Source organism: Xyrauchen texanus, chromosome 31 (genome assembly GCF_025860055.1).
Source record: "Xyrauchen texanus isolate HMW12.3.18 chromosome 31, RBS_HiC_50CHRs, whole genome shotgun sequence".
Taxonomy (NCBI): Eukaryota; Metazoa; Chordata; class Actinopteri; order Cypriniformes; family Catostomidae; genus Xyrauchen; species Xyrauchen texanus.
Genome location: NC_068306.1, coordinates 11159916 through 11227207, shown reverse-complemented (window position 1 = coordinate 11227207; position 67292 = coordinate 11159916). Strand labels below are relative to the sequence as shown.

The following is a 67292-nucleotide window of genomic DNA, read 5'->3' as shown; positions in this document are numbered from 1 at the left end:
CATCAACATGGATATTAAAATCACCAACAAGTAATACATTGGGAGAATAGACATTTAGCAATGTCATTAATGCAGAAAATTCAGTTAAGAACACATCAGATGGTTTAGGTGGCCTATAAAGTGTTAAAATTATCAATGGTTGAATGCCATAGAGTTTAACAGCCAAACATTCAAAAGAAGAAACATGAGGTATACTGATTGTTTTCACTTTGATCGTGTCACGATAGACAACAGCAACCCAACCCCCCGCCCACTAGAGCGAGGTTGGCTGATGTAAGTATAACCAGTAGGGGTTGTTTGATTAAGATGAAAATAGTCATTGGGCAGTTGCCAGGTTTCAGTGAGGCACAGAATGTCCAGTTTACCATCACTAATAAACTCACTTAGCATCAGACCTTTATTTGTAAGAGATCGAACATTAAAAAGACCACATTTAAAACAGTCAATAAAACTAGCATTTGATGTTGCCTTGGTAACTGGAATCAGATGATTTGGATTAACTCCACGGCCGGTGGAGGGAACGGGACGAACTTTAGACCAAATCAAACTAATAGTAGAGGATGACTTACTGGATGTATAAGATCGTCCCGATCCGCGGTGAATGTATCTCGGTCGGAGAAGAACATCACGGTGGGCAAACAGAGCCAGCGGAGTCTTGAAGATCATTGAGTTCAGACGCAATAGCTCCGCTGCCGAGTATTTTAGTGCTGAAGTGGCACTGACAGTAGAGCATAAAAGAATCCACCAGAGACACATATTAATCCCCATATTAACAGCAATATTTTAGAAAACCCCCTTGGTAGGTTGAATTTCGAACACACACAGTGATCCGCCTCGTAGATGACCCGTTAGCAGGCAGAACACCACAGCAGGCACAGACGTCAGAGACAGCTTTCACAAACCACGGTCAAGGAATGGTAATGTTTCAGTAGGAAGAACCAACAGGCTCAGTGCTGAGATGCCAGAGAGTATCGGCGCGTCACAACCGGCAGCACAAGGCGAACCGGGGAAGACACATGAGCTGCGCGGTGTACATGGATCAACCTCGTAGTTAGCCCGGTAATAAACAGGCCCTCCAAGGAAAGCAGGTATTACCACATCAGAGACGAACAACACCAGTGACAGTTTTCTCAGACCAAGGACATAAAATGAAGACGTTACAACCGGAGCCAGGCAGTCAGCAGCACTTGTATGAGATGTCAGCAAATGCAACTGTTTTGCCCTACTTTTTTGACTAGCGCAAATAAACGTCGCTAGTTTATTTTGTCAAATAAACGTCGACAAAATTAATATTACATCCAATAGTGTTAGATATACACGGAGGGAGAAGCGGCGACCAAACCGTGCCAGGAGGGAGAAGCGGCGACCAAACCGTGCCAGCGTGCTCTCCGACCGGACGTTGAAACATCGAAGGTCCATTTCAAACCTCTAAGGGCATCCGGGAATACTCAAAGATCCCAAATGGAGTCGTAAATGTAGTCTTGTTCGTGGACAACAACCTGATGATATCTACTATCTAAATCAATGGAAGAAAATAACTTTGCTCTCAAAGCTTTCATATAACCTAGGCAGAGGAAACGCATCTCACTTGGTCTTTGAGTTCAGCTGCCTGTAATCAACACAAAGCCTGAGACTGCCATCAGTTATCCTAACTAGCATGATAGGTGAAGCATAAGCACCAGTGCTTTCTAGGATCACTCCTTTCATAAGGAGTTTGGTGATATGTTCTCTGACTTCCCTATTCTGAGTGTGTGGGATACGCCTATAAGGCTGGGGCGCCGGTACATCATCCTCCATGTGAATTTCATGTTGCACTTTGTCTTTGTCTTCATCCTCAAGAGCAAAAAGAACAGAGTACTTCATCATCAAATCACTCAGCTCTGCCTGCTGTTCAGGAGTACCACCAATTTGCACATTATTGAGAAACTCTTTGGTGCTGTCCTCCAATATCTGATTGTCTTTTGTATTTACAGTTATCTCTTCAATATCAGCTGAAATTCTTTGAAATCTCACCTCCCACATCTCATTGGACTTCACAATCTCGACATGAGACAGAGTACCAAGACTGGTTCTGGCCTGTAACCAGATATCTTCTGGGGAGAGATTCACAACCTGTACAGGAAACAACAGTTTCTCTGAAGACACAAGAGAGGGAACAACAATCAGACCACCAGGTAAGGGTGTGTTCCCTGGTTCTAACAGGAATTCACATGAACCATCATGTAACAGATTCTTTGCTCCCTTGAACATGACCATTGTAATTGATGAAGCAGGTGTGTGTACCATGTCTTTTCCAACTACTCGGATTACCCTTCGCTTCTCTAGACTGCGTGCACTCTACATCAGCTGAAATGCCTCCCTCCAATCACACTGCATCTCTCCACCTAGGGTAGTATCAACCTCTGAATGAACCAGTTGTCTACATCTAATAATGATGTTTATGCTAATGAGGGCTGGTAAACCGGAAGACTTTTATGAGTATCTGACTACTAGAAAACCACACACTGGTTGGGTAATACCCATGGTTTCAGTTTCCAACTCAAGATTACCTAGGTGAGGTATGTCTAAACCGTTGGCAGCTGTAAACTTCAGCCAACCTGCTGTGTGACTTGGCTTCTTGCATCAAGTAAACAAGAGGCCATTACTCCACTAATCTTTAGATTAGCAACAGGACATTTTCCCACAGCATGCTGGAGTAGTCGGTCACAACATGTATCGATATTAGCTGACCTCACACTGCCAGACTCACAGCAAGCGAGGGTGAAAGTTTTCCCTTCTGCACTGATGATGCAGCATTCTCTGTGACAGCCTGTTTGTTTTTCTTTACACACCTCTTAGCTATGTGTCCTACACCATTACACTGGAAACATATTGGCTGGAAATCATCTGTAAACCTTGGATGCATCTTGGGTATACAATAAGCCACAGGTTCTGATTAATGCACTGCAAAGTTTCTCGACAGCTTGTGTAAGCTCCCTTATAGCTTTTCCTTGTTCTGCTACAACTATTAAAACTTCTTTAAGAGTAGCAGGGTTTTTCCTCAAGCATACCAACAGCAGCGCACTGAGCTTCTGCTGTCTCAGACACAACACTTCTGTTGCTGACTAATTTTGTGACACGAGATTTAGGGTCTTCTAGAGCAGATTTTCCCAAGATTGTCAGGTATGCAGTGGAAAATTATCAAATTAAAAAATAATTGGGGGTCGGACTCCCGCTTGATTGATTACAGCAGTAGTCTATCGTGTGGTTGGCAACCGCAGTCCTACCGTTGCAGATCGCTTGACTGGTTACAGCTATGGCCAATCGTGCACTTGGATACAGCTGCACGTGCACAGTGAATCTGTGTCTGACTGGAATGGAGCTTGAACTCGAGAAACTTCTCATTTGTAAATAAGCTGAATGACCTTGTACATGTACCGACCGTCTGAATGAGAGGGGCATGTTGTTTGTTCTCAGTTCGACTCAATATAAAACAGTGTCAGTTCACTTGTGGGCAAAACAAAAAGTCTCTTAATCAGTCCGTAATGTTGAAACCAAAGGATATGTTGCCGAATGTCTGTATTCTATACCTCTTTTCTTGCTTGTGGAACGTCACTGGATAGGTGTCTCATCAAACAGTACCCCTGTGGAATCAGCAGAACTCAGGTTCTCTCTCTCTCTCTCTCGTCCAGCAGTCACATCACCTTGCCATGTCACCCCTGTCCGACACCTGTTCCCAGGACCACTGCGCCACTGAAGACAGCCTCCATTCTGTGTCCCACAGGCACCTTTGTCCACCTCTACCGTACTACAAAAAGAACAAAAATGTAACCCTTTGGCTCGCAACAGCCAGATAACCTACTCCTGGTACCCAAAATGTAGCTGGTGGGATGAAAATAATCACTGCAGGATGCAAAAGTATATTTTGGGGTTTATTCTGATGGCTGTTTATAGAAAATAAAAATAAATTTGAATATTGAAGAAAATGAAAGAAAAAAATGAAATACGGGAATGAAATATGGTAGAAGCTAATGTCAAAAAAAATACAAACAGGGCATTAGCCTACCCATATACTTCACTCAATTTTAACATACAACTCTTGTGAACACATATTTAATGTAATTTAGCAGCATTTTGTGTAAAATGTTATATTTACACAAAGAATTCTCAACCGATGAACAAAACTGGGAGCTCTCTTGCACAATGCATGTTCTCACATTTCTATTGTCCATTATCATTCTCAAAATGTGGCCCCCTCTGAAATTCCAAATGTATTTGGAATACAACGTATTTCATCCTGGCTTTTATACAAAGTGACTTACAAATGTTGCATCTAACTCACGCCATGGGATTCGAGGGTGTGGTTTGGCATGCATATAATTTGGCCAGTACCTGCTCTGTTCCTGGACCTGGATGACAGTGTGTGCACAAGGAGATAGAAGTTGTTTTCCCGAGGTGCCCTCTGCGTTTTAATGGCAGCGGTGATGAGGCTCTAATATCATGTGTACCTCATCAACCGCTGCCCCAATGAGGCTCATAAATTTGGACCCCTCCTCTCTCCAACCCACTCCCGCTGTGAGCCTGGCTGGAGGACAGACCTAAGAGGCAGGATGACGATGACGAGAGGGAGGGGCGGGTCATTATGCCACAGCAGCTACTGGTAGCCAGTGGAGAATGGGGTGACGTGAGCCCTCTTTGCATGATTGAAGACCAGATGTGCTGCAGCATTCTGGACCATCTGGAGTGGCTTAATTGTGCTAGCTGGGAGGCCGGCCAACAGGGTATTGCAGTAGTCCAATTCTGAATTAACCAGAACTCATCCTGCAAAGTTTGTGCTGCAGACATGATTGATACATCAGATTGTGTTATTTGTTGAAGAGTTGAGTACTATTACTGTTCTGAGCAACCATATATAATATTTGTTCTTGGCGGATAATAAAATTGTATTGAAGAAAGGAGCTGAGCCATATATAGGGATCTGAAAATCAATTCTATTTGGGGGTTGGGCTCTTTAGACTTGGGCTAATAAGCAACCACACAGAACACCCTAGCAACTGCACAGTAACCCCTTGGAAACCACCCAAATTTTCTGCAGACAATTTCAAAATCTAGTGTTAAAATAAAAGCTATATTTTGGAACGGTTTCATGATTGCAAATATCTAACAAGGTAAAAAACAGCTTATTAGCAGCCTTTCTTCCTTGTAGGAAGAATTATCATGAGACGAATAAAAAAAAGAAGATCTCTATTTATAGTGGCTTGTGGACTAATCCACATACCTCTTAGATGTAATCATATCTCTAGGTAAAAGAACATATTTTAGATTAAAGCCTATAATGTTTCAGCATACATTCTAAAGACTATTTTCACGGTACATGTGATATAATGACACATGAGCCAATTCTACTCATCCTGAGATATAGTGCTTTTCTTTAATCAATCTTTTTATGTTTTTAACAGGAATTTAAACATAAACATTTTTATTTGCTGGTGGCCTGATAAATAATCCTGCTTGAGAGCTAACAAAACATGCCTGTTTCCTGCCATATCATTAAAAGGGGCTGTTGTTTTTTTCCCCCCTTTTGATTCCCTGTTTCACTCCCTCCATTCTGTATTTTCCCTCACCCTCCCCTGTAACCTTCTCTTTTTCCACCCTCCATTTGAAGAACTGCCAAGCTCTGTTTGCCTTGATAATTAGGACCCAAAGCGTGCAATCGCAAGTCCATTATAAAAACAGCCAACGCCTGGGTGGTTTATTGATAAGGCATTACGTGTGTGGAGGTGTGGAAATGTACACAGGGCTGGTGCCACATCAGATAGATTCTCCCTTGGTTTCAAAAAGAGGCCTTTATCCAGATTAAATGCCATTATGTTCCAACAATGTAATTTTGCAGCTCTGATGACAAGAAGGCAAAAACATATTAATGCGAAGGGGAAGCCAGCACAGCTGTTTGGTACAGAATATTTGTGATTTCATAGTCAAACACCTCTCTAGTAAGGAAACGTCACTCTATCAACATTTTATTGTGCACCACCAAAGCATTTCTTAGCCCTGTTATAGAATATTCCTAAAGCCTTGGTTATCTTTGTATGTCTGTGATGGCTGTGGATCTTTATGTGATTTGGTTGTATTTGTAAAGCTTCTGTGTGTAATTCTTTCAATTTTAGAATACACTCTACTAGCACAGGTTAACTTGCAGAGTCATTTGTAGGATGTTTCCTTTAAAAAGTGTCATTTGTGATCTGTTTAACCTGCAGAGTCATTTTAAAAAGTGCAATCTGAACACGTTGTGCCTTTCACGTCACATCGATTCAAAGAAGTAAGTTCTTGCACTCGTGCAGTGCGTCACAACTGTAGTTTTAGTTAAATCTTTTTTTCCATTTCCATAGTTTTGACATTCAGAAAGTTTACATCAATTTTAGCAGAAAAAACATTCAACCTCTTAATGCCGATATCTTCATTGTTGTGGTTGTGGTTTCATTGAATATCCATAAGAAGACAAACATTTTTAATTAATTATATTATATTTATGACTAAAGTAAATATCCATAGATGCAAATTCACTAACAAAAAAACCAACTAAATGGTTATGCTATAAAGCTTTAAAGACCTTAAATATTTGTGAGCTTTACAAAGTATTTATTTAAATTATGATTTCTTTCAGGATTTTAAATTTTATATTAATTGTAATAATAATAATAATAATAATAATAATATATATATATAATATAGCATTTTTGCAATGTTGGGTGGCTAAAACATCTCTTGCAACTACTTGTAATAAAAATTTCATGAGATGTTTTAGCCACCCAACATTGCAAAAATGGCTCAATCATTGGCGTGACTTGGTGTTGAAACCTTTCATGCCATGGCTTTTAATGTGTTACATGTTAAGGAATATTCCAAGTCCAATAACAGTTAAGCTCAACAGCATTTGGGACATAATGTTGATTACTACAAAAAATTATTTAGACATTTTTATGGTGGACTACTAAATACTAAGAGTTAGATATACAAATGTGATATAAATGTACACAGAAAAGGTTAATAAGAGATTTTATTTCACTAAAATCATGTTAACATGCACATTGTTTTTGTCTTGTAGCTACACTTTTGAAGTGTGCTGCTGGTGACTTAGAAATGCTATAAAATGGTTTGGCTCATTTGTCGAATGAGAATAATTTTTTGTTCAAATCTCTGAACATTTTGTTTCTTGTTCATACCAGATTTGAATTTCGTATTTATTTACAGTTTTTCTCGATCAATTTCACACATTTCTCCAAACTCAAGTCACTGCTCTCTAAACAATGAACAAAGCCATCTGAACACTTTGTAATTGCCCTAAACAGATTGCATATTTCTCTTGATTTTCATAATTTTCTCGAAAACACTACACAAAAGTTTCTCAGATCCAAGATTCATGCTTTCAAAACAGTTAACACAGACAACTAAAGTCATATTGTCAAATGCACAAGTCAGGTTGTAAAATCCCTTCATATTGATATCTGCTGTGTTAGTAATCCACACTGCAAATAAAATGCAATTTACAAAAATTTTGACGCAACTAGCGTGATTTAGCAATCTAAAAAGGGTAAAATATCAAAGCTTAGAGCAAACAAACAATGAGGAAGATGAAGAAGAGGAAGAACAAGACAAAGAGGTGAAAACTGAGAAGAGGTAGAGTGGTTAAAGTAAGAGGAAATAGGTGGACGAATTGATGAGAAATGGGGAATGTTTTCTCAACTCTTTTAGGGGTGAGCATTGAAAGAGTTGAGGAAAGACCAAATGGAGGCGGTGTAATGATGGTGAGCAGAGGGAAAGAGGACAGCGGGGTGGAAGAGTAGAGTAAAGAAGGCCCAGAAGAGGCTCAAATTAACTGAGAGTCCCTCTAATTGATCCTGTTATGAATCACGGTCTCTCTGAGACACACAAAGTGTTCAGTCAAATGTGAGTGGATCTACAGTGACTTCAATCTCAACAAGAAAGAAGAGGGAGGAATTGGCATTTGTCTGCATGCCACAATCAATGTCCACAGTTATCATTTGTGATTACAGTGCCGTCTTAGCTTCTACTAAGCAAAACTGCTATTTTTTAATAACAGTATTTATATTCCACAGTAATTATCCTTACCCTCTTTCTAGAGGTAGACCAGGACCAGCTAAAATTTAATACATTTTATGAAACAGGTGGAAAAAGGTCTTTATTTGGGATTTTTTATGATAAATGTGTTATTTCAATTATAGAGTTGTCATTTTGTGGCAATTTTCTGTTCACTATATGACTTTACATGTAAGAAATGTGTAAAAATGGACATGCAAATGTGAATTTTCTGTTTACACATTGATACAAAAATGTATTTACTGTATACATACAAATGTGCATATCCCTTTTCTGTGTACTACAGTATTGTACAGTAATGACTTTTCCCAGTAAACTTTTACCTACTGTTGAAATCAGTATTTAAAAAGCTCAGTGTGATACAAATTAGCATTCAGCTAGAAAAAACTGACATATATGTATGTGATGTATAGTACAGTAAGCAGTTAGCGTCAACAAAAAAGTATGTAACAAACATTCCCGGGATTGACTGCCATGGTGAAAAACATCTAAACATTTTGACCAGTGCAACTCACACGATGACAAAAAAAATAACGTTACATTTTGGTGGCATTGGCCAATTTACTGAAGCATGAATTAAATGTTTTGAGTGAGTTACTTCATTTAGCAGACATGCAGTAGAGTTGTGATGTCCCATAAAACAGTTATGACAATTGCACTTACAGTTTAGAGAATGTTAAGACTGTTAAATAAATACATTAAAAAAATAGAGCCATAGTGATTGAAATAAAACTGTAATATGCTTGCTGTCTCCCAGTTCCAATTGGGCCCTTCAGTAGGTTGTGATATTTAAAAATGACATGGCTGACCCTGCACATTTGCAATGTGTCATCATGAATCAAGCACAGAGGTGTGGATTAAAGCTCTCCCTAATGTTGTGTGCATTGGAATTTATATTTCCAATTAAGTCTGCAAATTATATGATCATCCAGAGCTATGTGCACGGGCCATTTTGGAAATGGGTGGCGATGGCCTGTTTTTTTATCTCCCCCTAATGGTAATGTTGGAAACACGATCCACGTTGTGGCGGGAATATTAATCTGCTCTCATATTCAGCCGTGCAATCAAATCATGTTTTGTGATTCTAAGGGAATTGTCCTGCCAAATTCATAATTCAGCAGTAGTGTGTGGTTCATTATGTTGATCAGAAAGTGCAGCAAAGAGTGACCAAGTTGCATTTCATTTAGCAGGAAAGAGAATAGAAATAATAGAAGGACTTGGCATTCAAAGATCACAAACTCTTTGTTGATGCTGTGGCACCAGCTGTCTCATCTTTTATCTGAGCAGAGCTGGTGGCTATATAGACTTCAGTCCACATGGAGAACCATAACTTCCATTAATCCTGAGAATACAGACAGTTTAAATGAATATGCACCTCAGTCAAACAAATTAATAATGACAAAAATACTACAACTTAGACTAAAACTAATACTGAGACTATGACCAAGACTAAGATTAAGGCCAGTTTCAATTTACTGTATATGGCAAGCATTCACAAGGGAAATATATATTTTTTGGCAGCATAAAAGTAATCCATAAGACTACAGTCATTAAATCCATGTCTTCAGAAACTATATAGGTGTGTGTGTGAAACAGATCAATATTGAAGTCATTTTTACCATAAATCTCCTCTTTCACTTTCACTTCAACTTTCTTCTTTTGTTTTTTGGCAATTCACAGAATTCGTGCATATCACTACCTATTGGTCGGGGCTGATCAAAGGTGGAGATTTGTAGTAAAAAGGACTGATCAGAAAGGATTGATATGTTTCTCACCAACACCTATTATATCGCTTCTGAAGATATGGATTTAACCACCGAAGTCGTATGGATTACTTTTATGCTGCCTTTATGTGCTTTTTGGAGCTTCAAAGTTCTTGCCACCATTCACTTGCATTGTGATGAGATATTCTTCCAAAAATGTTCATTTGTGTTATGCTGAAGAAAGAACGTCATACACATCTGGGATGGATGAGGGTGAGTAAATGATGAAAGAATTATAGCTTTAAGACAAATATTCAGTCTAATAATATACAATAATGATGTGTGCTTGCTCAGTCATACTTGTGCAAAGTTTATCTTTCTTTTTCAATCAAGAATGCAAATATGAGCATGCCAAGATGTACACAGACCAATAAAATAAGTAGTTGGGGGTATAGGGAGGGCTAGTGTTTTGCCAATTTCCTGTTTAATGAGACAGGGTCCATATCAGCCCTTATCTGCACGGATTCAGCATGCCAAGCACCTGGTTCAGCCGTTAATTGCTTAAGGAATTGATAACAGAGCCGAGAACGGTCCGCAGGTCTGCCTGATAAACCCACATATCCATCTGTCAAACCCGACACTGGCCAAGCACACACACCTGACTGGAACATCACTCTCCTCATATCCTCAATGGTCTAAATTATTGATTTTAAACATGACAGCTATTGGAGATGGTGCCTGAATGGAGGCTGTAGGAAAGAGGGAATATTTTGCTATTGCTGACCTATGACTACAAAATGTTTTTTCTCTTATTATGTTGAAGTTCAATACTACACTAGATTTGTACATTTTCTGTGGAAAAGGTGGCTGTCGGGGCATTGCTAGGCAGTTTTTGCATGGTGGGACCTGCCCCATGTCATAGAGCCCATTCAATGTCTCTATAATATTCTGATCCTTAAATTTGTGGTTAATAATTGTAAGGGATTTTTGGCCTTTTTTGTAGTTCATTTTTACAGTATGTATGGATCAAATTGTACAATATGAATGGATGGTTGAATGAATGAAAGGATAGATTGATGGCTTCATAGAGGAAAGTAAAGGTGGATTGTTGGATGAATGAAAAGATGGATGGATGGATAAATGGATGAACGGACAGAGAAACAGACAGACAGACAGACAGATAGATATATAGATAGATAGATAGATATAGATAGATAGATAGATAGATAGATAGATAGATAGATAGATAGATAGATAGAAAGACACACTAAAACAAAAAAGAGGGAAAGAAAGAAGAGGATTCATGGGTAGAGTGAGGGATGAGAGAATGGAATAAGAACAGGGTTTGCGAAAATTGGGAATGAGAGAGAAAAACTGTGTGGAAGGGGGAAGGAGGGATGAAGAGAGGGACTGATGGAGGAAGAGGGCCAGAGGAGAGAGAGAGAGAGAAAAAGAGGCAAAGTGAGAATTGAAACTTCTTCAATCTGACGGCTCATCTCCCTGGGGTGCTTTTTGATCTAAACATATTTAAATGTAAATATACAGCAAGACCAGCTGCTTTTATTGACTGGTGTCAGCCCGGCACAGCTGATGACCACTGGCGCTGTCTGACACTCTGCAGAGATCCATCAGAGAGGAAACACATTCATCTATACGATGTGCCTGTACGCCACTCTTCTACAATTATAGATAATTTATACACCACTGGTTTTCACTCGTCTGTTTAAAAGGTAAAGGCTTTTGTTCTCTTCTCCTTCTAGAAATCTCTGGGGTCCACATTCCAAGATGCTTGTGTTTTTAGAGTCTGATCCGTTTAAAAAGGCCCAGAGTTCTTGTTATGTTCAGGCATGGTTTTAATTTGTGAGTGATAAGGGATCACCTGCGCAATGAGCTTTAAAGTATTCTATGAAAAGGTATTTCAAAACGTTCCAAACAATATTTAAAAGACAATCAATTTATGGTACATCTCATTAAATGTACATATAAGAATTGCAGATTTTTAATCTTTTAAGCAGTGTGAATATTTAATTTATATAAAGTTTAAATAATAGAAGATTAAAGCATGCAAAATGTAAGGACTAAAACTTTAACTTCTGAATCTAAAACTATGCCAACTTTTCAAAGTTCAACGGCAAGAACACAGTCAAACGTGCCAGGAGGAGTCTTAGTAAATACCGCTGCAGGAAATACATTTTAAGTTCAAATATATAGAGTTATGTTAGTTATACAATTAATATTTGATATGCAGTTCTATTAAAGTTAGATGTCCTTTACTATGTTTTCATTTGAACTCCAACTCTATTTAAGGCTGTTATGCCTTTCAAATGGAGACGGATCTCTTCAAAGTCTCTCTATCGCTTATTAGCAGCAGTTACTTACAACAAAGTGTAAACCAGAGAGAAACAGGGATTCAAAATTATTATACAAGTCTTTCAGCTGGAATGATCTAGGGCACCTTCACAATTTTGTGTTTTCCCCCTATGCAGTAGAGCTATGCAGTACTTGCTAAGGCAAGCATTGCTATTAATATTGCTCATATAGGGTTAGGGATTTTAACAAACCCCTAAATCTAAGTGTTAAGTCATCATCCCACAATGTTTGTGCATTGTTCTGATGTAAATGATACATGGTTCTGCTTGTTGAGTAGAGGTGGGCTATTACTTTCCTAAGCAATCAGACTTGCAATGAAATGGACTAAAATTGCATTTGAAGGAGGGCTTCAAGTCATATGATGGGATTATCCTAGAGACTTTAATATTTAAAGTCATTTTTTTTCTCCCCTTTTTCTCCACAACTTGGAATGCCCAATTCTCACTTCTTAGTATGTCCTTGTGGTGGTGCGGTTACTCACCTCAATCCGGGTGGCGGTGGACAAGTCTCAGTTGCCTCCGCTTCTGAGACCGTCAATCCGCGCATCTTATCACGTGGCTCGCTGTGCATGACACAGCGGAGACTCACAGCACGTGGTGGCTTCATGCTACTCTCCACGATCCATGCACAACTTACCACGTGTTCCACTGAGAGTGAGAACCACTAATTGGGACCATGAGGAAGTTACCCCATGTGACTCTACCCTCCCTAGCAACCAGGCCAATCTGGTTGTTTAGCAGACCTGGCTGGAGTCATTCAGCACACCCTGGATTCGAACTCATGACTCCAGGGGAGGTATAGCACCAATACTTGCTTATCTACCCAGGCCCCCTTAAAGTCTACATTAAATTTTTTCACCCTAATTGTTTAATGTCACCCCTATTGAATATATAACTTTCAGAGGATATTATTTAAATCTGCAATATTATATCATATATAATCTAACTGTTATAAATGTAAGCATATTTTCTAATTAGTAGTTAGATACTTATTGTTAGTAACTTGTAATGTAGCAAACTACTTTTTTAAAAACCGTTGCTTGATTGTGGTTTAACTTCTTTAAGTTTTGTGTTGTTTGTAGCTTGGGATGCTACAGTTTCTAAGTAGCTTCCCCAATACTACATAGCAAACACCCTGGTAGTAACCATAGATCATTGTGCTAAAAATTACTCAAAACACACTGGCAACAACTTAGCAACGTGCTAGCAACAACCCACAACACCCAAGCATTGTGGCAGCGAATTTTGTGTAGTCAAACACTACTATAAGGAAATTGTGGTTTTCGCAATTGCAATTGAACAAACAATATACTCCTTGCAAGTGCCTGTGAGAGGGGCCGCAGATACAGTTCTTCTAAGTGACAGCGTTTCTAACCAGCATCCATCTTCAGTTCACCTTCTCAAATGAATGCCTGTAACCATAAGTATGTAAAAGAGGTAGAAAGAGGGACCAGGAAAAAAGGGAGGGAGGAAAAGATTGCCAACCATTGCGAGATAAACCCCCAGGTTTACGTACAATTCACTATGCTTAGCAACATAAGTCAAAATTTAGTTTCTGAGGAGTATAGATTGCATTACAACATCTGGCTAATCCTCCACCTACAGGCATATAAGCATATTTTCCGCTAATTAGATTTATTTGCTGCCTTTGTTTGATTCGTCTTTACCCCTGGCATTTTGCGCTCGGGCAAATGTCATTAAAAATTCCAATTCCTGAGGAATGGATGCAAGTGATTTTTTTACGAAAAGGCGAGGAGAAGACAGATGATGGAAACATCAAGGATGGCAATCATTGATCCTCGTATCTTTGAGGGTTAGCATGAACCGCCAGCCATCGGGCTTCCTTGACAGAGCTGTAATGAGCCAGATGCAGAGAGGACATTTGGTGTTCTTGTTGTTGTGGTCTGAAGCATGTGAAATGCTACTGAAGTCATTTTTTCTCAAATGGATAGTCATTTGAAGGTTCTCTGTTCCCTCAAGGTGTTTCCATGAGTTGATGCACTTGAGATGATTTTTGTGTGTCATAGTTGCTGTTCTCAAATTACATTGCAAACAGATGTCAAATAAGAGGAAACCTGACTGAAGACATCCAAAAATGGAACAGTAAACCATTTAACATATTATGTAATAGTTTGATTGGCTTCTTAAAGGGGCAGTTAACCCAAAGAGGAAAATTTGAGCAACATCTAAGACACAGGTTCTGTGGGAACCAGGAAGTAATCACGATCACATGCAAAATGGTGAGCATGATTTGAATGTTGCATTTTTGCGCTAAAATTAAACTTTTACTCCACTGGAGGTCAGGTTTTGGGGTTGACGTTTGGGTCTGGGTAAGGGGGAACAGTTAAAAAAAAATGCATTCCTGTTGACTGTATTATATATTTTACAACTAAAATACAACTTGCATTTGGCACCACTATGTGGATATTTCACTTGGAAACTGGAGCACACACATGCCCGTACATTTGACAACACTTCCGGTTTTGGCCACTGGGAGCGATGGTTTGGACTTCGGTAAGCACAGACCAATTACAGCAGCAAAACTTGAAACTTACAGTTGTTGAATTCACAGTGTAAACAATCTGAATAACTCCACATGCTGGGACAAGTTAGAATGACATGATTGGATTGAATTTAGAGACTTAACTATATGTCTTTCATCATTTTGAGCAAATCAGGACCGCATATGCTTCAGAAATTCATTATTTGCAAATTTATTCTGAGTTCAAATATTTGAATACTTGATTGAGTCAAACTAGTTGGGATCCTGTCAAAGATAAGATTTATCCCAGTTAAAACCAAGACATATGCAGATGAGAGGTCGGGAGGATGGTGAAGGAAAGGAGCGATGCTGAGATGTGATAAAACAGCATCAGGTTGAAGTGTAATAGGAGGCCAATGAAGCCTTGGTATCTTCAATTTTATGGTTAAGAGGAATGTGAAAATGTTTCTAACTGGCCGACATATCGGAGCAAACAGCTGTCTCCCCATCTCTGATTCCAAACATCCGTGAAAAAAGAGAGATAAAACACTGACTAGTCAAGACTGCCATTGCACCCAAAGGTAGATAACACTGGGGAAAAATAATAGCTTTCACAGCAGTAAATTTCACACATTAGCTCTGCGATTTAGGATTATCATCAGGAGAAAGTGTTAAAAATTGGCACCTCTTGTCAAAAGAGGTCCTAAGTTTTTCTTTATCTTTTTGCCTTTGTTGTTCCTCTGTTTAATCTGTCTGACAATATGGTAGATTTTAGAACTTTTAAGTTCCATTACGACACCCTACAATCATTTCTTCTCTGTTGAAAAGACCAAAATTAAGTTATTAAAATGATTTTTTTAGGGTACATTAGGGTATTTTATTAGTTTAGTGAAGAGAGAGAGAGAAAGGAAATGACTTGTTGAAGAGGGAGATCAGGATCAGGAAATGACCTCTAGCCAGAACTTGAACTTGTGTGGCCTGTGATACTATTGCACTGTATGTCAGAGTCCACCAGCTAGACCGGCAGTACCAATTCGGTATAAACCAGCATGAGAATTTATGCTATTCTAATCTAGTCTTTTTAGTAGGGTATGGAGTTGTCAGAGACAAATGTGACCCATCCTGATCAAAGCACAGACTCTGGAAACATGGCCTGGCCTTAGCAGTTCACGTTATCAGATTGGCATCTAAAAGAGGAAGTCGCTTGCAGGGGGGCATCAATTTGAGCATGGTCCTGTCCGCAGGATTTGTTGCTCAGTCATGGAGGGTTGAAGTATGGAATGAGAGTCCCGTCGAAGAGAATGCAAAGATAATTGTATACATGAGAGTGAACAGCGTGTGTCTGGTCACGGAGTGAGAAGCGAGCAACGTTTTAAGTGTCCCTCTGCTTCTGCATTTTACTGTCTCTGTCTGCTTCCATGTCTCCCCTGGCATCCACTGTCTAATTAAACGTGTCCTCCGGCAAGAAGCTGTCCACTTAACACCTTCAATTAGGAAGCACAGCTCCATCTGTACACACTGATGTGAGGTTGGATATGGATTTTTGGGATATGACATTTTCAGAGTAAGTTTTTTTTAGTTTGTGTATGTGTTCGTGGTGGTGGGATGAGCTTTATGTTTATTTAATCATTTGTTTATTTTTGGTCGATTATTGATGTGCTGTGCTGATGTTCTGCAGTGAAATTGAGATACAATATCAAGCCAGTTTTACGTTTGCTCATATATATATATATATATATATATATATACTGTATATACATGAAGGAATGAGGAACAACAAGAACAGGAAAACAAGAGAACAAACCAGCAGACACCACAACAATTGAATCTGTCTTTGGCCTTGTACAGACTGCCACTAAAAATCAAATTTTTGGCATATCCAAATTGTATCCAGATGAGTTTTTGATGGTCTGGACAGCAAAAAAAAAACCCACATGAAATCAGATGTGAGGAGGTGGTTTCAAATGCGATTGAAATCTGATTTTTTCAGATGTGTCTCAGTCCGGACGCTCTAGCTGCTAAATTCGGATTTCAAATGGTCTTTTGCCACTCTTAACGTGACACACAACGATGACGTCAAAAATCGGTGACTGCAGCACGGAACATCACAATATTTTCCAGTCTCCTCCGTCGCTGAGTTTATCTGGTCTGACAGAGGAGTTCTACACTGCGATTGGACAGGGCACTTATTTGGGGTGCGAGATTTTTCCTGCATCTGTTTTGAAAGCACCATCATGTGGGTACGCCTACGTCACTACCAAAAACATTTCACATACAAAACGCAACAACGGTGGCAATCAGCAGACTCATTTTCAGGCTCATGCCGCAATGAGTTCTGTACTATGTAGACACCCACAATGCATTGCAGCATGAATCTGAAAATGAGTTTGTTGATTGTCACTGTTGTTGCATTTTGTATACTGAGTCTTGATGTCTGTGTGTGTCATTGACAGCTCAAGAATGTTATCCCGGAGAGGAAGTATATGCTAATTTTGTTTAAACATAATTGCATTTACCCATCTTAATTATTTACTAATTAAATTTCCATAGTAAATGCAAACATCAAATTAAGCTATGACTTCTATTCTTCACACTTTGAATGATGTCTCAATGAGGTACTTGAACTCATCAAAACGTAATCTCTCCATAGTACATCACAGTTGTTCTTTTAAACAGTACAGCACTGGTTGGAAGAAAGTCATTTTACTATTAAACAAAGTTCAAGTGGCTAACCGAAGTGAACACTAATCACCATAATGGTGACTTCAAATGAAACAAAATGACATCTGCAACACTAAATAGAGACAACCCTCTATTCATTCTCAGTAAAGAACTTTTGCACACATATAAAAAACGAAATAACCCAAATTTCATAAACATCTTCACACAACATATTAAGAGATCATTGTCCAATCGTTGTCCAAAAAAAAAAGGTATCATCACTAATGATCAATCATCACTCAGGGAGTGTATTTACTTTATCTCAATAACTGTTTGGCCAATTCAACATCCAGCACAACACAGAGAAGATTCAACACTGCTCAGAGTTAATTTGTAACTTCTGTAGTATGGACTCGTGGAGACACCAAGAAATGTTCATTTAACACCAGGGATTTAGCTGTGTTTTTTTGCAGAACACAAACAAAGATTTTTTTTAAAAGAATATCTCAGCTTTGTTGGTCCATTCACTGCAAGGGTATGGCGGCCAGAACTCTGAAGTTCCAAAAAGCACAAATGCAGCATAAAAGTAATCAGTTTGTCACCAGTGGTTTAAAAAATATTTTCAGAAGTGATTTTATACTGTAGGTGTGGGTGAGAAACAGAAACATATATATTCAAGTCCTTTTTTAGTATAAATCTCCATCTTTGACCAGCCGCAACCAGTAGATTGCGATATGCATGAATAATGTGAATCTAAAAATCCAAAATAAGAAGAATGTGGCAGTACAAATGCAGATTTATAGTAAAAAGGGACTTAAATATGAATCTGTTTCTCACCCACACCTATCATATGGATTAATTTGATGCTGCCTTTAAGTGCTTTTTGGACCTTTAGAGTTCTGATCACCATTTCATTGTATTGGATGGACCAACAGAGCTAAGATATTCTTTTAAAAATCTTTGTTTCTGTTCAGTAGAAGAAAGAAACCCATACACATGATGGCATGTGTGTAAAGTTGTAAAGGTGAGTACATGATTAGAGAATTTTCATTTTCATGTAATGAAAATGTTCATTTTATCTCTTTAAAATTGTGATTTTCAGATGTAAATTCATATAATATCAAAAAGACAAAGGAATGTCATGGAAATTACATTTGGAATTATATTTTGTTTCTGGGTATGCTTAGCTGTATAATATTATTTATTTTTGTTGCCTAAAAATTGCTCTTTTTGAGTGTAATCTATACATTTATTATAAAACAATTGGATAAGTCCAGCAAAATCATTGAGTAGACCAATTAATTTCCATTACTTAAGGTTTGGGAATGCTAAATAATATTTAATCTGGAGATTGAATCTTATCAGAAGTGTCCCTGAAATGTCATTCATTTAACATATTTGAAATAAAATGCATCAAATAATTTAAACAGCTAAAACTGTCTATGACGCACCAATTTCTCTACATATAGGTACAAATGTACATAGCAGAGGTACTTTATTTCAGCTGGCTAAGAGTGGGCTAAAAATGGTTCTGCTCCCCTGGTTTGAGTTTTGTGGGTTATTGAGAAAGAAAGAGAGGGAGAGATATGGGTATATAAATAGTGAGAGAGGCGATGTGGAAGTGTGTGTATGTGTCTACTTGTGCATGTGAGTGAGAGGTAGAACAAAGCATGTATGTATATATGTTTATCTCTGCAGGAGACAGAGTCTTGGTTATGAGGTGCCCCTAGGGACATTTTTCAGAATTACCATGCACATACATGTACTTTTCCTCTCACATACACATATGAAACCAAATTCATTCACATACTATAGTGAAATGCTCACACACATACAAGTGAAATGCTTTTACAAACACAACTGAAACGCTCTCATACATACAACTGAAAATATTACGCTCACACACACAACTGAAATGCTCACACACACACAACTGAAATGCTCTCACACACACAACTGAAATGCTCTCACACAAACAACTGAAATGCTCACACACACACACAACTGAAATGCTCTCACACACACAACTGAAATGCTCACACACACGCAACTGAAATGCTCTCACACAAACAACTGAAACGCGCTCTCACACACACAAGTGAAATGCTCTCATACATACAACTAAAATGATTACACTCTCACACACACAACTGAAAAGCATTTCAGTATGTTGTATGCAAGCATGTCAGTATGTTGTATGCAAGCATTTCAGTATGTTGTATGCAAGCATTTCAGTATGTTGTATGCAAGCATGTCAGTATGTTGTATGCAAGCATGTCAGTATGTTGTATGCAAGCATTTCAGTATGTTGTATGCAAGCATTTCAGTATGTTGTATGAAAGCATTTCAGTTGAAACGGAAGCACATTTCAGTTGAAACAGAAGGTGGTTGAAGTACCCACTCCACTCCAGTTGGTGGCGGTAGTGCACCTCAAGACGAATAACTAGAAGCTGTTGAAAGAAAGCATAGTAGAAAACCGCGCCTTCCACAACATAAGCGACTGTTGACCGTTAGTTCGCCCGCCAATTGCGCTACACCAATGTCTTCCCAACAACAGCAAAGAACATTAGTCGATGCAGCGGGCTTGCTGAACACCATATTGGCTTCAGCGGAGACCAACAGAACACTGTCAAATGCCACAACAATCGGGCAGCAGCCGACCGTTGCAAGTCCAAGTGTGGACACGTCGACGGACGATCACCTAGCGTCGCTCTTCCCTTCCCGCCAGCGTAGCAGCGTTGCATTGTCAATTTTTAAAACTAGGAAGACCACTAATCACAGCACCTAACTTAAGTTAGCTGTAGATAACATGATGTATCCTCCAAACACCCATTTTCGTCATTAGGAAATAAAAATGACAAGCTGAAGCAAGCTGGTTTCTAGCTAACTTACCTTGTTGTCCTTTTGCCTGACGTCCATGGGCTGAAACATTGCTGTGCTTGATAACGTGGTGGAGCACGTTCTCTCCTGACTGGACCTGCAGTTGACAATGCAACGCTGCTACGCTGGCGGGAAGGGAAGAGCGACGCTAGGTGATCGTCCGTCGACGTGTCCACACTTGGACTTGCAACGATCGGTTGCTGCCCGATTGTTGTGGCATTTGACAGTGTTCTGTTGGTCTCCGCTGAAGCCAATATGGTGTTCAGCAAGCCCGCTGCATCGACTAATGTTCTTTGCTGTTGTTGGGAAGACATTGGTGTAGCGCAATTGGCGGCTGAACTAACGGTCAACAGTCGCTATGTTGTGGAAGGCGCGTTTTCTACTATTAGGCGATGGGCCGGACCTCGAAATTATGAATTTAATACTTACCTCACAGCTGTGTAAGTCTTTTTTGCTGAGGTCATGTAATAAAATTGTATAAGTACTACAGACATTGTTTCCAACTTTGTTGTTTGCACATTTGACGCTAAAATGTCCTTACAAACTCTTACTTTTTTAAACCGGCAAATAAGCAGGAGTACTAATCATAACGTTAGAAAACCTCCCGTTTCCTTGACAACCAATGTAAATAATGAACACAGATGACCAGGAAGCTGCGTTCTTGAAATTACAATTTTGCTGTAAATCATTAAAAATGTAAATTTAGTTCTGTAGTTCAGTAATACTGAGGTAAAAATGAGGTGTTTTATCCATTTAGCCTCAAATGTAAAAAGCCCTGTAACCCCCTTTCCCAGACAAGTTGGGCAAATATTGTTCAATGTACAAATGTATGGGTGAACCTGCAAACCACAGAGAGTACAGTAGCTGAAAAAGCCGTATTGGCATTTAACTTAAATTCCGAAGACGTCCAAGATGTGCCGGCTAATGTTGGATTTCACAGAGAATGCTACATGCTCTTCACCAACAAAGAACACATAAGAAGAGCACGTAAGAAGATAGAAAATGCAGCTAACAACAGCGAAGGTTTGTATCAAATGTATAATTTTTATATAAAACGTTTCATTATATACGTTTAACCCCTTACTAGTCAGCCCCAATTTTGGCAAGTGATGCATTCATGACATCCCCAAAATAAAAAGGTTGCTGCTCAGAAGTCATTCTGAATATACACATAACCAACATATATTTAGAAAGCCAACCCTTGAGAGTTTACATTTCAAGACTCAGAATTAACCAGACTGTTATTAATATTGAGATATATAAGCTCAAAAAAGCTTATTAAAAATATTAAGAATATATTTATAAAATGTATAAAAATATTATGTGAATTTAGGATTGCAACTTATAACCACAACTAAAACATGGGGATTTTTTTAAAGACAATCATCCCACACATCCTATTCAATATTCTATAATAAAATCAACTGATCGAATATTCGAAAATCGTGACTCATCCCTAATTAATATAGTATTTCAGTGCAAGTGGATGACATGACAAGTAGCAAAAGGCAGTGCAATATGTGTGTAAGTGGGGTCAAATGTTCATAGCAAATTTAAAAATAAAAAAATAAACCAATGTAGCAGCATCATAGTGTAAACTACCAGTGTATTTGTGCAAGAGTCAATCAGCTGCCCTTAGGTTATTGGAGGGTGGGGGTGGAAGGAAGAGGCTCTCTACGATTCCCCTATAGAAAGTTAAGGGGATGGATTTGTGGGAGATGAGCCTTCCTCAACTGTGGGAGGAAGTGCAGAGGTTTTGGACTTTCTTGGCCAGGTTCTGTTGGTGGTGTCGATAGATCAAGATGGGTCATCTGTGATGTGGATACTAAGCAACTCCGTGATCTTGACCTGCTCCATTCATGGTGCTGTTGATGTGATGATTGTCAACGATCACCTCTGTAGTCATTTGGGTGTGGAGAGATATGATGTTGTCCTGTCCGTGTCTGTGTGTTAGATAAACAACTGAATTATATTCAGATAAATAAACACAGAAAGCACACATTACTAGATAATTTTAAATCACATAAGCTACCATGCACAGAATTGTGTCATTGTATGAACTGTGACGATCAACCATAAATGGCTTATATAACTCCATGACTACCACTATAAAGTTGATTTGAAATAATTTCTTTGTTTTGCTTTGCACTCTTTTTAGCTGATAATTAGTCTAGCTTACTTGTAGCCTAGGTAGCTTGCTATAAACCAATCCAACCTTGACATACCTGTCAAATTATTTCCTACTGTCTTCCCATTTAAATATTTACCCGTAATTATCCCATATTTGAATACTCTTTGCTTAGTTCATTGTGTATGTACCGAATGATTTGGATTAGCCTAAGCAACATACCGTTAGACCTAGCTTTACTGCTCCACTACCAACATTCTTTCGTGGCTACTGTTCTCATCAACGACAATGCATATATTCACGACGAAGTATAGCTTGCAGTCTTAAATACAACTTATATGAAAAGCATTAAGATATAGGGGTGTATAATCATTGTAAAACAAATCTTACCTTGACGTTGTCTTGCCGAGACACACCGGTCTCTCCAGGTTGGGTTGTACACTCATTTGGCTTCAGACTGACGCGAGTCACGCGACGCAGGTTCAACGAATAACGTGATTGGCCAAATCAATTCAACAAGGTAACACAAGCGTTGATTGGATCTCACTCCGGCCAACGTTTGTGATCAGCTAGCGAAATTAAATCTATTTTTATACTTTAATGTGCAACAATTGGCGTTGGAAACAATCGGTAATCTTTTTGTGAATTATTCATACAGACAAATAAAAAAAATTTGCCAGACAGCTGCTGGGTAACTATCAAATCAAAAACTAAACGAGATAGACGGACTCGGCCCACCGCCTATATGCTTTCTTTCAACAGCTTCTAGTTATTCGTCTTGAGGTGCACTACTGCCACCAACTGGAGTGGAGTGGGTACTTTAACCACCTTCCGTTTCAACTGAAATGCTTGCATACAACATACTGAAATGCTTTCATACAACATACTGAAATGCTTTTCAGTTGTGTGTGTGAGAGTAATCATTTTAGTTGTATGTATGAGAACATTTCACTTGTGTGTGAGAGAGCGCGTTTCAGTTGTGTGTGTGAGTGCGTTTCAGTTGCGTGTGTGTGAGCATTTCAGTTGTGTGTGAGAGCATTTCAGTTGTGTGTGTGTGTGAGCATTTCAGTTGTGTGTGTGTGAGAGCATTTCAGTTGTGTGTGTGAGAGCATTTCAGTTGTGTGTGAGAGCATTTCAGTTGTGTGTGTGTGTGTGTGAGCATTTCAGTTGTGTGTGTGTGTGAGCATTTTAGTTGTGTGTGTGAGAGCATTTCAGTTGTGTGTGTGAGAGCATTTCAGTTGTGTGTGTGAGAGCATTTCAGTTGTGTGTGAGAGCATTTCAGTTGTGTGTGTGTGTGTGAGAGCATTTCAGTTGTGTGTGTGTGTGAGCATTTCAGTTGTGTGTGTGAGAGCATTTCAGTTGTGTGTGTGAGAGCATTTCAGTTGTGTGTGTGTGAGCATTTCAGTTGTGTGTGTGAGCGTAATATTTTCAGTTGTATGTATGAGAGCGTTTCAGTTGTGTTTGTAAAAGCATTTCACTTGTATGTGTGTGAGCATTTCACTATAGTATGTGAATGAATTTGGTTTCATATGTGTATGTGAGAGGAAAAGTACATGTATGTGCATGGTAATTCTGAATAATGTCCCTAGGGGCACCTCATACTTGGTAATGCACTGCAGATTGCTCTAAAAGTCTTGTGAATAATTGACAGTTCATTATTTATTATCAGAGGACCAGCGCTGTGCTGCTATACACGGGCCTGCTTCGTTAAGTCAAAGTAAATGAGCAAATTCATGCTCCAATTACTCTCTGGTGAATTCCCTCTCTAGGGCTGCTTCTGCTGAAGGAAACAATCGCTGCAGCTGCTGCTGAATCTTTCAAGATGCTTATTTACCATTATCGTCATTTAGGGAATCTATTTTACCTCTCGTAAGTGAATTCACTGGAAAATAGTTTCATGGTTTCTTTTTTCACCTCTCTCCAGGTTATGTTGGCAAATTGGGAGTTTGCGAGTTGGGAGAAATCGCTGCATACAACATGGCGGCTATAGGAAACAAGTCTCTGTCGTTCATTTAACAAGCTATCACCTTATTTGGAAAAGCATAACCTGGTGTTTATTCTACTTAGCAGATGAAAGAAAGTCATACACATCTGGGATGCATGAGGGTGAGTAAATGATGAGAGAATTTTCATTTTTTGGTGAACTAACCCCTATGTTTTTTGTGATTAATCTAATGTGCCTAAGACTTTAGCATTGTACTGTATGTTTCTAAAACAGCTTGGCAATCAGTTTTGAAGATTTTGGTCATTCATCAGGCAAGTATGACTAGAAATAGAGACTTTTCCAAGATGGCCTCTGAGTGGACTGACTTGCTGACTGGACTTTAGAGTAAAACTGTAGGCTACCTGATAGCTTGCTTATTAGCATTAGCTCAGGCAACTTTTGTCTTGTCTGCAGGCTCTCTGTCTGCCTGTCCCTGATCGAGAGATGGAAAGTTCTGGCAGGCATCGACACTGCGTTTTATCCTGTCAACGGTGGGCCTGAGGGTGCTGTGTCAAACCCGGCACCCTCTGCACACACTTTTGTCTTTCTAATTATCACCTGTGTGTGTCTGGCTCCCAGAGACCCAGACGTCCGTCCTCCTGTTCCTAGAGCTGCTGTCAGCCTGTAAGTGTGTGTATATATGTGCCTGTGTATGTGTGTTGAAGATGGTCTTCACACTTGAATCTATATAATTCCTGTTAAGTTTTATAGCATGAAGTCACAAGGCTAAAATGAAAGTTACCTATAAGTGTCCTTAGGTGCGGGGGTGGTAGGTGGGCCGCATTGAAGCTACTCTTTGTTTTTCGTTGTTTGCTTTATGGTGTTGTTTACTGTGTCTGAGCAGGAGTGATAAACTGAAATACTGAGTAAAGGAGGTGAGGAAAATAAAAGGAGAAGCTCACACCACACTTTTGCCATTTCCTACTTTGTAGAAAGGCTGGTGAGTTTGCATAAATTGAAACACCAAGGCATTTTTCTATTTTTTTCATGAGTTTCTCTCCTGTATTATTGCCCATTGTAACAGCCTTGTGTCATAGAATCACGTTACCAAACATAAAAAATGGCTTTTACGTGACTCGTTGAAAATTACTGTTGAAACTGATACTAGAGGCACTACAAGGACAATGTATTTCATTTACTTTCACACAAATCACAAGTGAAACGGCAAATTATTTGTTCATAAACACTTTTTGCACTTTTACTCACACAATGCTACCTTATGATTTGGGGTTTGGGTTGAGTGCCATCCATTAGAAGTATTTAGCTGGGGGTGGGGGTGTTATTCGAGGGGTCGACAAGGCCGAATGCACCACCTTTAGTGAGCCGCTGGTGCCACAATTTACATGGCGCCCCTATGCATTGCATACCATGCATATATGGTTTTTGCACCTCTGGGTTTAGTTTTAAGGTTTAGGGTAGGTAGGTAGGTTTTGCTGATTAAAAATCACTAGAGCCTTAACTTAAAAAACATCATTTGTTTGGCAGAACATGTAAGTTGCTTTTAGCACCTCTCAGTGGAAATTTCACATCAGAACTGCTGTTATATAAAAATACAATTGAGCAAAAATGTTGCTATGGTCAAATAATTTACACGAGAATGAGGTTGCATTTTAATTCACTGTTTTGCACACTATCAACCAACCTTCACGAATATGCATACAAAAATCAGTACTTCAAAATAGTAGGATGTATACTCAGTATTCATTAGTAGCTGAACAATACTTGGATGATGTACTGTATCTTAAGACTGGAGGAGCCTTGGTGAGGAAGCTCTTTTGGAGTGTATGCACTATAGGTACCAAGAAAGTTAAATTGTACTTGTTCTTGTTTAACAAGGGATTTGCTTGTGTAATTGTGGTTAGTAGATATCATAGGTCAAAGGAATTAATTTACTGTACTGTACACTACACACCTGCATACATCATTACCAGTATATAATTCCTCATCGAATTCAGTACATACTATGCCAGTATAGGAATTCTGATTTAGTCCCTAAAGAAAATACAAATCTGTCATAAATTACTCACCTCTCATGTTGTTCCTGTATTATTTATGTGTAGAGCAAGTAATGGTTTAGATGAGTAAACTAAGTAAATGTTAGGGGCCAATGTTTAAACAAAATTATTTTGTATGAACTGTAAAATTAGTGACAAAATCTCTGAAGTCCATCCTGTATTAACTTTGGAAGTGCACATAGATGCAGAACCCTTTGTTATTTGGCTGATGAAGGTTGTAGTTGGCAGTTAATTAATTGTCTATGTACTCCATTTTAAAAGATTGTAGTCAGTCCTTTGACCAAGAAGTTACAGGCAACATTCAGTGAGGGACATTGCAGTCTGGCTGGAAGCTTATGGCAGATAATAAACCAAGGTTCAGACAGTGGCACATGAAGTATCCCATGTCTTCGGAGGTAATTCATCCTTTGTGAAGTCCATCGTAGTAGACTGAAGAGAAGTCTGGCTGGCACAGGCTGCAGTTAGTCATCATCACTGTATATACAAAAAAAGGTCCAATGAAAGTGAATGACCACTGAGACTAACATTCTGCCATATCCTGTTTTCAAGATGTATTTTTGTCTTGTTTTAAATGTGTTTAATTTACTTGTAGAAAAATGGCATACAATATTAAGTCTTGTTTTAAGAGAAATCTGAAAATTCTGTCAACTTTAGACTTAAAACAAGAAGAAAAATGCCAATTTTGCCAATGGGGTAAGAAACTAAACTTGTTTTCCCCATTGGAAAACAGTTTTTCTTGTTTAAAGCATAAATCTCACTAAATTCAGTTAGATTTCTCTCAAAACAAAACTTAAAAACTTATGCCAGTTTGCCTGTCAAGTAAATAAATCACATTTTAAGAATGTTTAAATATGTTTACTGGAAAACAAGACAAAAATAATGTTTTTGCTGTGCAGGTAAGGAACAACATGAGGGTGAGTAAATTATGACATTTTTAAGTTTTAAGTAAACTATCTCTTTAACCTAACTACGGCCTACACATACAAAGATTTCCACTCCTCCACTCTGAAATTGCCCTCTAATCCTCTTGCAAATTGAGTTATTGAGTTCACACTTCCTCTCCTCCTCCTCCTCCTCCTCCACGCTCTAGCATTGCAGTCTTGCGCCATCCTGCTGGGAATCATCGCAGCTGCTCAAATCCAGTTCTCGTCTCTGCTCCCATGGACAGCGAGAGATTATGAGCGGCAGTGTATCGGCTGAGCGCCGCTGCTTTCGCCGCACCCATGCCACAGCACAAAATGAATAATTTAAAGTGCCAGCTCGGGCATGCGATGCCGCCTTTTCTGGACTATTAGCTACACAAGCAGCATTAGGCTCCTCGAGGAAACATTGAGCTATCTCTCTTTCCTTCTCTCTCGTTCGATTCAAGTAACAGCCCACGCAGACAATGCTGAGCAAAAACTTTCAAGGAGGAAAAGTTTCAGTGAGCCATCAGACTGGAAAACTGATGGAGAGGAAAGATGATCTGTTATGAATTATATTTTGTTGGCCTCTGTGCTATTTTTCATGAATAGGGTAGCACAGCGATGACAGAAAATGACAGTGAAAAGAGGAAGGATTGGGATGGGCACACTTCAGGTTCAAACACGCTTTTACCATATGAGGGATGCAGCAGACTACATTTAAAACTCTGAGATTTTGGCAATGAAAAACTCTTAATAATCTGAATATTAGAGAGGAAATGTCCACCTCCATTTCTATGGTGGTTATAGCCCTGCATTAAAGGGGTAGTTCACCCAAAAATGAAAATTCTCTCATCATTTACTCAACCTCATGCCATCCCAAATGTGTATGACTCTCTTCCTTCTTTTGAAAGAAAATTAAGATTTTTTAGATGAGTTTTCAGCCCTGTTGTTCCTCACAATGCTAATGAATGGTGAACAGAATTCAGAATGTCAAAGAATTACCAAATTTTCATAAAGGTAATCAATATGACTCCAGTGGTTAAATCCATATCTTCAGAAGTGATATGATAGGTGTGAGAAATAGATAAATATCAATAAAGTCCTTTTTTACTATCAATCTCCACCTTTGACCAGCCCTGACCAGTAGGTGGCTGAATGTGAAAGTGTAAGTCACTTCCACACCAGGATGTGGAAGTGGCCATGAAAATGTAGATTTACAGTTAAAAAAGGACTTAAATATTGATCTGTTCCTCACCCGCACCTATCATATCATTTCAGAAGTTATGGATTTAACCACTGGAGTTTTATAGATTACTTTCAGTGTTGGGCAGATTAATTGTGAATTTCAGTCAGACACTGATTACAAATTACATGACAAAAAATAAATAAAAATGCAATCAGTAATATAATCTCGTAGATTACATTTTTTGGGTAATCTAATCTGATTACTTTTGGATTACTTTCAACCTAATTCTATTTTATTTTATGTCCCATGCATTTGAGTAGGATAATCATTTTAACATATTAAATTACAAAGAGGAAGAAATTGCATTAAATTGCAACTGCAGAAAAGTGCATTAAACATTACATGAATTAAACAAACTTTAAATCTAACAGCAATGACCTTACTGAGACAGGAAGTTAATTTTAAGTGCATAAAACAATAGCAACATTACGAAGATGAATGACCTTAAAATCAACAGCAACGATGTTGCTTAGTCAAAGCTTTCATCTAAATACTTGTAACCCTTACTACTTACTGATAGTCCATCCCCTACTCCAAAGCTAGTGGTGCAAGTTGTTATTTTTTGAACAGCAAGAATATTCTAAAAGAGCAGAATGTTTTAACAGTATAGTTCCACCGAGTCACACAAGGAAAAATGTTGTCAAGTTTAATGTCAAGTTTCATGCAGCGCACTCCACTGCATCAGCAGCAACTGTAGAGCAATGGGCTTTATTTCATATTTCTGCACATTTTGCATCATGTACCCTGCAGGCAGGACCCTTAGAGATGGCATCCACTAGATCCTTTTAATTAAGATCAATGTGTGAGCTGCACACCACTGGTGTAATTTCATTCTTAAAAATGAAATTATCTCTATATCCAGTGGTTAAATGCTGAGGCAGACCGCTCCATCTTCACCTGGCTGGCTAGTAGCGAGTATCAGTACTGTGTGCTATAAACACAACCTTCCCCTTCTCTTCCTGAAAACACCTGAAGACATACTGAAGGTATATCAGCAGTGTGCTGATTCAGAATGAAAAATGTAGAAGATTGAAAAAAAGAAAATGATTAGGATGATCAATAAATACATTAATAAATTAACAATTTACTGTTGTTGCCTTGTTAACATGTAATCATGTAATCTACAAAAAGTAACAATAGTCTAATTACAAGTATTTTCAAATGTAATTTATTCCAATTAATATTACTTGATGTTGTAATCTGATTGCATAAAACAGATTCAATGTAATCTGTTACTTCCCAGCACTGTTAACTTTCATACCGCCATTTCGGCCTTCAAAGATCTGGGCCCGTATTCATAAAGAATCTTAATGCAAAAAGTAGCTCCTAGTGACAAAATTCTAAGAAAATTCTTAGAAATGTGGGCGTTTACTACTAAAATTAAAGAAAAAATCCTAGTAAAGAAAAAAGTAATTCAGAGAGTATCTTAACCCTTAAAAGAGGTCTTAAGGTCAAAATTGTTAGGAGCACGGACAAGGACTTTTAAGAGGCTTAAGAGTTTCTTTAGCAGAGGAGAAAATGGCAGAAAGACGAAGAGAGAGAAGAAATGTGTTGCAGACAGTGGATGACAGTGAGTTGTTAAGACGCTATAGATTAGATCGTGCAGGGATCATGTTTGTGACTGATCTTATTAGAGATGCGCTAACATTACCGACACAGCGCAGGAATGCCATAATGCCAGAAATGAAAGTAATCACTACATTACGATATTTGGCAACTGGGAAAATGCAACAATGCAGCAGTGATGATTTGGGTCTGTCACAACCTTCTGTAAGCAGAGTGATCACACAAACAATTACAGCACTTTCAGAACCTCTTATTGTGTCCACGTTTCCACTGGACATTCCCACCTTGCAGGCTCAAAAAACTGCATTTGTCAATATAGCAGGCTTCCCTGGTGTTGTCGGAGTAATAGATGGAACCCACATCCGAATTATCGCACCGTCGAAAGAAGAGGACGTTTATATTAATAGAAAGAGGTACCACAGCATAAACGTTCAAGTTGTTTTCAGTGCAGATTATACGATTTTAGACATTGTTGCAAAATGGCCCGGCGCAACACATGATGCCAGGATACTGGCGGAGAGTGGCCTGAGACATCTGTTTGAAGGACATCGTATTCCAGCATATTGCCACTTGTTAGGGGACAGTGGTTATCCTTGTAAACCATGGCTCCTCACACTTTACCTCCGTCCTGAGCAGGGGTCACAGCTAAATTACAACAGGTAACAGTGATAACATACAATTAATGTGTGTGGACTTAAACAACAACACATGTGTTGCAGTAGCTTAGTATTTGTTGGCTACACTACTTCCCATAAATAACCTACCATTATATTTTGAAAATATCAACTGAATTCTGTTCATTTTCATTAACTCACAGAGCTCACAAGAAAACACGAGCCGTAGTTGAGCGGGGTATTGGTCAACTAAAGAGGCGCTTTCACATTTTACATGGAGAGGTGCGACTGGCACCAGGAAAGGTCTGCAAAGTGATAACAGCCTGTGCAGTGCTTCATAACATCTGTAAAGCTAGACAAATTGCAGACCCTCCCACGGACAACTGGGCTGATGAAGAGGATGATGAAGAATACCCTCCACAAGGGAGAGATCTGTCCCAAAGTGGGAATCCTTACAGAGCCCAGTTTACTAATTTGCATTTCATGTAAGTAACAGTGAATGTAATATAAAAATCGTGAATAAACAGCACCTTAGCCAACGTTTTCATTAGAAAGATATTATGAAGACACACAAAAAATATTATTTGTTATACGTTTTATTTTTGAGTAGCTCAATTTTTAGTTTGTAGTACTCCTCCTGTAGATGGAGTACTATTTTCTGCTGCTTTAGGACATACATCTCCATCTCCACTTTTTTCTCTATTAGGGATGGTGTTGGAGCAGCTGCAACAGAAGGCAGGGAATGAGGCGCTTCGGGCTGAGGGTCGTACATCTGCGATGCCGACGGTCCCCATTCCTCTGCTGAAGGCTCAGTGCTACTGAGAGCAGAAAACATACTATAATCTCTGTTATTTTAAATAAATTTAGGCTAATTTTTTTTTTTTTTTTTTTCAGTTCAAAGAATGCCAGATATAAATATGTGAAATGGCCTTGCCTATGTTAAATAAAAATGTGTCTTTATATTGTGTTACTTGGCTGTTGGTTTATTAAAATTACAATTTTTGTAGTTCTACCAGCTGAATCATTGAGCTGTCTATGCCCTCCTTCAAACCGGTAATACTGGTTTCAGAGTGATCAAAGATGTTGAACACGGTTTGGGCTACTTGGGACAGCTGTTTAGCAGGTGCCCCCCCCTAGAAAACAATACAATGGACCACATGTACAGTATACATATAATTGTTTGAGATAAGTTTGCCAGGGGTTTAAAAAAAAAGTGTTATATCACTCACCTGTGCGTGATGACTCCCGCTTGTGTGCTGCAATTTCCTCTCTGGCTTTTGATTGCAACACGTCAACGTTTCTCGCAGTCTTAACTGGTGCGCACAAGCAGGGGCAATGAACCGTTAATAGTTTGTGCTATACGCTCCCACGTCTGCTTCTTGTCCCGTGCTGTGACACCCGGCCCATTCTAAGCCACTCAAATAACTTAGGAAATTAACAGCATGGTAAATAATTTAAAAAAAAGGATTTATCTACACATATATAGTGTGTGTGTGAGAGAATGGTCAAATAGGAAAAAATACGCATTTAATTTCAAAGTGAAGGCTTAGAATAGACCCTATACTTAAAATAACTCTTTTTTTCCCCTTCTTGGACAACCAACCAATCAGAGTCTTCAAAAGATTGTGTCACACATAGCAACGGGGTCAGCCCCGCCTCCTCACTAAGATGAAATTTTTTGTCTTTTCCTTACTCAGAGTTGCTCTCAGATCAGTCCTGAATCACTCTTAAGCTAAGACTCCTACGTAAAAGTTTTTAAGCTAAATTAAGAGTTTTCTAAAAGGATTCTTAGATTCTTTAGGAATACGGGCCCAGGTCACCATTCAAAATGTTGCCATACAATGCAAAGTCATTTATCCATTATTAAGTGTGGCTAAAGTGTTTTTGGGGCAACTGTAAAATAGACTGCATGGGATGTTGCTGCACTGGTGTCCCCATCAGGCTTCTTTACTCGGCCGATCAGTAAGACAACTGTGGTCAACAAGCATCACATGGCCATTAAAGACCATGCTCATCAACCAACTTGACCATCTAAAATTTGATGGCAAACAACATGCTGTGCTGCTCAATCTGCTCGACCACCACACCAGCATATACGGGTCAGCATGGAAAATTTCTACCAACATTAAAGAAAGAGAGGGAAGCATAGACAAATAGAGAGAGAGAGAGAGAGAGAGAGAGAGAGAGAGAGAGAGAGAGAGAAAGTGAAGGTGAGAAGGAATGAGAGAGGCAACCGGAGAGCAAGAGTGGGAGTGAAGATGAGCTGATGGTGAGGCAGATTTGTGCTAGCTTTAATGAAAGACTGTGTTCATGCTGAGGAGTGTAAGTCTGTCCATGTGCTGACATTCAACATCCCCCTCAGTGACACCACCCTGTCAGAGTGAACAGACTAGAGAAGAAGAGAACAGCAGCACGCACCATGTTCTTCAAGAAACAGACAGAGATAGGGAAGACAAAAGTGGAGAACAAGGAGTAAAGGGAAAGCAAAATCATGCTCCTTTGGCTGTCTTACACTGAAAGGAATAGTTCACCCAAAAATGAAAATTCTGTCATAATTTAGCCTACTCACCCTCATTTGGTTCCAAACTTCTTTGGAACACATAGGGAGAAATTTAAAACATTTGCACTAGTTGCTCTTTTCCATGCAGTTACAATTAGGGATGATCCGATCGATCGGCCACAGATCGGTATCAGACGATATTCACGTCCTATGACTTGATTGGTGATCAGTAATTTGGCCAATCGCATAAACTGAACACTCATGTCGCAAAAGATGCACGGCTACTTTAAGACTTCAGCAGTAGTGTTGGGAAGATCGGATCATTTTACTGACTTGAATCTTTGAGTCTCATTCAGCAAAATGAACGAATCTTTATTCAAGTAATTTCGATCATTTGAGCAGAATTAGATTAAAATGTAAAATTTTCAATAGCCAAATCCCCCCCAACACATCCACTTATGCAAATATTTATTATAGTACCAATAAGGAAAAATGTATAATGCAGCCAAGGACAAACTATGAGTTCACCTCTGGTATCTTCTTGTCCTAGTCGTTCGTTCTTTTGTCGTGATAGCCTTAGGCTACGTCTACATTAATCCGGATACATTTGAAAACAGCTTTTTCGTTTCAAATGCTCTCCGTCCACACTAGCGTTTTCAAGCGTTTTCCAAAAGTTGCTCGTCCACACTGAAACATATGAAAACGCTTAAATCATGTTACTGTGCATGCGGATAATCCCCATTGCATGTATGGTCTGAAACGCAATTGTCCTCGTGTTCCGTCGCCAGACATCTATTCAGAGTAAACTTCCCTTCGCCTTTGAAGGAACACATTGTGATGGTTGTACAAAGTAACATTTATTTTTTAACAATGCTATCAAAGTGAGTATCAAGTACAACAGCACCGCTATAACACGGGCCACCATCTCGGTTGTTTTGGTTGGATAGATCACATGACTGCGTCACATGACAACAAATACATCATCATTTTCAGATATATCCGTTTTCACATTCCACACTACAATGCGAAAACGGCGCTTTCAAATGTATCTACTTTGTAGTGCATTTTCAAAAAGCTATTTTTTCGCAAATAAAAACGCCATCTTAGTGTGGACGGAAGGCCAAAACGGAGAGAAAAAGATGAGTTTTCAAATGAAAACACAAGATGTTACAAGATGTGGTGTAAATTAAAACATCTTTACTAAATATCTCCTGATTAAATGGCATTAACAATAGTAGCATCTGTCAAGTCAAGCAACAACTGAATAATTAACTAATAATACAATCATCCAATTAAATGAAAAGGCAGGGTAGGAATTTATAAATATAATAATAATTTATAAAATATTTACATTCAATAATATAAAGATGTATTTAATATAATGCAAAATAAAATAGAAATAAATTAAGGTAAAATTATAATTACATGAAATAATGACAATTTATTAATTACCAAAAATGTCACACTAAGTTTAATTGCACCTATGCGTTATCAGTTTGTCCTCAGTTTACACTAAGCTTACATTTTTTAAAGCTATCTTTCATAATATAGAGAATATTAAGATAGCCTAAACTTGTTTTAAAGTCTTATTAAAAAAAGCTTTGAAAATTCAATTAATAGTGCAGTGTGCAGAAAGCTGACATATAGCCAGTTTTGACAGGAATCCTGATAAAAGGTGAAATAATCGGGATCGGTATCGGCCAATCAGGTGACAAGAAGATCAGTGATCGGTATCGGCTGTAAGAATCCTGATTGGAGCATTCCTTATAATAAAGGCTTTTAGCTTCAAAAAGGACACAGAAGTGCTAAAAAAGTATCACAACAGTGATATTCCAAGTATTCTGAAGTCATACAATATTGTTTGTTTGTCATTATTCACTGACAATCTTCCTGTCAATTGAGCTGTTAACCACTACGACCGGATCATTGAGTAAATGAATTGAACACAAGGACTAAATCATTAAAATTTATAAACAAAACATTGTGGTTTCTGTGTACTGGATAAGCCGATTCATTGAAAAGGTCAGATTTTCAGTGAATAAGGACGCAAATTTGGGTCTGTTTCTCACACATATCTATTGTATGGCTTTAGAAGATGTTGAATATGGAGCATGAGTCGTATGAAGTGCCTTTACGATACATTTGGTGCATTTTTAGTCATTTTGGAGCTTGACAACCCATTCGTTTTCATTATATGGAAGAGAGTGGAGAGGATATTTTTTAAAAAATGCTAAATTTTTGTGTCAGAAAAGTCACATGCAACTTCTGTTACCAGGTGTGACTTTTTATTCAAAAATGTATTAGAATATGTTGAAATAAAAATGAACCAAGATTAATAGGTGCTATACTATACTGAAATTGTTGTTCATTGTTAATTCTTGTAGTTAAATAAAGTTTGCAAATACAAACTTGTTGTAAAGTGTTACCATAACTCCTTTAACTTCAAGACTGGTTACAAAGTCTGTTGGTCATAGAAGAGGTCATGGAGTCTTTTCATGAACCCTGGACACCAACCCATTCATTTGCTCTGTCACGTTTGATGTTTTTGACAGATTTCACTGACACGATTGTGATTTTGATTTTTTTTTTGCCTCTGCGGGTTTGGCTCTGACTGAAAGCTGTCAGAACGCTGGCAGACACTCAGAATAGACCCGTTGTTTGTCAGAGGTGTCACACAACGAGAGCCTCACATCCTTGTCCTCCATGCTCCTCATTTCCTCTTCAAGCAAAGCTTGTTTAGAGTGGGTGTTGGCTGTGTATGTGTGCTTGTGCTGTAGGGAGCCCGAGGGATGTGAGTCGGCGCGGCTCTCAGAGTAATTGAAAATGTGACCTGGAAAATGTTTGCCCAGCAGAGCATGAAAGTTACCTCCGGAGCGCGAGCTGCAGCTCACCTGCGGTGCAGACTGTGAGGGTCTGGGAAGGCTGGGATATCGGGCTGAGAGCCACTTTATCCCCGCAGAGCCATGCACACCGACATCTCATGCATTATTCACAGGCTCTAAATAAGCACAGATCAGACCACTAAAACCCAACCTGCTGGCCCTTTCCTGAGGAGTACCTCTCTCACAACTGACCTCTGCAAGGGCATCACCGATCTGAGTGAATGTCTGTGTTTGTGTGAAAGAGAGAAACAGGAGTGATTCAACACAAGAGTCTAATATAGTACATTATAGCTGTAAGCATTATGCTTGTGTCTCTGATTTCAATTATGTTCCTTCTTGTACATTCAAAATTTGTCCAACAAATTCCCATTACTTTTCAAATCGATTTTTAAAAACCATTTTGTACAGATTGCACTCACAAAGATCAATTTCTAGCCAATTAAGTATTTTAGAGCTGAGCAAAACTACACAAATTACATTTACTCTAGATAAAGTATATTCATTACCTTTCTATGAATTTAAAATTTGATTCATTTCCATGATTATTTGAGACCTGGAAATCACAATTGAAAAAAAATAAAAAAAGTAATTATTTTACAACAACTAATTACTTTGTGATCAGATTAGACCCAAAACTACAGTTGACCCAATCGTTGTCAAGTTATATCTATTTAGTACAGGGTAGATGTGTATGGGTTACTGGTTTCTTGCACAGTTTTGTATTTATTTATTTGCTTATATACAGTTCAGTGCAAAAGTCTTAGGTGCATTATATTTTTCACAATTTTTTTTTCTTATATACAGTATATTCTGCATTTTATGCATTAGTTGGAAATATAATTTTTAGATTTCAAAATTCCCTTTGCAAATAGAATCGAATAGAAGAAGAACAACGAGTCCTGCAACAGTTGGTATGGCCCCCATAGAGCCCCAATCTCAACATAATTGAGTCTGGGATTACATCAAGAGACAGAAGCAATTGAGACTAAATAGATAGAAGAACTGTGGCAAGTTCTCCAAGAAGCTTGGAGCATTCTGTCTGCAAACAACCAATAAAAACTGTTTGCATGTTTACCTAGGAGAAATGGTGCTATTTTCTATTTTTGCGGAATTAATTGATAAAAATGAAAACTATTTATAGCATTACTTTTAAAGATATCTTCACTATGCAACACAATTCACAAGTGCCTAAAACAATCACACAGTACTGAATTTATTTGGCTTTTAGTTCCTAAAACTAAAGTCATGGGTTTGATTTCCAGGGAACTGATATATCCTAGTGATAAAAAATGGTGTACCTTAAATGAACTGTACTGTAAGTCACTTTGAATTAAAGCATTTGCCAAATGCATTCATTAAAACAACGTATGTTTACAAATGTATGCTTTGAGCGTGCACCTCTTATGAAAAGTCCCATTTTAAAAGTTTAACTTCATTTTACCAGTCTCTACCCTTAGAGAAGACGAAAGTTCTGTGATGAGGCTTTTGTTGAGCTGGAAAGCCAGAGTACTCAATAGCTTTGGCATGAGATCAGCAAAATATCTAATCACCTTGTTTTGGCACGACAAGAGCGTCAGCCTGGCACGTCCAGTCACATTCAAACCCCACACCTGGTCCACGTGCACCTATTGATTTAACTAAATAAGCAGACATGGGATTGATCCGTGTGCACACTCCCCAACTAGCATGCAAATCAGACAGAATCAGACACAGAGAGAGGAGAGAGAGAATTCTGGCAACCACCTCCTGATCATACAGAATTGAGTGTAAATCTGTAAAAGCTGAGAGTGATGGAATTAAATCATGCTCCGAAGCATCAGCAAATCTGACTGCAATTAATGGTGTGGATGAATGCAATCAAAGAATCACCTCTATCTCATATGACCAAGGTCCTCTGGGTCATTTTCATTACCCACTATCATTATTTCAAGAAATCTAATTAGCAAAAGGGGCTTTTGCCCATTTTATTGAAAAAGACAAAGCAATGTCAAATTGGAGAAATTTGAGCAGTCTTTTGCATATGGTAGTTGAAGGGGACGGTGCCATTTCAGTGAACTACCTGTGTTTGAATTGAATGATTAATTATTCATATATAATTTTGTAGTGTAGTGAGTAGTGTGTTCACAGTGCAAAATGGCAGGAGATAGTGTGCTTATACTCTGAATGATGACTTTGTCGAACCAAAAAAGAAAAAGAAAAGTAGATGCACTTTATGCAATCAACATTTCCAGTTTTACCCACAAAGAGGAAGAGTTCCCTGCTAAACAACAAGAAAACAAGAACAAATTGAAAACCGCCTAAAGCCAATATGCATTCATATTAGCTGGTTTAAGATGGTCTAGCTCGTTTCCCAGCCTAGCCAAGCCGGTATTTAGTTCCCCAAGCTCCTCTAAAACCAGTAAACAGACCAGCCTGACCAAACTGGGAGACCAGCTTAGGCCCATGTATTGGTTTAGCTAACATATTAAAGCTAGCACTAACTCCAAACAAAAGAACGTGCCTGTGAAATGCCATTTCCTTCAACTGAAAAATATTTGAATGCTTCTGTACAGTTAAAATATTTTTGTGTTACGGTTGAGGCGATTCTTCCCTCCAGACATTTCTGTCTTTTCAGTTTCGCTGTTTGTTTGAGCTGTTTGTCTGAAGCTGAATGCTTCTGCCTTCCGTCTATGCTGGATGCAGACTGGCAAGCATCTTTATTCCCAATCTCACGGCCCGGCAGTCATGTTGAGGGCTTAGTGATGAATTGGATGGCTTCGTCTTCTCCACTCTTGATCACTGAAGTGGAGGCTCTCTACAGGATGGAAACTGTCTCCCTTACAGATATCATGAATATGAAGGGGGTTCCTAGGGGAGTACAGACTGGTCCATGAGGAAAAGCCTTTTTAACAATGCTGTCTTTCCACATGTGGGGCACGCTGGAGGGAGAAGACAAAGAGTGCTTGGCAGAACACAGTGTCTTTACCCCAGTTCTCCAGCAGGGTCTTGAGCAGTTTTATTACAGATTTTTTCAATTCTGCCCCTCTGAAAAGACCAGGTTATACCAACATCAATTAACATGCTTTTTACATGCTGATTAGTGCTGGTCTGGTGTTGGTCTAACATGTGGACCAATATGTCAATGCTGAATGTCAAAGCAAAACAGCTGGTCAATGTTGACCAGTGTGGTCTTTGTGGTGAAAAGTTAGACAAGAAATCTGGTGAGTACAACACCAACATCCAATTCTGGACCAAAATCCAAAACACAATATAGTAACCAGCAATGTTTGACTTGGTAGCTGGGTGTTTTTTTCAGCGTCTCATACGGGAGATACACTTTTTAAGATTCTGTGTGTATTTAAAAGAACTTAAACTTTTAAAAACACAAGTCTTCATTCTGTTCTATTCATTGAATTGCATCTAGCATTGTTTATACTCAAGAATATGTTCAGTTTGAATGGCCCCTTACACACTTCACATTGAAAGCCCACCATTTACAGAGACTGTAAAGCTACTATAAATGTCTAAACTCATGACAAACCACCTAGCTACCAAGTCAAACATGGCATTAAACACGTAAACCATACACCTTTATATTATTGCAAAGAACATTCTTGGCTGTTAAAATAGAGCATTCGATTTTCAACTAATGTGCATAAAATAAATAAATACACAGTTTTAGTCGGTCCATATTCTCAAATGTAAAATGGGGGGGGGGGGCATCAACAGACAGTTCACATGGGGACACACTTGCACTGATTCCACAGTATACTACCCCAGACACACGCTATAATGAACTGCGAAATACCACATTGTTTTTTATTGCTTTGACATTTTATTCAGTATAGTTGTATGTAGGGTAACCATATTCCCAGATAGCAGAGGTATTCAGCTGAACTCAGTGGTGAAGCGGCTCAAATTATGAGAGGAATGGCCAGGCCGCGATGGAGCATGGCTGGCGCTGAATCATGTGATAAGTGGAAGAGCGAGATAAGTGGCAGCCAGTGACTCCGGTTCGAGAGAGAGAGACGCAAGTGGCCGCATTGCATATGTGTCTGTTTGTCTTATGCTTTATGTTGTTTTACATTAAAATATACGTTTACTGTTCAGCCAGTTCCTGCCTCCTTGCCCGTCCTTTAACTGTTATAACCGAATACCGTCACATACCTAAATATGACGCAGTGGTCAACGATGTTGGCTAATGAGTGGAAAATAATTTAGGTTTCTTGCAATGCGTTTGTAAAAGTTGTAGTTCTTTTAATTAACACACTGTCTTGAAAACACCTTCATTTAATTTCCAAAAACACCAGTATTTAATTTCTGCACCTCTAGTGTCCTTAATCTGACTTGCGAAAATAATGTCCAAAAACAATGTTGAAGCGTTTAACAAACACTCCCCCCATTGGCCAAACAGATGGCTCCAATAAATGTCATTGGTTAAGCCAATGTTGCTATGTCAGGCTAGTCAAGATAGCAGAAGCAAAGTACATGAAGCACCTTAGATTCAGCAAATTCAGACTGAACAACGAACATTGTAATCTCAAACCATTTAACCTGTTTGTAAAACAGATTTGTAAGAATGCAATTTAACATAAGAAAAAAAGAAATGCACACACAATCACCATCAAAGTTATATACATTCATATCCTATGTGCAGCATCCATATTGTCTGCATATTTTAAGAAAGCAAACAATCACAGCTTTCCAGAAAGCATGTCTCACTGGTCTCACATGGATAAAATATGGAGTGGTGGTGGTGTAGTGGTCTAATGCACATAACTGGTAAACTGGTAATCAGAAAGTCGCTGGTTCGATCCCCACAGCCACCACCATTGTGTCCTTGAGTAAGACACTTAACTCCAGGTTGCTCTGGGGGGTGCACTGTAAGTCGCTTTGGATAAAAGCGTCTGCCAAATGCATAAATGTAAATGTATAAAAGCATCTGCCAAATGAATAAATGTAAATAAATTATAATATAAATGTGCAATGAAATATCATATATGCCTCAGGAGCTTCAGAAACTTTGCTAGCAACTTCAGGTGTACTTCCGATCGTGATTCCGCACCAATGGTTCTCGATTATGACTCGACCCCCAAAGCCTTCCCACAGAGCCTGTCCTCATTCTCCCCACAGGAGCCCCTTTGCATAGGTCAAGATATTTTGCAACGAATTCACTTGCATAGCTAACACCAGTCACCATATTCATGTAACATCAGTGTACGCCAATAGAGCCCTCTTCAGTTTAGCTGCCCAGTCCAAGAGCAGATTCATTTTCAAGCTCCATGTTAATCACACTTCTTCGCACACCATTGACCTCCTGAGAAGAAGTGTTGATGAGAGTGTAATAATGTTTAGCAGAGGGTAAACCCATCATGGAACCTGACTATAATCTGGAGAAGAATTTGGAGTGGTTGTAATTTCATACAGTGGGGCGTGTGAAAATTTTGAATAGGAAGAGAGACAATTTGCATTCCAATTGTCAGACGAACCTTAAGACAATATTTCGACTGCCTCCTGATTTGTGAAATTCTCACATGCAGTTCACATTTCACACCAAAATAAAATAAAATAATTCTTAAAAGAAAATGAAGCATATTTTAGTACTAACAATTTTCCAATATTCCCCCTATTAAAGTAATGTTATGAAAATAATGTCACAAAACACAAAGAAAAAAATCTCAATGCTCCAGCAATTTGTCCATCTCTTCTTTCTAACCTCTTCAGCCAATTTGAGGCCCAAAACACCATATAGCCATTAAATGTCACTTTCTGTACAATGTATGTTGAATTTCTGTAATGTCCTCATGGGCGTGCCCCTGTGGAATACGTTTGAGGTTTTTCAGACCAGAACGGAGTTGCAATCGCAAGGCAAAGCTAGCGAAACTCTGCAGAGTGGCCTCTCACACCGCTCTTTAATTAGTGCATTAGCATCTCATTTTCATTAAGGTGATGCATGCCTTGGCGAATGACTGCTGAGAGGTGGGCGTGGGGCTAGTAGTGCCTATGCATTTTTAGTGGTGTTTAGCCCCTTGACTCGCCACCTGGGCCATCAATCACAAGACCGGGGGCTGGCTTTCTCTGATCTTCATCATAGCTGCATAGAGTGCTAAAATCTACATCATTATTACTATATGCATATAATGTTAAAATCCCTGCCTTGCCTCGCTAGGTCTGGCCTGAGTGTAAACTGGATTTAAGAATGGAAAAATAGTTTCAAATGCAGTTTTTGCATCAGCTTTAAATTGGAAAAAAGTGTGTAATGGTCTTTCAAAAAACGAATCTATTAAACTGTCAGATTACACAGTTTTTCACTCACCAGGTAGCACAGAATGATTAACTTTAGTTTGATCTGACTATTTAAACGTAATACATTTAAGTTAAAAGTGAGCTTCTGAAGGCCTTCCAAAATGATAAACATCCCCCTTTTCACAAAATGATGTGAATTTAATTAAAAGATAATGTTGTCTGTATTTTTGCGAGATACTGTACCTCCTACCTTATTCCCCTTTGGAATCACATTGTGCTGTCTGGGAAAGAGGCATAACAGGTTGTCTGGAGCTAAATATTTGGCAAACATAGGGCCCTGGGTTGAGTGATGTTGCCTGGGGTGGACTGGGACAAGAAAGTGGCCCTGGACTTCATGGCCCAGAGCGGCCCACCAAACCCGGCCCACAACACACCATACCATAACACACTGGCTCATTGATTTCATTTTAAGGCTCAATTTCAAATTTTTGTTTTTATTTATTTTTTGTTTACATTGACTGCTATGTCATGACAACGGGCCCCACCAGTGCAAAACTGTAAATGTGATGAGTGGATTTTTTTGAAAAAACTTTTATCCCCAATGTTCAGATAAGTAAAAATGTACATGAAAATACAAGGAAAAGTGAGTATTTTAGGTGCTGTGACAAGTCAGCATTTCTTCAAAGTTTTTAAAGACCTTAATCACCTTAAAAAAAAATTCTAGAAGTGCAAATAAACTACTGTCTTAATATGATGTTGTGGAAACAACAAGTATAATAATAATATACTGTATGTATATATATAGCTGCACAAGATCATAAAATGTTCTTAGATAGTTGTTAGATGATTAAAGTATCACACAGCAGGACACTGATGACAATGCTTAACATTTTATTTCAATTACCTACAAAACTGTGTATATTTTATTTAAAAAAATTATAATAATAATAAAAAAAATCAATGAAAACTAAATTGGCCAGATTATAGATTCAAATAGCCACAAAGTAACATTTTTCATGACTTATTTCATGTATTTTTAATCAGCATTATTGTGAGCATTATTCAGTGACTATGCACTGCTTATAGCTTTGCTGTTTGCTGATTTAATTTTCACTGCTATTATTGTATTTGTTGTAACTTGCAGTTATTTGTCATTTTGTGATTATTCAGAGCTCATCTTATACTTAATATGTTGTTTTTGTTTGTCTCCATTATTGTGATTTCCATTTCAAATAATGAGGTCCAGGAGTTACACACCTAACTTGCACATTCAGAAACTGTGCAACTGTGGAAGTTATTTCAAAATAAAAACCATGATGACATTCAAGATAAAAGTCATTGTATAAGATTTTTCTTACAGAGCTTTTAAACATTTGCCCTGTAATGTTGTCCATGCTGGCATGTTGGAGCCCTGTAGGACAAGACAGTACTAGCGCAGCAGCAGGCCTGCTCAAATTACCCAGCGGCCCACCTGTAAAATGCCCAGTGCTCCTGATGGCCAGTCTATCCCTGGCTGTTACATAGCCTTATGTATTGCATTTGGCTGTGTCAGATCTAATTTGTGCTTTATGATATCAAGACCCAATATTACATTTGAATTTTAAGATGAATAATATGAACTATATGAAACTGAACTAGAATTTTCAAATTTGAAATTAGTATTCTGAGTTCACTACAAGTTAAGCTCAATCAACAGCACATTTTTATTACAAAATTAAAAGAAAGAAAGAAAGAAATGATCTGGGTGATAGTAAGGCATTTACAATGGGTGTGGGGCCAATTTGTAAATGTTAAAATACTCACTGTTTCAAAAAAATAGCCATGTAAACAATATGCATGATAAAATGATTTAGTTTGATAAAATTATTAGTTTGATTAAAAGCTTAACCATTTCTGTCTAACGTTATATCCATATTTTAAACTTTGTTGCCATGGCAACATAATGCCAAAACGACTGAAAAAACTTGATTTAAACAACTTTAGCTCAAATTATACAGTTTTTTAATTAGAAAATAATACAGAATTCAAATAATATAGAGTTTAACCGTATAATTAATGCAAGTGGTAAAATCGAATTATATGTTTCATATTTACTGCCTTTAAATCCTACAAAAATTTACCCCATTCACTACCATTGTAAGTGTCTCACTGTAACCTTTATGCTTTTTTCTTTTAAAGAAAAGGAGGGACAAGTCGAAATACATTTTTGTGGTAATCAATATGCCTGAAATGATGTTGATTGAACTTAACTTGCATTTAACCCTGAATATACCATTAAATGCGTTATGTAGTGAAACATACTACAGGGCTGGTATATATGACTAAAAATGACATTTAAATATTTTTCAAACTTTTGATGATATTTCATTTATATTTCAAAATGTATACAGGCCTATTTGCTCCTATATGGTTTAAACAGGTGTTTGTTTAATACAAGTGACATTAAATACAAGTGAAATTGAATGTCATTGCGGTATTTACAATGTTCCATTTTATACTGCCAGCAAAATCTGAATGATGAATCCGCACTCAAAAATGGGATAAACCGCACATCAATTTATTAATACAGAGGCCCCAACAGAGTAAAACAATGTGCAAAAAAGTGCAAAAAGTGCCAAGCGTAGCAGCACAACTTTTTTGTTTTCGGGTTTACCCCTTCATCAGTGGGTTAGGGTTAGGTTAGGGTTAGGGTTACCCTAACCCACTGATGAAGGGGTAAACCCGAAAACGTTTTGCTGCTGCACTTGGCAAGTTTTGCACTTTTTTTTTGCACATTTCTTTTACTCATGCACCTGGATAATTGGATTCATATCTGTGTATACTTGGACTGGTGTTTGGCGCAATGTTGTTTGCCACACAGCAAAATCTTTAGGAATTTCATGAATAATGGAACACCCAACCCCAGACTTACAGTCTGAACAAGAGAATCTAGAATTCTTTTAATAAATTTTGTTTCAACTTTAAAAAAAAAAAACGATTGTTGTATTTAATGGAATTCCATGATGGTACACTGGTTATCTGCTTTACAGCAGATGTACCAACTCCCGGACACTTGATGAACACTTGAAACGGAAGCTGGCCTCAGAAGTGCATTCTGCTACCACCACTGACAGGCGACTTCAAAGACACCTCTACACTACATGACGGGCCATGCACGCCGAGCCCTTTGAGTCCAATTCCAGTTTAGAGGAAACTTTTACTGTCTATTTCGATTTTTTTATCATCTGAGATTTCCCTTTAATGTACATCTGTGCTGCCGTTGCCTGGACAGGCCAATGTGTTTATACCAAGGTTGATATTTATGCTATTTTGGCAGCTGTGGATATCAAGCCCTACTCCTGTGTAGCCCTGAAGGAAAAAGGGTTTTATTTGCTCAGATATTATATATTAATCTAATCAACTTGCCTCCAGCGCAGGCAGTGCGGAGTTCAGATTGGTTGGACAGGCAGACTGAATTTTCCTTAAAATAAAATAAAATAAATCAGATGGCTACCAACTAAATACAAGCTTGAAGTAGGGTCCCGGTTGCTCAACTGGTAGATCATGGCGCTAGCAACACCATGATCATGGGTTTGATTCCCAGGGAACACACAGACTGACAAATGGTATACACTGTAATATACAGTACGGTAAGTTGCTTTGAGTAAAGCGTCAGCCAAATGCATAAATGTAAATGTAAGTACTTTAGCTCCTTCATGTTCTTACAAGTCTCAGTCAGAAGGGGGCAGTAAGCACAACTGCAGCAATACATGCAACAAACCACACTTACTGACAGCACATGATGCATTCTTGTCTTCAAACACAAATGGAGTTCAACAACAAATGCAGTAGTCTTGACTTGCCAGAGCATCCTAAAAACACTATGACATGATGCATCTGAGGCATGCAGACAAGTTCTTAGAAAAGCCTTTACAGTAAGTCTCCCTGGGACAGATGGACGGATTCAATTCCAAAATCAATGGCTGTGGACTGTAGGCCAATAACAGGTAAATTTTCAGTTATATGGCAAACAACTGTACTTTACAGTACTGTATATTGCCTTCTAAAGCCACTTTTTGTATTTTCTAATCAATTCTTTACTCCTCTGCCAAAATAATGTAATGCATTTTAATAAACTGAATTATTATAATTATTATATATATTTATAATTATTAAAAAAGATTATTTAATCATTATATGTTGAATTTTTTATTATATATGTGATTAATTGCAATAAATGTATTAATTAATCGACATATTATATAATTTATTCAATAAAAAAAGTAATCGATTGAAAGCCATAGTTAAAACTTCAACTGTTAAAAGTGCATCTCAAGACACATGCATTCTGTTCAATTCTTGGCACTGCATCTTAGTTTTTTCCCCCAGAGGGACACATTCAGTGTGAATGGCCCCTCAGGCATTTACTGTAGGTCATGACTCAAACACAGGCTAAAAAACTATTTGCAATTAGGCAGTTAACATTAATTTTGCCAGACACATAGCGCTTAGATTTGTGAATAAGGCACAATCTATTATGGACCTAATTTACATAGAAAGGAGGCATGTTTGCACTAAAAAGAATGACACAAATCAAGTGTTACATTTAAGTGTAATTGTTTTATGCTAAAAAAATTCCCATCTTTTAAGTAAGTTGATTTCACAGAAATGTCAGCGCAGCGTAGTTCTAGCGGGAAGACTAGCAGCTGTACATCATCGCACAATTAGCTGGGTAATTCCCAGCCAATCACATGTAAGCCATTGCTTTATAAGTCTGCTCACAATTTATCACATTGCTGTTTCAGTGTGCTAACACGGCAACCTCCACCACCCCACCACCACCAGTTGAGTCCTGTCCTTCACAGGGGTAGGCTCCTCGCCCCTGCCTCCTATCTCCGTCAGGATATGACGGTTCCGAGTACAACTTCTTCGGACCGCCAGACGGGGCCTACGCCAAAGAGAGACATTACTTTTCTGTTTTATATTCATCAAATAAATGTCATCTTAAATTTCTCTTAAGTCTGCAAGTCTTCCAGATAGAAAGTGAAAACACTATCAAAACAATCCTCTGTTTGTCTGAGCATCCTGACAAGCCCGACACAACATTGGCTCACACATTGATGTGATGCTGGGATGGGACCTTCTGTTTCTCGACCAATAAAAGACATGTTTAGGAAACCTCTTTGAAAATAATAATTTGTGCAATTTTGTTAGGTAACACTCGTTGCACATAAATGACACACTTCAGCTTTATATACTCTCAGTGCACTGCTGCATCAGAAATGGCACCTGGTTAAACTAGGTTGCGGATGGTTAGTGTATAAGCGCGAGTGTTTGTGGTGAAAAACCAGTTGATTCATGAGAATCAAACTTTTTTGGCTGAGTCATGCAACTTTGTCATCAGGAAGAAAGTCTGAGAATTCTCTGTTTGCTGGGTAGAGAGGGATGCATGGCTACACGTGAATGTATCTGTGTGTACAGAGGACGTGTGTATTTGTAGTGTCATCTAGCCATCAAATATGACTTATTAAAATGAAATTACTCAGCTCTCTGACCCATGGCAAACAGCACAAGCTGCAATTTGTCTAACAGTTGAGCTGTGAACAAAATCTGATTGGCAATAATTTAGCTTTACAGTTGTTATAGCCTGTGAGGCCCCATCCCCCACCGCAACCATAGAAGTGTGTGTGTGTGTGCTTGAGCTCACATGGAGAAGGAACATGGCAGATAGGAGCTGGGGGGTCACTGAGCCAAGCTGTGTGATGATAGCAAGTCTCCTGGGGCTGATGCGGAATGTAAATGCTGACGGCTCTTCTCTGATGAAGCCTGGGAGAGAAAGAGGAAGGTGGTGATGAAGGATGTTTGTTTGTGTGTGTGTTTGGGGGGTGGGGGGTGTTGGGGATGTAGTGTTCACTGAGGCACAACAATTCTGCAGGGCAGTGTTTTCACTGTGTTGACAGCCACCTGCCATCCTATCTCTGTTTTTCTCTCTCTCTCTCTCTCACACACATACACACACATGTTGGTGTGGCTATCCTTATGAGGACTCTCCATAGACATTGGCTGTGTCTCGTTTGAAAGGCTGCGTCCTCCAGAGGTCGCATTTTTCTGCCGCATACCTCATCGAGTCTGTCTCGCTTCAGAAAAGTGAGTAGGACAAATTGAATGCAGCCTTCGAATGTGACCTTCTTTCACGGGAATTCGGAGGATGCATGAGGTGTATCCTTTGTGGGCCCTCATAAGCCACAATACTTTGTTTTCAACGGAAATATCTAAAAAAAATTACGCCAATTTGCCTGTAAATATGATGTTCAAATGCAAGGAATGTTCATTCCCAAGTTGAAGTTCCTCAGTAGATGGGTGCAGAGTATACAGTAATATGTATAATTGTATTAATATATAATTAAAATAAAGTATTAGACTTAAAGTACACCTGTAAAATCTATTTTCTTGTCTCTTTACATCATTATAACTCTTCTAAAATGTACCTCAAACATTCCCTTCCAGAGGAACTTTGTTCTCTTCTCACTCAAAGCGCTCACGCTTGTTAAACCATGTTACATAACGTTTCCATTTGTCCTACGAAGACCGTCTCGTTTAAACGAGGCTTGTTTGAAGGAGGACACTCTGTATACTGCAGCCTTCAAATACCACGTCCTACCTAGCAAGCAGCCTTTGAAACGAGAGACAGCCAATGATTTTTATACTGTACAAACTATAGATCCTATACCCTAACCCTACCCCTAAGCCTAACCCTCACAAAAACTTTCAGCATTTTTACATTAAAAAAATATTTAATAAATAAAACCATAGTTTAGTATGTTTTTAAGCGATTTACACAGGCCTGCTGTGGTTTGGAGGAAGTTGATGGTTGGTAAAATTTTTCTAATTAAATTAGTTGATGTAAATCAAAAGAGATGAAAGAGTAATGAAGAGAATCACTACAGCTAAATTACATTTTATGTTTATGTTATATTTGTGGATGCAGTACAGTATATATGAAGTGTGTTAATTAGCATCCCTTACCAAAATATGTTACTATATGCAATGTTACTAAATGATCACCACCATAATATTCTATGGTATTTAATAGTACTCCATGGTATGAATTTAAAAGAAGAGAATCAACAAAGTATGTGTTATTAGAAACACAGTCTTTAAATACATTATTTTATTATTTTAGTATTTATTGAAATAGTCATTAATATAATAATGAAAATGAAATAATAATTGATGATAAAAATGTGTTATTAATAATTTATTAATAAAATAATACAAATAGTTAATAAAAGAATTAAAATGTATATATATATTATTTTATATAAGCCTTTAGACGCGTTGTTCCATGTATGATGCCTGTTATGAATGAGGCAGCGAGGAGACGAGGAGATGCGGATCTAACTGCAGGCTTCTTTATTAAACAAACAATATATACAAAACAAACACAAAGGAAAAACCCTCGATGGGGAAACAAACATAAACTAAGAACTCAACAAACACAAACTAAGAACTCGGGCAAGGAACACACACCAGGCTTGAACATTCAACGAAAGACAAGGAGTGAACAAAAAGCAGGGCTTAAATACACAGGGAACAAACAGAAATCAAAAGCAAACTAACGTGGGACAGGTGAAAACAATGAACAATGAACACGAAGCTGACAAGGAGAGTATGGAGTGAAACAAGGGACAAAAGTGAAACCTAAGGAGTAAACAAGGGACAAAATGGTAAACAAAGGGGCAAAGGTAAAACAAGACAAGGTAACCCAGGGCAGACAACAAGGGAATCGTGACAATGCCACTGGTTCTAAGCCACTTTAAATACGTAGAATGAAGGAATGATATTTGAGATATGTAGCGGAGGGGAAATAGTGAATAATGATTAACATTTTGGTCTGTTTCTCACACAAAGCTATAATATGGTGTTTTTTTGTTCTTTTGTTCTTTCCACAGAGTTCGGAACGAAATGAGGGTGAGTATATGATGACTGAATTTTCATTTTTGGGTGAATTATTCCCTTCCTCTGGATTCAAAAATGTGACGTTACTTTTTCCAGAGAGCACAAGATGTTGTTTCAAAATTGTATCAGATGGTAATATCATGGTATTTACATTCTACTTCAACAATACCTCATTGTACTGTCAAAAATGTTATTACCATAGTACCATGTCCAAAACAATCATAGTACTTTTTTGTTAGGGAATTGTTACGTTTTTGGCCCACTTCCTTTCACAATACCGATTTGTTGTGCTGACTATCTTTCCAGCATTTATGTTCCTGGTGATGATTTGAGGAACAATTTTACATATACAGTACTGTATATTTTCTCATAGTTTGAAAATTTTAATGAAAGAGGCAGAGAGAGTGTGGTAGTATATATGGAGAAGAGAAAGGAGTGATGAAAGAAAGGGAGAGAAGGCAACGAAGGGTTTGCAGTAGCTCTAGACAGGTTGATGTAGCTTCTGCAATGAACATCTCATAAAAAGTGCTATCCTTGGGCCTTTAGAAGATATTCTATCTCCTACTGCTAACGGCAAGGCCTGAAATCACCCTCTCCATCAACGTCAGGCCCCTCTTGGGACATACACTAGTGCTACTTGAAAACAAAAAGAAAAAAAAACTCATTGTGGCTCTGTGCTTGAATGCATGTTTTTACACAGGATGTATCAACGGTGGGTTTGTTTTCACATAATTTATTTCAGTTCTTCATACCATGTACTGTTATTTATTTATATCACAAAATGTGATCTATTATTTAAAAATTCAACAGAAGCTACATTTTGTATTTAAGTAGATACATTTTTATATTTTATTTTGAACCGGTTGATTTACATGAACTGTCCGAACGATCCGATTCACTAAAATGAATCAGACTTAATTACCAATGCCAAATATGAGAGTGTGACGAGGCAGGCAAGGAATGAGGATCTACACGCAGCTTCATTAAACTGAAAAATAAACAAGCTAACACAGATTAAAAGGAAAAACAAAACACAGGGAACCTAGCACAGAGCATAGACAAAACATGCAAAAACTGATGAAGGAAACAGGGAAAACAAGGGCTTAAATACACAAGGGATAACAAGGAACACCTGGGGAAACAATCAGGGGAACGAGACACAATCGGGGAGAATCAATCAAGGAATAAAACTACAAGGACTACAAAACTAACACAGGAAACAGGAAACTAAACAAGAATTCCAACATAAAAGCACAAAAGCAAAAGACAACAGGGAATATGACAGAGAGATTTAAGGGAGCATGTCTGATCATCAGCTTTTACATAGCGGGAACAATACATTGTGACAAAAACTAGCTGTAAAGGAATCAATGGAAAGGAGGAGGCGAGAACCGGCTTGTCAATAGAAATAATAGTTTAATATAAAACTTAAACAAAAGACAAACACACACACGACGGACATGTCCGTAAACGATCTCTCTCCCGCACGATCCTCTGCAGTCGACCTTTATCCTTCTTGGGAGGCTTGATTAGCCTAATACGGGACCGGGTGTGTAGGATCACTACCCAGTCCCGCCCTCCGCCCTGCCACACTAGCAATATAGAGTTTTGTCAATACACCGCTACTTGTTGGAAATAGTAGCTATATATATATTTTTTAAGCTACTGTGTTTTGAAATCAGCTAAGCTACTGCGACGCCACTGAAAATGTAGTTATTAGTGTCGCTATTTTAAATTTGCAGTTGCTATTTTAAAGTCTCAGTTAAGCTAGCATCTTTCATGACTCTTAGCTCAAGCCAGAATTCTCTGATGTTAGAATACTTTACACAAAGTACATACTGCTTTCTGAAAGCAGCTGATCTACTGTCACGCTATAGTGTCACTGTTTTAAATTAGTGACTTTTAAACATGCTAAGTCTCAACTAAGCTAGCAACTTTCACGCCCTGGTAGCTTTAGCTTCAATTATCTGATGTTAGCATCTTTTTTGCACACACAAGGTATTGGCAAAGGCATTTTATTACCTTGGTGAAAGCTGCTGGGAGTTCTGCAGGCTGTGGCATCGTGTGCGTGGTGATGTCCATGGGAATAACAGCAGTGACGCACCCCTGGAGGAGCTCACAATGATAAAAGTCATGTCACTCATTGCATCTGATGAAAACTATGGGGTTATTTGTAGTTGTATAAAGTCAAGTACTGGAAGAAACATTCATTTGGAGCTTAGAGGTTTTTTTTCACAAACATGAACATAATCCAATATACTAACAGATAAAAGCTAATTAAAGCCCAAATTTTTCTATCGATTGCGATCTTGTGCTGTTGTCAGTGACATGATTGAAATGAATAAATTGATTACTCTGCAGATTTACTAGAAATGCTGCAAAGGTGTCTGTTCAGATCAAATGTGTTAGCAGTGCAATTAATAGAACAGAATGCAAGTGTATCAAGAACCGTTTAAAAAGTTGAAGTTCTTTTCAACTTGACACAACATCTGTAAAATGTGGTGCTTTAAACAGCTAGAAGTAGGAGCTGGGCCCGGGTTGAGGCTGAGCTACCTGTTGTTTAGCTGCAGGAGGCGGGGCGGGGCGCGCTGGTTTGGCGGCGCCACGGCAAGATGTGCCATCTGCTTCTTCACCGCCAAAAACGGCTGAGCGAAGTCGTCGACGGTGTCGTCGAAGAGGCCAAGCTTGGAGATGGGGGCGTTGAGAAAGCGTGCCTTGTTGCTTTCCGGTGACACTCCTGGACCTCGAGGGTGGCCATCCAAAACGTTCTTCTTGAGTATCTTTACACGGAAAAAACTATTCTAAAAACAGCACAAATGGATTCAAAAACATGGCCCCTAATAAATGTCCAGAGCAAGTGTCTTCAGTGCTTCCAGTAGAAAATAGTAGGAAAAGAATGTGCACGTCCTAGTTTATTTGGACAAGTTGATTGTGTATACAGGAATATCCCTATAACTGTGGATCATGTAGACCTTTTCGAAATAAAGACTTAACCAGTATATAGACCTGGATCAGAAAATTATAATATTTAATATAAAAATTATATTATTTTGCACCATTAGGGTTTGTGCTTTTTCTTGGCGATGGCACTGACCTGAAACTATATGGGCTTGCACAGATGCCATCCATCACAATCTTTGGAGGCATTTTACCTTTTCTATTATTTAATCTGTCTTTTTTTTAATCTTCTCCCTCTCTTCATATTTTTTTTTATGATGTTTTCTGTCATTGGTGCTTGTTTGAGTGGCTGTGTTGTTGAAATATCGATTTTTTTATTTTCTGTCCATCTCCCTTTTCATTGCCCCCCTTCATATCCAGAGGTTACCAGAGCCGGCCAGATCCAGCTACATTCCTGCTTGGTGTCAGACTCCACTGCTACGTGTCGCTGAGTGATGAAGACAAACTATAGCCGGTGCTAGCCAGACATCACTTTAGTCTATTATGATGGACTTCAGAGGATGAACTTATTCCAACTCCAACTGTAAGACATCGGGTACTTTATATGCAACTGCCTGAACCATGGACTTGGGATGGACCTAACCTCACCGAAATGACCTGCCAGTTGAACTGCAATACACCTAATTGATCAATGATTAATATTGGCATTATATTCATGTTGTTTAGCCATAGGGTATCTGGCTCCAACAGTGGGACTGGTTTCTCCCATGGTTATTTTTCTCCATTAACCAACATCTTATGGAGTTGTGTTCCTTGCCAAAGTCGCCTTCAGCTTGCTCACAGGGGTTCTAAATACAATTATTATTACATTTGTATACCCAATTTACAATCATACTCAATCAAACTACACAATCATCACTCTAGTAAACACTGGTGTGATGTACAGTGTGATGTAGCGCTGTGGCTTTTATCAAAGCTACGCCTCTCCCTAATCAAAAATATAGCTTCGCTACTGAAAAGCTACTTGATTTTAAAAACTAGCAAAGCTACCCCTCACTACTCAGAATTGTAGTTAATCTAATATCTTTGGTGCATGAGGCGCTCAGTGAAACCTCAAAAATTGTAGCCGCTTAGGCTATCAGTAGTGCCACAGTATATAAACATTTTAATATAAATATTTATAGAGCCTTTATGGTTCTTTTGTCTGAAGCATCAGAGAAATGAATATGTGTCAAATGTCTAAAGTGTCAGATAAAAGACTATCAACCAACTGTTGAATAACATAAACACATTAACATTTAAGCTATGTTTGCCTGAATAACACTTGTCTTTTCATCCTAGAGTAAATCCTTGGGCATAATTCAAATGCATGCGTGCACACACTCTATACAAAATATATTAAACGGATAGTTCACCTAAAAATGAAAATTCTCTGATCATTTACTCACCCTCATGCTATTCCAAACAATGGAAGTAGGCATAATGTCACCATTCAGTCACCGTTCATCCATTGCATCTTTTTCCATACAGTGAAAAGGAATGGTGGTGACTTAGGCTAACATCTCTTATATATAAACATCTTTTATATTCCACAATATAAAGTCATACAGATCGAGTTTAAAACAACATGAAGGTGAGTTAATTATGACAGAATTTTTCATTTAGAGGTGAACTATCCCTTTAATTATCTACTGTACAGTATGTTTTCTCCCTACATTCTTCACAGTGTGTTTGCATGAAAACAGACACATTTGTAGCCCAGTTCAGAATTTATGACCTCAGAAGTTGACCTTTTAGCATGAAACAAGCCTTTTGCCAAAGCTACCTGTTTCAGTTCTGCTTTCTGTGTCTCTTTGACTATAGTAGAGAGCCGGCTCGCTTGTATGCAGGATACCTGTGTAAGGTAATTAAATCCATTAGAGTGTGATTAAGCCCTGTCAGGTACAGCACAGATGATAAGAGTGGCAGTGTTAATAGACTAAAGCTCGGGGGAGGAGCCCCAGATAGTGGCCCGATCTGTCTTTATATCCACCTGGTGTCTTTTCCAATTACTCTCTGAATTCTGTTTGCTTGTGTCCTCATGTTTATCCACAGAGAACAGCGCATGACTTTGACAGAAATAAAAACCAGCGCACGGACACTCATTTGCAAGCAAACATTTATTTCCCCTTACATTAACAATGAGAGTGGTAAAAACACACTCAAACACATCTCATATTCTAATATAATAGTAACAATTTATTTTGGCTTATGTTTGTTTTCATTCTCATTTCTTTCTCCAGCAAACAGAATAAGAATAAAAGTGCCATTTGTAAGATTCAGAAACCCTTGTTATTAATGACATCTGTGGCCGTTAAGTGAACTGCAGCCAGCTACCTGTTGCTCGTGCACACGCTTCATAGGGACGTGAGCGAGCGAGCATCGGCCAAAACAATGACGTAACGTACAAAGAGGGTGAACGTGATTCACCGGCATAATGCTGACAGATGTGGTTGCATTTTAAAAATTACAAAGTTATGATTGTTTTAGTACAAACTTTGAGACTAAACTAAAACTACTTATCAGCTAACATAGCATACTGATACACACATACAGCTACATACTGCCCTGCAAAAGCAAAAGACCTTAACTCACTAGAGTGTGAAACTGAGAAAAATGACTTTAAAGTTTCTGTTTTGTCCAGACAAAAGTATTATAGGTAGGACTCCCAAAATTTCACAACTAGTTGCTATACAGAAGAAATTTTTGTATGCAAAAAATCTTGAGCTCAAAATTGACCTTTGACCCTTGTTTGGCAGTTAATGTACTCTGCCTTTGTATCATGTGCCAAAAATCAGGAGTCATGCAGAGGCAAAAGGCCGTAACTGACATATAATCAATATTTACTTGCTGTTCACCATACTTACATCCATTATAAGAACACCTAACCAAGGTCTAGTCATCATGGTATTTGTTTTAAATTATATAGAAGACCTTTGGTTGTTCCTATTTAGTGCTATAATGATCAGGATAGTGCGGCAACACTAACACAGTTAAACAGTATAACAGATAAGTTACTTTGCAGTACAGTATGTACAGTATGAATAAATACAAAACATATTTTCACAATAAAGATAATTTAATTATAATTGAATACAAAGGTATATGTATTTAAATGCAAGATATAGAGTAATAATTAATTAAACATTAGACCAATACATTAGAGATTAGAGACTGCTCATTCCAAGTTTTTACTATGCCCAAATCAAATCTTACTGAAAGCTAATTTTTTGAGATATCAACCTAAAATTTGGAACACAAGTTGTCCATAGGTATATATGACAAAGCATTCTTGAAATACAACCATTTAAGTTTGGATAGTGATTTTCATGTCTATGCGAAAAAAGGGGGAGGGGTGACAGTTAAAGGGTTAAGGGCCACCAAACTGCTCAAGATGCTCAGTCAACGAACTTGACTTGGATTACTACTTTTTAATTCTGAAATAATATAGACAGAGTATACCGAAAAAAAGTTGGAATTACTTTTACTATTTAGGTTAGCCTACTTTGTACGGACGTTAGCGATAACTAGCTGTAAAATCTGACGTGAACACCTGCAAGAAGGAAATATGGCTCAAACACGTATGGATTGTTGTGGATACAGCAGATGACGTGCATTGCTATGGATTATATCTTCTATGGATTATATCGGATTGAATGGAAAGGTAGGATGCCTCTGTATTTAATATTTGGTTTTCAGCATCTGATGTGAGGCGAGTGTCAGCGTCAACGTTAGCGCTAATTTACGTGACACCTATTAAATTTAGCTAGCTCCGGGCTGTCACTGACATTGACAGATCTGAACCATCGCCCTATCACATCGCTATCACAGAGTAATAATACAAACAAGCAGTCGGCAGTCTACACTTTATTTCAAAGATGTGTCGTGTGTATGTTACGCGGTAATCTTTGACAGTATGACAAAGCCAGAGTACAGTAACATCACAGCGGCACTGTAACATCTCTCTTGATGCCAGGCGAAACAAAGTCAGAACACCTTAAACTCAAATTCAGCGTGCCGGAACAAAGGCTAAGAGCCGTAACAACTGTTACGGCGTTCTGCTGTGGTTTCTCGTATGGTTTTGGATGTTACGGTTGTCATAGCCATTTAATTTCTCGTTAAAACAATCAAATTGACTCACAATATTTATTTACATGATAAAGGAGGTCTTGAATACCCCAAAAATGACATTAACTCATTTTTGACCAAACATGATGTTACGGCGTTTTGCCTTTGTAGGGCAGCATACTACCAAACTATACCAGAGAGTTTACTGTTGCACTGCACTGTTATGCTGCACTTTTGTATGTTTTGTCATATGTTGTACTACGATCAAGAAACCAGCGTATTTGCTGACATTTAGTATGAAGAGAAGATCGTTGAAATAAATCGAAAGTTACGAAGCAAGGTACCTTGCAATTCATCAGCGTTAGCAGGCAAGATCAAGTTAGCTAAAGTTACACAGATTAATCTTTATGGCACTATATTTCACATGCTTTGCAGTTATGTAAGCTTACTTGTCCAATAAGAAGAACACCAATTCAGGGTTGGTTTTGATCCCCAAAACCGAATGAAGGTCCCTCCAGGAATCAAATGCCCTGCCGATATTCACTATAGTTTTCGCTCGACCATGATCACATTCCCGCTTAGCCAGAAGGGATTCAGTAGATATTTTTTTTTTTGGCTAACTCAGAGATTGTGAAGGAGTCGGTGTTGTGCTGGGAGCCGGACGTTTGCTGGATTCCATCTCTAAGATAATGTTACCTAGTGTTGCAGTTTGTTGTCGCTGTTGAATAGCGGAAGAGAAGCACTGAGGCAAGGCTCTTGGGAGCGTGCATAAACATCACATCCTTTGGATTTTCCCGGCAAAACTGACCCACTCCCTTCGCATGAAAATCAGTCTACGGGCTTTAATAGGCAACCTAGGAAGTCTGGGATGGGCTAATTTTTTAAGTTGCGTTACAAGCTGTTCACAAAATTGCTACATACTGCACCTTTAAAGTTAGAAACCAGCAAAAAGGGTTTTTGGCCTCTTTTGGCTTGGAGCAGCAATCTGCCACTCGTAACACCATAGCAACCAGCCAGAACATCCTAGCAACTGCATAACAATGTGCTAAAAACTCCAAGAACTCCACATAGCAATGCTCTGGCCACAAATCACAAAACCTATGCAAGAGGCACCCGCATCTTCTTCTGCAAAATTCTAGTTTAATATTGTTAGCCTTGATTGAAATGCACGGACAAGACGTGCCTCAAATTACTCTGTACCACCAGACAGATATACTGTATTTATATCCATGAGACATGGTTGCCTTTTATCTGCTAAATAAAGATTATGTTGGCACAGATAGGCCAGGAGGAGCACTGCTCTCTGGGGGAGTGGCCAGACCAGAGCTGAGGAAAAAACAGATGAGTACTTTGCTTTATAAACCCCCTCCCAGGACTCAACAGGAGAAGGTGGGGGAGAGAGAGAGAGAGAGAGAGAGAGATTATTATCTTGATCAGCTACTTCTAAGCTGACACATAGGAACACTTTACTAAAGATAAGGTCTAATCTGGCTCACTGAAAAATGCTCTTGTTTATTTATTTATATATATAGCTCTCTTCTCTTTCAAGGTTACAGTGCTGAGGTGGGTCAGGGATGCTGAGTTTCTCTTCCTTTCACTGTTTTTCAATACTACCCTCCCTCTTTTCCTTTAGCCTTTCATATTATGTTTGGGTCAATTCTATGCATTACATTTTCATATCCACATCATATATGTCTATATACTGTATTTTTGATTATATATTAAACACTGACTCTTGAGATAAGGTAAAAAAAATATACAAATCAATAATAATAATTAAAATACTGAACATTTAAATCTATAGGAAATGTGTATAATCGTGCATTAATTACTTATATATTTTAAATAATTTCATAAGACTTTATTAAAATATATGCCCTATATTTGGAAGCACATGTATTTTAACATGTCCTCAGCAAGAGGTCACAATGTTAAACAGCCATACAAAGTGCTTACAAATGCAACAAACTCATAAATATCAAATGAAAGGTAGAGATCTGTAATATACAGGGTATGGAGGGTTACTTTTGAAATGTATTCCACTACAGATTACAGAATAAATGTTGTAAAATATAATTTTTAACATATTTCGTTAGATTACTCAAGGTCAGTAATGTACTCTAAATACTTTGGATTACTTCTTCAGCACTGGTTGTTTTTTTACTTGTTTTGACTATAAAAACTCTACAGTAAGACAAAATACACACGTTAAAAATACATTCTCTGAAAAACCTAAATATCTAATGCAGTGTTGTTTCTAAAACAAGATTAATCAAACTGATCTTGTTTTAAGAATTTTTAGATATTTTTACAGAAAAGAAAAAAAAAACATTATTATCAAGAACACAATTTGTGCTCTAATATCAAAGGTCTTACTATAAAAAAAGAAATTATGATCTAATATAAATTTTCTTGGTAAAAAAATGTAATTGTGTCTGGTAACATGTGCATGTAAAATGGCTAGAAATAGCATTTTAGCTTAGCGTAAAGCTGACAGTTTACACAAGGATTATTTATATTTCTTCTGCTCCAAACTTACTTCAAACTTTCTTCTCTGTCTGCTCGTATGAATGTAACACATCATAAGAAAGTGTTTCACCGCTGTTCAAATGCACTTTGGATCGCATCATTTATATGTATAAATGTTTTCCATCTGAAAGGTCTAAATATTAAATGAAACAAATAAAATACAAAGTAATCTCTTCAGTAATCAAAATACATATTGAATGTAACTGTATTCTAAATTCCAATGATTTAAATTGTATCTGTAGTGGAATACTGTTACTTATATTTTCTATTTTAGATATGTAATTCCATTACATGTATTCCGTTACTCCCCAACCCTGGTAATATTTCAAACAAAGTATACTTTAAACTATATTTTCCATAAAAAAAACTGTCTTTCAAAGTTGTATCCTCACTTTGCATCAACTCCGCCAGATTATTTTATAATTCTGAAAAAATCAGACAATGTGAGGGTCAGCTATAACTCTGAGTACCCCTTTTCCACTTCCTGCTCATGGTGGATGCAATAGTAGGACACATGATCAGGTAAGTTCGATCTTTTTTCATATTTTAAACAAAGAGTGTTGAAGTCTCTGCGGTCACAGCTTCAACATGTCAACTTCGTCATCCCATTGAGATAATTTCTGTTAAAATTGTCAATTTTATTTTAGGTTATAGAGGCAGATTCAACTGAGGAAGAAAAACCCCAAATGTCTCCAGTGTTCAACACATGGTTAAGATGGAAAAATATTACATTTTGTACATTTTCAGAATAGTGTGAAAACAGAAAACAAATTATAGATTGTATTTTATCACTTAACTCCTTTACTGATCACTATTATTAGATAATTAAAGACTTTACACTCTTGTTGGACAGATCACATTAAAATAGCACGACTTATAGTGTGCCTGATGGAGTTGACACAAATTACAGTAACTTTTGAGTTACAAAGTGAATGAATGTAAATTTTCATGAAAAAAAGCATTTTTTATAAAAACCTGTTCCCTTACATGGTTCATTAGCTGAGACCTTTGTCTACAAACATATCCATTTCAAATTAAAAAATAAAAATGAAGATTTAAAACATGTTTTGACCCTTATCTCAAGAATCAGTGTACACTCACAATTTTAAAAAGATCATATTAGTTAGTTCATTCTTTTATCATGTATTAATTTGTGCTATGTTTCCGGGGTGCTACTATATGCACTGTTGAATTGTGTTTTGCAGACAACACCAAACCACATACTGCTCTGTAAGCAGAGAGTGCGGGTGCTTGATTGCCCTGCCTGCAGTCCTGACCTGTCTCCAACAAAGAAAGTGTGGTGCATTATCAAGTGCAAAATATGGCAATGAAGGCCTCATGCAATTGTGCATCTGAAGACTTGCATTATAGATGAATACTGGAAAGTTCTGCTTGCTAAACATGTGTCTTTAGTGCCCAAACAAGGTTTATGAGAACAAATGGTGATGTAACACAGTGGTAAACACTCAACTGTCCCAACATTTTTGGAGCATGTTGCTATCACCTGATTTGAAATGAGTGTTCAAACATCAAATAAGATGTAAAACATCAAATAATGTGTCATTGTAGTGCTTTTAATTTAGCAAATGGTGAATAGAATAAACAAATAGCTCCTTTTTTTATTAGCATTTTCCATACTGTCACAACTTTTTCACAACTGTGGTTGTAATTTCAACTATTATTTGGTAAGCAGCCATGCAATACATGGGGTAATGTACACTGAGTCGGCCATAATCGCAAAACAAACGTCTTTAGGGTAATACGAGATCCTTCAACTCCATATCGGGGTCCTGATTACCCTATTGGGGTTTATTTTGCGATAACATCAGACTTTGTGCACATTTGTCCTTTCTTATTTTATGGCAGTTTATTAAGAAACAGTCCAAGTTTGTCTACTTTTTTCCTTTTCTCTAATCAAAATGTTTCAAACAAAACAAGCTTTCTTTGAAATATTGTTTTAATTGGTAATCAATTGATAATTTTTTCCTACACTGATTATCACATTCCATACTGTAAGAATTTTGTAATATCTCTTTAACAAATTCCTTAAGCCAGTTTCCCTAATGATGTCCCTATCCTCCATGAAGTGACATCCCTTTTGGTGGAAAAGCAACAGCACAAACATCACTATGTATTAGCTCTCTATTTTTGTGGTATTAGTCGCATATGTTTGATATAATTACAGAAATGTGTATGATAATATAAAATATCAATAAGTTTATCAAAAATGTGTTCCCTTTAGACATCCTGTTAATTTTCCTGCCATTACGTATGTAAATAATCAAGTTATAAAATATAATGAATAAAGTTTAACTCTCTGAGTATTTATAGAAATACTTCCTTAAATTACACGCAAGAATATAAATTTTTTTAAAGGTACTGCATAACAAAAATGACCAGTTTGTTCTCATGCAATGAGAATATACAGTTTATGTATGAGGATGCTTAGCCATGATGGAAATATTTAGGTACCATATACATAGAAACATTGCAGGAGTTATGGCTGAAAGTAAACAATTTAAATTTTGCTCTTCAGACACTTCCTTGAGCGCCACAGCGGAAACAAGACAGTGATGCCAGAAGACGTACTCAGTGAGGACAGAGAATGTTCTGACTTTTGACCTACGATGCATTGCAAAAAAGGTCAAGCTGACAGTCATCATTTTTTCAAGTGGGCGGCTTTGTTTCTGCCAATCTGTTGGACAGTCCCCAGAGCAAGAGGAAACGGACCGGGAGGCCCATCCTTCAGCACGGCCGTGACTGACCTTCATGGTCGCCTTATCAGTAAGAAAGGTTAGAGCAGGGATCCAAAATCCAGGATCGATCCACAGGCCGTGTGCACTGCTTTTTCTCCTTTATTTATCTTGGTGGACATGTTCCTTATGGTGTTTTTCAGGGCAATGGTGAGAGTCAGATAACAATCTATTGTTGTTGCAGATCTTTCTCTCCTTGCATCCTGCCCTCCTTGCCCTCCTGGCTTTGGGCCAAACGCTCCCACTTATTCTCTCTCTCTCTACCTCAAAAAATGCCAGAGGTGAAATGGAAGAGAGTATTTGGCACTTTGGGTCACTATGGGTAAGTTCAGACAGCAGCAAAATACAGTTGTCACTGTGGTTTTGGAGCTCTTAATATGGTTATGTTCATCCACAGTTAAGTTTTTAACGAGTGATAAATGCATTCCATATTTACCCCTTAAATATGGAATAGCTGTCATCTTCATTTCAGCCAAAATATGGGACGTGCCAGCTAATACAGGACAATTGGTAACCAAATTGTTTGAGCTTGGACAAAACAATTACAAGACAGAAGTATTCATGAGGTCTGTTTATTTTTGAAAGTTCTTTGAGAGACAACTATAGAAATTAAATTTGAGTTTTGTTGATTTTAGTTCATTGTTGCATCCTAAACCGCACACTTCTGCACTATTCTTCGTCATTTTGGTAGTGCAAGTAGTATGTAAACACTGAAATGCAACAAAAATAAGAGTACTATGAGGACCCGGATGATGCACTGTTGGACACTTCAGCAATCAGTGCTCGTGACTTGCTGTATGTAGCGGAAGGGGAGGAGTAATCTGGCTGCATTGAATGTAAATAATGGAGAATGTAGCAACTAGCAAAACTTACAAATGTAAATTGAATGGTAAATGGTCTGCACTTATATAGTGCTTTTTTTAACCTTAGAGGTTACCAAAGTGCTTTACACTGGGTTCCATTCACCCAATCACACTCACACACCAATGGCAGCAGAGCTGCTATGCAAGGCACTAACCTGCCATTGGGAGCAACTTGGGGTTCAGTGTCTTGCCCAAGGACACTTCAGCATGTGGAGTCGTGTGGGCCGGGAATCAAACCGCCAACCCAGCGATTGGCAGCTTACCCGCTCTACCACCTGAGCCACAGCCGCCCCAATATGTTTTACCATCACTGCACGCTTTGTGAATATGTACATTGTTTGAGATACAAGCATTGAACTGAGGTTGGCTAACATGCTAAAGCTAGCTACAACGCATTGCATGTGTTTAAAACATAACTTTCGTCAGCTGTTTAATGGCGAATGCTTCCGTGATGTATGGCTGAGTGCATAGTATATATTATAAGTTTAGAGTATTATCTGTTATCTAGGACACAGCTAATGTCTGTTAGCTTTGAAGCTATCTACAGTATATGCTAAAGTGCTGTTATAGTCAACATATAATGTACAGTTTCTCTCTTGAGGGAAAACAAACCATAAACACAGATGACTCAATTTGCCCTCCAGGGGTGTATACAACTTTCTGTTCAATAAAATGCTCTCTATACTGAGAATGTCCATCCTCCTAATGCCAACAACTAATATTAGCAAGTAGCTAATCGTGGATCATGGCTACATTATAATGCATACACAAGGCTATTGCCTATTTAAAAAAAAAAATTATTGAACGAGCCCATTGATATGTCCTTTCCCATCTATCTTTTGCTGTAGTAAATATGCCAACACAGGAAATAAATCTGTGCTCATCAAATGATTTCATTGGGTCTTTAAATGTATTTTCATAAACTGTAAGCACACAAATATCCTCTCTTTTTTTCTAGTGACAGCAGAAAGCTACACTCACACTTGTATATTCAAGAGCATGCCTTTCAACCTTACAAATGTGGACGAACGCATTTATGTGTTCCACTTACCGAAAAAACACAATCAAATATTTCACTATTACATGGCCATCATGGACAATTAGCCCGACATTTTTCCAGCTTTTATCTCCTAAACCGAGTCCTCATCTGTTATTTATGTTATAGGCCTTGCTATGAATTATTCAATGCAAGAGGAAAATTTACATCTCCCGTCTTTCTACACCCAGGCTGTAAATCCACAGATGAAGGGAAAAAGCGTGCGAGAGAGAAAGTGGTAAGAAGGGGGGTAAGGAGGAGAAGGGATGGGGGCAAGTGGCCCCTGGAGGGTCGTAGACTCACACAGGCAACATCATAAAGTTGCCATTAGAATGCTGTATTTATATCTGTCAGCTGGCTGTAGCTTTTCTGCAGAGGAGAACAAGCAAATCAAACCGCCTTCTTCCCCACTCAAACCCGAGTCATATACTCTTAAAAGTAAAGGTTCTCCAGTGGTTATTTTCTGAAACCAACTTTGTCAAGAACCATTTACAGGGTTCTTGAGTTCACTATACCCACTTAACAACCATGAGGCAGAGTGGTTAACATGGCTGAATTGTGCTTTTCTATACCAATCTGGGCTTCTTAACATGGTTACAGTTTCTTTTTTTATCGTGGCGCTGCAAATTCAGGATTAGAATGGATTGATTGTCCAAGTGACTAGGTATCAGTTGTCACATCACTAAAGCCATTCCACAAGTACAGTTTTCTATCCTGAGCATGGTTAGCTAACCACGCTGAGAAATCTGTGTAGGAAAATTTTATTGTACCATACCAAACCGTGTTCTAATGGAAATGCTACCTGAATCGCTACTCACCAAGTTCTTTATAATACTTGTAAATTAACCTGTTGATACGCACCCCCTTTTTGAGCACAAAGGATGAAAATGACATACCTGAACTTAAATGGTTGTATTTACTGAACCCTTTGGAGTATGGACACAGTTGTAGTATCTTTCATAATTATTCAGAATTAATATATGTTGTTATTTTTTTTAAGTTAGAGAAGCTGAAGTTTATAGTAATGGAAATATTTTGTGCTGAACGTATTTTTATAATCTAAAAAAACAATACTAAATGTGCCAAGACAACCCATAAATACAATGTTCTCAAAACCACAAGTCTAAAGAAGTTATATTTCAAATTTGAAGATTATCTAAATGGGGTTCCTGCAAGCTTTTTTCTCTGTAAAATCGCTGGAAGCGTACAGAGAAATATTAAGGCTCCGCCTTTCAAGACGACACAAAATCTGACTGCTCTGCTTGGCTATTATGAATAAAACTACGCCACATTCTTAAAAATAGACTTTGGAGACAGGCTCGTTTTGTTTACGGGACAGATTGCATAGTTTGTTGAAGAAAGATGACGAAGGTTAATTCTTTCAGGCGAGATCTCATGTAAACAATGGAGAATATATCAATATTTCTCAGATTTAACACTATTTGGGACAAAAATGCTATTGGATGTTTTTCAGTGAATGCTTGTGATCGACAATTGACCCAAGTGTGGCGAACTGGATTCATCTGGCGATCGTGATTACATAATAAATGTATGAAGTCACGTTTTGATATTGCGTTTTCATTTGTTCTCCTGGCACAAATAACTAAATTGCTGTTTCTGGAGCATTGCTATCGTGAAACAGAGATCGGATATCAATGTTGAACCCTTAGACTTTTGAAAAGTTGTATCATTTGTTAACATTCATTACATTTATAGACCGTTAATTATATATTAAACGTAAGCAGAGTGACATCAATACCGCATGTGGAGAGTGAAAAGTTCTATGTGGAATTATAGATACAGAATGTTACAGTTTATACAATAAATACATTTTAGAAAATCTCACTTCACAACAATAGAGGGTAAAAAAAATCTTATATAGCATCATTTCACAGATAAAAAGATATAAAGTTGTTCTGCAGAGCACAAAAGCCATTAGTCAAATTGCCTCATATTTATATATTTGCTTAATGACACATTTATTTATAGTGACCTAATTATAAAGAGTCCCTATAAACTGCCATTGTTCATTAAATTAGCATACATATTTATAAACTTAATGCTTAATAAAGCACTCAATAGTGTCATAAAAGTAGTCCATGCCACTTGTGTCATATATCAAGTCTTCTGAAGCCATACGATCACTTTGTATGATTGACTGTAATTTAAGTAGTTATTTACTTTCAAATCAATTACTTAGCTAATTCAATAAATTAATACAAGTTATATAAGTTCATAAACAGTGCTGATGTCAATAACATTAAACATCATTGGTTCTTGTGACTTAATGTACATTTTCTACCATGGTGAACTATTCCTTTTATACATCTTCTGCAACCAGCTGCAACATTGTGCTTGCATTCTGAAATAATCCTATCTTTAAAGATGTTTGATGGCTGTGTATTTAATGAGGTGGCACACAAGCCTTCAGACCACCATCTAAGAGTGAGTCAGTCTTACCGTAGCAGACATTTTCTACCCAGACAGCTCTAGAGAAACTTGAGGCTCTTTAATGTTGTTCTTGTCTGAGTGAAGCATTCAGCATGAGGCCGTGGTCAGAGAATATCAATGGAGTAATGAGCCAGTGAGTCTTCCCGAGGCACTGCAGCATCGACTTTTCTTGAGAAAACGCAAGAGCCGATATGGCGCCGTTTACAGCGAGCCAAACATCCCAGCCTCATCTCCATTGCCTCTGTTCCTATGGGTGATGCAGAGTACTCCAGGAAGTGTGACTGTAATCAAACACGTTTGCAGATTCTAACAAATGCCAGATTCCACAGCATCTGGTCATTCCTATGTGACAAATGAATTCATTTTAATTCAGTTTATTTAATTGATTTTAACGATGATGCATGAGGTTGTGTTTGGCCCATGTCATTTAAGGGATGGTGCTAATTGTGAAATAAATTGT

At 38.1% G+C, this 67292-nt stretch overlaps 1 protein-coding gene across 1 annotated transcript; it reads left to right on the top strand.

The window, feature by feature from the left end:
- The first annotated feature begins 29988 nt into the window (after positions 1-29988).
- On the top strand, positions 29989-31472 carry LOC127624541 (putative nuclease HARBI1). Its single transcript, XM_052099316.1, has 3 exons — positions 29989-30695; positions 30854-31092; positions 31357-31472. The coding sequence occupies exons 1-3, from the start codon at positions 29989-29991 to the stop codon at positions 31470-31472; spliced, it is 1062 nt and encodes a 353-aa protein (XP_051955276.1).
- Positions 31473-67292: the final 35820 nt, after the last annotated feature.

Excerpts from the sequence above, each read along its gene's own strand:
- LOC127624541 (XM_052099316.1), top strand. The coding sequence starts at position 29,989 with ATGGCAGAAAGACGAAGAGAGAGAAGAAATGTGTTGCAGACAGTGGAT. Across the intron at positions 30,696-30,853 it reads TCACAGCTAAATTACAACAG|AGCTCACAAGAAAACACGAG; the intron begins GTAACAGTGATA and ends ATTAACTCACAG. Across the intron at positions 31,093-31,356 it reads AGGGAGAGATCTGTCCCAAA|GGATGGTGTTGGAGCAGCTG; the intron begins GTGGGAATCCTT and ends TTTCTCTATTAG.